Source organism: Dama dama, chromosome 7, assembly GCF_033118175.1.
Source record: "Dama dama isolate Ldn47 chromosome 7, ASM3311817v1, whole genome shotgun sequence".
Classification (NCBI taxonomy): domain Eukaryota; kingdom Metazoa; phylum Chordata; class Mammalia; order Artiodactyla; family Cervidae; genus Dama; species Dama dama.
Window position 1 is genome coordinate 37,119,596 of NC_083687.1, and position 72,089 is coordinate 37,191,684.

Here is a 72,089-nt window from a genome sequence, read left to right on the forward strand (position 1 = left end):
GAGTATTCATATGATGTACCTAATTTTGCTTCAAGTATTTTGAGATTATGTTCTTTGATGTATACATATTTAGGACTACTATGTGTTCCTGCTCGACTGACTCTTTTTTCCTTATGTAATGTCCTTGTATTCCTTTGTCCTTAGATATTTTCTTTGCTCTAAAGTCTACTTTATCTAATATTCACATGTGTTTTTATCCTTTTAATTTCCAAATATCCATGCCATTATTAAATTTCTTGGGCTTTCCTGGTGGCTCAGACAGTAAGGAGTCCACTTGCCTTGTGAAGACCTGGCTTCAGTCCCTGGGTTGGGAAGATGCCCTGGAGGAGGACATGGGAATCTGTATTCTTGCCTGGAGAATTCCATGGACAGAGGAACCTGGTGGGTTACAGTCCATGGGGTCCCAATGAATCAGACACAACTTAACAACTAAACCACCACCTGGTATTCCTTCACATTTATTCCTTGGGCGGAACAGCCCCACTCAGGCTGCCTTCTGATGCTAGGTTGGAGGTCAGGAATGCTGGGCCTGGGTTGTCTTCTGTTACATGCTGCTGTGTTTGTCTTCCATTCTTCAGGCCCCAAACTAGTTCCCCTTCTTCTTGCCAACTATAATAGGTCTCCTTTAGTGGTCTCTTCTTATTTCCAGAATAAACAGAGGAGTGGGCACAAGAGATCAAGGTCATTGTGTCTTAATCAGAAGCCCAAAGTGTGTTTTATAACCTAGGGAAGAGCTTTCATGGAGGGACGTTGGGGAGGGAAGTGGAAAGGAGTCCACAGTAGGCTGGAGATGAAAGTCATGGAGTCCCTTTCTTTTAGAAGTCATCAGAAGCTGAGAAAGTTTTTTTTTCTAGATTATATGTATATTCAGCTCTGAGTGAGTACATTTTCTGTTTCAGCAAACTGTAAGTCTTCTGTATTTTTTCATTAATTTTCTTTAAAAATACATATATATATATATATATATATATATATATATATATATATATGTAATATAATGATATCCATACAACATTTTATTTATTCTTCTAGGCCATTTCAGTTCAGTTTGGTTCCACTTGCTCAGTCATGTCTGCCTCTTTGCAACCCCCTGAACTGCAGCATGCCAGGCCTCCCTGTCCATCACCAAATCTCGGAGGCCCCACAAATCCATCTCCATTGAGTCGGTGATGCCATCGAACCACCTCATCATCTGTGGTCCCCTACTCCTCCTGTCCTCTATCTTTCCCAGCATCAGGGTCTTTTCAAATGAGTCAACTATTCTCATCACATGGCTGAAACTGGAGTTTCAGCTTCAACATCAGTCCTTCCAATTAACACCCAGGACTGATCTCTTTTAGGATGTTTGGTTGCATCTCCTTGCAGTCCAAGGGACTCTCAAGAATCTGCTCGAACAACAGAGTTCAAAAGCATCAATCTTCGGCGCTCAGCTTTCTTTATAGCCCAACTCTCACATCCATACATAACCACTGGAAAAACCGTAGCCTTGACTAGACGGACATTTTTTCACAAATTAATGTCTCTGCTTTTTAATTTGCTGTCTAGGTTGGTCATGTTTCCTTCCAAGGAGTAAGCGTCTTTTAATTTTTGGCTTCAGTCACCATCTGCAGTGATTTTGAAGACCAGAAAAATAAAGTCAGCCCTGTTTCCACTGTTTCCCCATCTATTTGCCATGAGCTAATAGGACCGGATGCTATGATTTTAGTTTTCTGAATGTTGAGCTTTAAGCCAACTTTTTCACTAGGCCATTTTTTTAAGGCCATTGCTCTGCTTTTATTACGGTTTGAGATTTAAACCCTGAAAAAACGAAATCTATTGTAGAGTTTGGATGACTAACCAGTAAATAAGTTGACAGAATAACAAAAGAACTATAGATGATTACTTATATTACTCATATTATATGTGAAGAGAGTTATTCACATATAATTTTATTCTTGGCCCCTTGTGGTATTCTGAGAACTTTGATTGAAGCTATATATAAAAGAAATTTCTTTATTATTATAGTTAAACAACTGATAGAATTATGTGTGTACATTTAGAATCAATTAGTCCAATGGCCATAAAAATGAGTGTCCTCATCACCTGGGGAAGAAAATGTTAGCATTTATGTTTCTAGTTCTTTTTATCTCACTGTCTTTTAGGTTTTATTTTCTGTATATTTTTTAAATGCCATAATATATTACAAGAGAAATGCATATATAATATTTTTGCATAATATAATTAGGTCACTGACAGTGTGTTGTAAAATGGGAAATAATTTGGACATTAGATCTTCAGGAAACAGAAAAGTATCAAAATTTGCTGCATAAAATGTTACTTAATTTGGGGCAGTTTACCAAAAATTTTTTTATGAAACTAGTTCAACTGAAGAGAGGCAGAATATTCAGAACATCCATGTTTGCGTGTGTTCACATAGAGCCTCAGAGACAGAAGAAACAGTTTTGAAGTTGGGTAGAAGACCAAGAGACCTGACTGGACAGGGGAAAACTGGAATCTTGAATGCAAGAAAGGGTGTTTGCTCCCCTCAGTGTGGTCTAAGTTGTTTTTCTTTAAATCACCTCCCTTTCTTCACATTCATTCCCTAAACCCCATCCTCTGCCTTACTATTTCTTTTCCCACAGTACAGATCACCTGTTAACATACCATATAATGTACCTGGATTCATGTTTATGGCAGATTATCCATCTTCCCCCAGCTGGAATATCTGTTCCATGAGGGTAAATGTCTGCCTGCTTTGTTTACTGATGTAAACTAAGCACCTGTAAGAGTTTCTGAGTCAAGGAGGAATTAAGTCAATGATCAGTTGTTTAAATGACCAATAGCATAGTACTGGACAGGCCTATCGGTTTCAAAATTTTGTGGTTTCGATTAGCTATTGTAAATAAGCTGTTCTGTAGTTAATGTTACAAGGTGAAGACATATTTCTGTTTCTTTTACCAACATAAACATAAACTACATTTCAAGGAGAGGTTTTAGACCCAACATGATAGCTAAAATGCACAATTGAAAAATATATATATATAATACTAGTTGATTTGATTTCTTTATCCAAAATAGAATTACATTCCTTTTCAAAACTTTTCCTTACATAGGTGTGTGTACATATATTTTTGTATATATAAATACAATTCCATCTAGTCAAAGCTATCTATGGTTTTTCCAGTAGTCAGGATGGATGTGAGAGCTGGACCATAAGGAAACTGAGCACCGAGGAAATGATGCTTTTGAACTGAGGTGTTGGAGAAGACTCTTGAGAGTCCCCTGGACTGCAAGGAGATCAAACGGGTCAATACTAAAGTAAATCAGCCCTGAATATTCATTGAAAGGACTGATACTGAAGCTGAGGCTCCAATTATCTTTCCACGTGAGGCAAAGAACTGACTCATTGGAAAAGACCCTGCTGCTGGAAAGATGAATGGCAGGAGGAGAAGGAGATGGCAGAGGATGAGATGGTTGGATGGCATCACCAACACGATGGACCTGAGTTTGAGCAAGCCCCAGTTGATGGTGGAGGACAGGGGAGCCTGATGTGCTACAGGTCATGGGATATCAAAGAGTTGGATATGACTGAGTGACTGAACTTAACTGAAGGTATGCATATGTGCTATGTATATAACATAATGATTACATGATCATTATACATAGGCCAGAATGACAAATAATGCTATTTTAGTTTCAGGTGTCATTATACACAGATAATGTTGACATATAATGTTATATTGGTTTACAGGTATACAGTGTAATTATTTGATATATATTGCAAAATGATCACCACAATAAGTCTTGTGAACATCTGTCACTCGATATAGTTACAATTTTCTTCTTGCGATGAGAACTTCTAAGATCTCTTAGCAGTGTTTAAACAGGCAATAAGTATATTCCAGTTTTGACTTAGTGCAGTTAAATGACACAAGTGGTTTTGAGTCTTAGAATCAAGGAATCAGGTTGAAATAGTTGAGTGAATCAAACTTCTCAGTGCCAACTCATATAGAACTGTCTTGAAAAATCCATCCCTGATTAGGCCCACCTTGCTCCCATCACACATGGTGTGGTGTGCAGGCATAGATTGAAGTTTAAGGCTTCTGCTCTCTTTTCCACTTGTCCATGCGATTCTTTCTCAACATCTTTCAGTGCTTCATCCATCTCCTGTCTTCACTATCCAAACAGGTTATAATTATGGCAGAATATGTCTAAGTAGCTACACTCACAGTTTCTGCCCACTGGACATTTTGGAAAGAGGCTGGGAAGGAGTCCTTCCAGTATTAGAGTTTTACTTTCAGGGAATTAGAAACCTTTTCAGTTTGAAGAGTCCATCATACAAATATATTTCAGGAGTGAACAAGGTTTAATTATTTATTGATTAGTGACTAGCTGACTGTCTGCTGAGAGTAAGGCAATGAAGGGTTAGTAAACAAGGGAGGATTCAGGAAAAAGGAATGAGGAACTCTTGGAGAAAGTGGACACATGATTAAGGAGACCATTACCTCTATTTTGGTTAGGTTTTAGCTTTTGTTTAGACTGGCTCTGTAAAGGTATGTGTTGTTTCCATTTTATGTCTATCCATCCTCTATGCTTTACAATGTATGTCTTACTTAAGTGTTGAAAGTGACTAGAGACTTACTGCTTGTTATCACTGGGTAGTCGTGCTTTGCTTCTGGTATTCCAGAGGGTCTAGCAGAAGCTCCATAGAGTACTTATTTCTATCATTTGCTGCAGAACCTTAACATTTTTTGGTGATTTCTGGTACTAAGTTGATGAAATACAGGAAAATAGAGCTCAGATGCTTTTGAATAAAACCTTAATTTATATCCTCCCCTCTCTCTGACTTTTCATTGATTGACTGAACTAGTCCCATATTGTTGGATGCCTTTCTTGGCTCTTATGTCTGCCTCATTCCTTGCATGTGGTCAAGGTCCTTTTCATTTCCTATATCTCTCACATACTTTGTGCCTTTTGACTTGGCAGAGCCGTCTTTGATTTTTAGTGTCATAATATTCCCAGCTCTTTCTGATCTCTTTCTTATTCTCTATGATTCCCAGCAGCCACAATTCCTCAATGCACATTGAAGTTTCTCTTCTCTAATTCTGGACATCCTGGTCTCTTGGACTAAATGTTCTTGGTTTCCTGATGTTTGTAGAATAAAGACACGCTCTCCAAATTGACATATGTGAATCTCCCTAATGATAACTGCCATATGTGATTTTCCCAGGGAAGGTTTGATAGATTCCTTTGGGTCAGAGTATTTTGTCATGTTCTGGAAGGTTTGGGTCATCCCAGGTAGAGACAGGGGTAGGACTCAGGCCAGAATAATGCTGGCTATGAAGGAAGAGTTTGGTTTTGCTGGACAGTGTTCCTGTATGTGGGTGAATATGTCTTTGCCTAAAAGAAGATAATTTGGCTGGATCTGCCCTGAAGACTTACCAGTCTTGGTTCATCTCTAGAACTATGGCCTTTAGTAACAACAAAAGAATAGTCCTAACAAAAGGACAATTTCAGAAAAAGAGGAGAGAAGAAAAATGGAAATAAAAGGGAATATGAGATATTTGCTCTTACAAATATATATATATATATTTGGGTCCTCAAAAATAGAGTTCTAACATCTTTTCATCCTTCACTACCCAAGTCCTTGACTCACTTTCCTTTTGCTGCTCTTCCTTCCTTCTGTCTTTCTCTTCCTTCCCTCTTATTCATCCCCCTTTCCCATCTACCTTTTGATTTCCCATTTTCTGTTTACTAGGAATTACTGGTAAAGCCCTAAAGATGTTACACAGCCAGCCCAGCAACATCACTGACTTCTTAGGAGTGCCAGTCAAGAGACTGGCCCTCAACCCTGGTTGTCTGGAGGCCTTTAAACAAGCTAAGCAACCCTAATCCAGTCACACTGCTCCAGTCTCAGGAGAGAGTCAGTCTATTTGGAGGATTTTATAATTCAGTGACCTACTAGGGCATGTATGTAAGGCCAAATAATTAATGACAAGGATAGTTACTCTAAAAGGAAGAGAGAATGGTATCTCACTTCTCAGATAAATGTGTTTTTAAATCCAGCTTTCTGATCTACTCGGTATCTATTTGACCAGTAGGACATTTGTCCTGAGGCCCCAGGCAGGGACAGATGCACACCTGTATTTCTGCCAATCACTTGTTCAGAGTGTTTATGATACATGGGTTTCCTGTGGGTCAGCTAGTAGGCAGCTTACTGTGGGCTACTTAATTTTCTCCAGATGGTGCTTGCAGAGTGAGGGAAACAGAGAGGCTGTGGTGATGACTGCGGGTGGTGAGCTGTGGGTACCAGAACAGCTCCCCTGATTAAAAAGGAAACTATGGCGTTGGGGATCCCCAACTTGTGAATGTCCGGGGCAATCACAAGGACACCACACAAAAGAAACAGTTGTCAGTCAGGGAGAATTTCAGGTCAGTCCGTCTGGACCAAGAGAAGGCTACAAGAGCACCATGTAAGCCAGTGATGTCAGAACTTTCCCACCTCATTTCCATCCACCCTGTTCCAACATGGCCCAAGGGATGAAGATCCAGAGAGGGAGAGAGAAGGAACCTTGCAGAAATGGACACATCGATGCCTCCTGGTAGGTCCCCTGTGCCTCAGCAGGGGAGAGGGAAACATTGAATAGGCTGAATATGACACTTGACTGACCTGGCCTTGTGAAACCCAGAGTGACAGAATGTATGGAATGGTTGCAAGGTGATGCAGAAAATGAGGATACAGTGGAGTGTGGGTGAAGAAGTCACTGGAGGAGAATGGAGGCAGTTCAGGTTTGTATCTGCTATGGTCTCAACCTTTGTGTCCCCCCAGAAATTTCATATGATGAAATCCTGATTCCCATGGTTATAGCATCCATCTGAGGAGCCTTTGTGAGGTTATGGCGTTATAAGGATGGAGCCCCCTCAATGAAATGAGTGCTTTTATGTATAAGAGATACACAGAGCTTCCTAGCCCTTCGCACTGTGTGAGAATACAATAAGAAGTGTGTGACCAGAAAGGACCCTGCATGACCACACTGTGGAAATCCATTTCCATTGTTTATAAGTCTGTGATATTTTGTTATAGCAACCCAGAAGGACTAAGACAGCATCCTAACAATCTTCACACAGTTCAGTAAACCTCATGCTATTTGTACAAAGTTGTGAAGCACTGATCCTGTCTGGTGTAACACTGTGACAGTGGGCTGACAGTTTGTGGCTGGCTTTCATAAAGAATCCTGAGGATTCAGTCTTCTTGGTAGCATGACCAGAACCATGAACAATTGTCTAATTCTTTGATTCTAATAAATTGACCCAGCATAATTTTCTGTGATTCTTATGTAATCTCTTAATGGTCTTCTTTGTAATGCTAGCTTCTGCTATTTGGACTAATTTTAATAGGAGCTTCATTCTCTCAATTGTAGGGGTGTTTTTTGTTTTGATTTTTGATTAAATGAAAATAAGAAATGTTAACAAATTTCCCTCTTAGATTTTGAAATCTCTACAGAGTCTGTGTTTATTTTTTTAAGAGAAGAACCATTTCAAAGAGCATGCATTTAAAAGCTGTAAATTTCGAAGAAGCTTGCTATGGGATAGATCTTTAGGACCATCTCAGAGCTGGATGGGATGGATGTGGATTTAGCACTCGTCACTGATTCGGCACGCCAGGATCTTGCTGTACATGTCAACTTTACGTGAATCACTGCGCAGGCACTTGAACAGGTTATAAAGTGTAGAATGACGTGCATCTTCATCGCTGGACACCAGGGATTGGTATCCTGACCAGTACATGTGTTCCTCAGACAATATCCGCCTCACTGGAAGAATAATCTGAATACCCAAAAGATAATGATTTCTTATGCGTTTTATTAGTATTTCCTTATCTTTGTCCCTTGTAATTCTCAAATTAAGATTTGGGGAACACATACAAATGTAAAACTCTCTAGATATGGAATATGGAGCCAGCCTATGAGAAAACAATTAGGAATCTAAAAAGTAGAAACATAACTCAAGTTTAGTTTTAACTTTCTCTTGTCTTCCTTCCCACTCTCATCCTTCGATTTGAGGAGAACAGAGAAAGAGGAAAATGGAACTTCAAGAGCAGATGTCCTGGGATACTTTGAGGAAAACGCTGAGCTTGGAAATTCTGTTCTTCAGTTCTCCTACTCTTGAAAATATTTCAACCACCTGTGCCCAGGAAGAGGCAAGATTTTGGTGGAATCATGTGCAATGTAGGGAAGGCTCCACATGTCAAAAATTGCAGTGAAATTCTGATTCGTTTACAGTGGAATCTATCACTATGAATGACTAGGCTCCTGCTTTATGTAGTAGCAGTCTAGCATATAGAATTCATGAATCTTTTTCTTACAAAATGAGATATTTCAAAACTCCTTATGCATTACAGAGGTCAACTCTTTCATTCATGAACAAAGCAAGAAAGCCCTCTGCAGGATGCTCACCTGTCTGAATTGCCTCTCGAAGATTACTTGAAGTTTGACACATTTTTTAATATTCTCTAAGGCGCTTGATATGATAGTATCTGAGAGGTCTTTCTCAATCCGATGATCAGTGCCTAGATCAACCAAAGGAGCAGTCCAGAGGTACTGTAACATGAGTATCCACTTAGTAAGGTCTTCATTCTAAGAAAATATAAGAAACAATCTCATTGAAATAATCATAATTCAATGGTTGTGGTTACAGGTGATCGTTGCTCAGAGCAGCTGACCTAAAAGGCTTTTGCTTATTCCTATGTGTATGCAGAGATTTTTGAAGGTAGTAAAAGTTGCAAAATTATAAAATGTAAGCTATTAGTTCCCACTTCACTGAATTATTAAAAATCTGGGTTATTTGAGGAATTAATTCTTCTGATGAGTTCTAATTTATAACATAAATTTTCTTTTTCCTCTGAAATTCTACCAACCACTCAGTGAGTTCTTTTATGTTTGTATATTTGCAGGGGAGAAATCTAAGTATTTTATGACAAGTCAGTATGTGCCTGCAGTACCTGACCCAGGAAAGAGGCATTCTGCCTGTGCCTACATCATTGTCACCCAGTGATTTTTTCATATTAATGAATCAGATGAGTCATATGTATTTGTTTTCGATTGGTAATTTGTTTTATGTTGTTACAACAAAGAGACAATGAAGAAGACATGACATTCCTAAACAGGCTTTCTTTCCTCAGTTGATCCCAACACCAGCCCCCATGCTGGTATCAGAAGAGTCTGTCTTGTTGACATGTGTCCGGGCAAAAAATGGCACAGCGTTGTCTTTAGTAACAGCATCCGTGGGATTCACAATGGAGGGTTTTCCTCCCAGGTGCACTACTACTAGCAGAACTGAGTTTGAAAATCCTGGGGTCTGAAGATCTCTAGTTAATAATCTTGATTTCTTTATAGCCATGAACTCTTTTAGTGGTAAAAAAAACTTAGAACTGAGTAGGACTAACTATAGTAATGCACATAAAGTGCTTAATAGAATGTATGGCCATGTAGAACCTCTCAATAAACTGTAAATTCAAGCTTATTGAAAAATCCCTCGTCCTCCTCCTTTTTGAACTTTTCCTTTACTTGATCATCCTCATTATTAATGAGCTTAACAGAGGAAAACAATGCTGATATCATTAAGAAAGTTATACACCATGGAATATTACTCAGCCATTAAAAAGAATTCATTTGAATCAGTTCAAATGAGATGGATGAAACTGGAGCCCATTATACAGAGTGAAGTAAGCCAGAAAGATAAAGACCAATACAGTATACAAATGCATATATATGGAATTTAGAAAGATGGTAACGATAACCCTATATGCAAAACAGAAAAAGAGACACAGATGTACAGAACGGAATTTTGGACTCTGTTGGAGAAGGCGAGGGTGGGATGTTTCGAGGGAACAGCTTCGAAACATGTATATATCTAGGGTGAAACAGATCACCAGCCCAGGCTGGATGCATGAGACAAGTGCTCGGGCCTGGTGCACTGGGAAGACCCAGAGGAATCGGGTGGGGAGGGACATGGGAGGGGGATCGGGATGGAGAATACTTGTAAATCCATGGCTGATTCATGTCAATGTATGACAAAAACCACTACAATATTGTAAAGTAATTAGCCTCCAACTAATAAAAATAAATTAAAAAAAAAAGAAAGTTTTAGAGAGAAAGATAGAATTTTAAGGGGGCATGCATATGAAAATATTTTAAAATATGTTAGGATGAAGGACAATGCAGGAAATCAGAAAGGAGAGATTATAAAGGTGAAAATTTGGAGCTGCCAGTAATCATTGAGGCTTGATATGTAAACTGTGTTGTCCTCAGTACAGATGCAATTGTTGCGGCCATGAGAAGCAAAGCAATGTTATATAGGCCAATGTGGGGGAAACTTACAAATTAAAAATAAAAGGTGACGGAGGAGTCATTGAGAGTGACAAATGAAGGAGGTGTCAGAGAAGTGGAAGCAGAATCAGGAGAGCCTTGAGAGGCAGACGTGCTGGCTCGAATGGTGCAGTATAGGACTCCCACATATGAGTCACTAGTAACAGGGAGTACTCAAAACTGGGGTGTGTTTCTTACATATTCATGAATTTTGCAATCTTATATTTTACACATGGAAGTTCCCATTCATTTCCTGTTTTTGTGCAGAATAATAGCTGCAATCCTGTGTCTAATGCATTGCTTGAACTAAATTTGTCTGCATGGACAATTTACAGATGTGTTGTTTATTTTGCTACTACAGATCTTTAGTTATCCCTTGATTTCACTCATGCTTCATCAACTGCATAATATGATTTCTCTTCAACTGCTTACAATTCCTCCACCGTTTTCTTCATGTACAGTTAACATTATCTCTAATAATCTGAAGCCTGTTAAGCTACACACTGTCTCACTTGATCTGGTGAAAAACCCAGGTGAAAGACTCACGTTCATCTGCTGGGCTTTTTCTCTTTCTTCAGGAGCATGGAGGGAATTGGTGTGGCAGTCATTGATGGCATTGATATACTCTGGTTTACTCTGGGAATACTTTTCTTCCTGAAAGTGATCAGAAATTAGCGAGGGTTGTTGGGTATTCAGTGGATGAGCCCATTACCAGAACATTATCATGTTTGATAGTAGTGTAAATTTTTAACCGGGGGCATCACAAAATTTGAAAGTCATTATTTTCCTACTTTTTCTACATATTGTCTCTGTGAAAATGATTTTACATCTAACTTTCCTAAGGTCAAACTTTTCCTTCTCTATTATAACACTATCTTTTTAAAATTTTTTTAGTATTTGAACCAAATATAGTACTTTTGTACCGATACTTGATGCCTCCCAGGTGACGGTAGTGGTAAAGAACATTCCTGCCAATGCAGGAGATACAAAAAGCCTCAGGTTAGATCCCTAGGTGAGGAGCATCCCTTGCGAGAGGGTACAGCAGCACACTCCTATACTCTCGCCTGGCGAATCCTATGGACAGAGGAGCCTGTTGGGCTACAGTCAGTAGGGTTGCAAAGTGTTGGACACAACTGATGTGACTTAGAATGCATGCATGCACCTATATTTAACTATTTAATCTCTTGTTTACTGTGGTTTGGAGCCAATATATTCCTTTATACAGAGTAATACAGTAATGACTCTGACTTATGTCTGAACACGCTCACCAAAATCTTAGTGTTCATCCCAGGTGTAGAATACAATGCTGTTTATGGTGAAAAAAAGGTACATCAGAAAAAAATGGCATAAAATTATGGGAAATACTAAGCAATGGACTGAGAATAATAAGAGTAGAAAAATCTTAACTAACACTTTGATAGAGAAAAACTAATCTTTAATGGAAGTTATGAACATTTGAAGAGATTACTAGGAAGAGTTGGAAAAAATGGACAGTCAAAAATGAAGGATGAAACAAAAACTAGTGTTTACAAAGAACTATGTGAATTTAATAGAAACCTTTAGCACTGCCTTTTATTAGCTGTCTGCTCTACTGTGTGCTCCTTCATTGACCTAAAAAAATTAACATACAACTTTCAAATACCTTCATTAGAAAGAGAATAATTGTTTCCAATTGTAAACTCCCCTTCTACTATAATTCTAAACCTATTCACTGCAAATCTTAAAACAATAATTTGTATCATTAAAAAAACTACCAGTGTTCGTTTTTGCGACCGGGATTCAGCTTTGTTTAACATGTTCCATCCACGCAGTTCACTGCACAGCAGTTCTCATTTATTGGCTATTTACTCTGAGCCTGGAGAAGAAAGCCCAGAGAGGCCCTGAATGACCAAAAAATCAACATGCTTCCTTTTCCCCAGTCCCGCCTAAAAGTGCTTTAGTCAGGTAGTATTATGGACTGAATGTGTGTTCTTTAAATTCATGTGTTAGAGCCCGAACTGCCAAAGTACACTGTTTTGAAAAGGGTTCTGACTTTTTCGCACACCATGGTTTATAGCTCTTCAGACTCCTCTGTCCATGGGATTTCTCAGGCAAAAATACTAGAGTGGCTTGCCATTTCCTTCTCCAGGGACTCTTCCAGACCCAGGGATAGAACCCAGTTCCCTCCCATTGTGGGCAGATTTGTTACCATCTGAGCCACCAGCAAAGTCCATTAAGGTTAAATGCGCTCATCCAATAGATTTAGTGTCTCCATGAAGCGAAACACCAGAGAATTTTCTCTTCTGTCTCTGTGTCTTTGTGTCCTTTCCTCTGTCTGTCTGCCCCACTCCCCACCCTGTGTAAGGACGCATGGAGAAGCCATCCTGGAGAGAAAGAGTTCTTACCAGAACCTCACCTTGCTGGTGCCCTGATCTGGGACTTCTAGCCCCCAGAGCTGTGAGGAAATAAATTTCTGGTGTTTATTCCACTGAGTCTATTGTATTCTTTTATGGCATTCCTAGCTGACAAATACAAAATCATTTATTTGGAAATTTAAAAAAGAAAATGAATGAAAGGAAATTGAAAAAGTTATTGCACTTCCTAGGAATGTTTCAGATTTCACAAAACTGGTCCGTTCTTCGATTTCCACATCTTATGAGCTGTTGGCATCTTTAACCTAGAGAGTGTGTTATTTGAACTTTGGCTGGTGCAGCCCTCTTGTTGGAAGGACAGTATGGCCCAGTCACTTACATGAAGGTAACTTCTGGGAGCCTGGCGGGCTACAGTCCATGGGGTTGCAGGAGTCGGAAACAACTTAGCAACTAAACCACCACCACCATAGTACTTACAAACTCATTGAACATCTTCGTGGAAAGGTTATGCATGTCATGGGACAGCCTGGAGACACGGCTAAACGTGTTTCTAAGGAACTTCAGGGGGACGCCAAACACGTCAGGACCGCAGGACGGGCATACATTGCCTTGGCACAGGAGCAGATTTGACATGACCAGCAGCAGGAGCAGGCAGGACCCTGCCAAAATAAAAACATGAGCCATTCTGAGATGATCTAATCACCTGAGGTTATCGAATCCATCCTGTGGAGGGAAGCCTTTTGCTCTGAGCAGGAGTTGATGCTGTAGTAGCTGGGGTGCGGAAGAAAGTGCGCCCTCTGTGTGAATTTAGATGGATGATGACATTTGCACAGACAGATATATGGAGAAGTAGGTTACTCCCTGCATTTTTGTATTGCTCCCAGAGGTACTTCTGTGCTCTGGAAACATTTGGAACTTAATTCTGAGCCAGAGTATTTAGGCCCTTCTTTTAAGACAGTTTAATGTTGGGACTCGGCAGACTCTGAGCACCGAGGCCCTCTAGGAGTGTGTTATTTTTTCACTCTACAATGACTAGTGCTTGAATTTTAGACACGGAAATGACAAGAAGTGTACAGTTGATCTGTGTGGTTTATCATCACGCTGGGGTAAGAGTAAACACATGACTGACTGTTCACTACTATTGAGTACAGAGAGAATACTAAGAGAAAAAGAATACTGTACCTTGGATCTGCTAACTCACCTTTGTAACCCCATGCATGTCTTTGATACTTTCCCAAAAGCTCTAAAACATCTTAAAATTTGTGTTTCACAGTAGCCTTGTGAGATAGCCTTGATTTTCACTATGATCATCAACTTATGTTAAGGAAGATGCAATGACTTGTGGAGGGCAAATAATTTTCCCAGGTCCCATTATTAGCAGATGGAGGTGACTGGGCACCAATGCAGTCATCTGTTCACTTCCTGATGTCACATCACACATGTCTGTGGGCTCTCAGTCTGCATGTGTGTAACCAGGACCATATCAGGAGCTGTGATGACTCTGTTTAACGCGAAAAATATTTTGTCTTTGACTGCAAAGCAGCAGTGACCCTAGAACACTGGTTTTATCCACTTGTTCTGCTCTGTCTATAAAACACTCACTGTTAAAATCTTTGACAATTATCAGTGTGGGGCCTGGTTCTCCTGGCTAGCCTTGCTTCTTGGCAACTTGACAGCTCTTCTACTTTTATGCATCCTTAATCTTCTCATTACGTTTGTTTCTTCGAGAAAATGGCAGGTAAATCTCCAAATGGTAATACAAGAATATTACCTGGTCAGCACCCAAGACAACCTCATTGGCTCTGCGAACAAAGGCCTGACTTTGATGCTTTAGGGAGTAAATTCAACTGTCTCGTCGCGAGCACATCCTGACAACCCATGGGCCAAGTTTTTGTACCATCTCCAAACATCTCCTCGTTGATATTAAAACTAGACATTCATGCTTCCATGATGTATTTTAATATTTCAGAAATTACTTCTGGCCCTAATTTTGGCCAACAGAAGCATAAAAGCATAGACTCTTGCTAGCGTGATTTTAGTATTACTTTTCCTGTCCATCCTTTGTAAGTAAGTATAATTTAAGACTGAAGTGAGCAAGAATTGAGTTTGGACAAGAAACTGATTAAACAAGAATTTTATCCTCCTGAATGAGATCTGAACATGATTCTTTTTCCAATTTGCCAGAAGAGTGGTAATTTATTTAAGGATAAGATACTAGCATTTACTAGGTTTTCTCTGCTCTTAGTTTAAAGGGGCATGAAATCTAGAAATAAAATGGTTATGTAAAAGTAGGTGATGAAAATCAAAGAACTGGTTCTCAAAAAGAAGACATATAAGTTGGAGAAATTTGGGACAATCTCTCTCATGAACTAAAAAGCTTATTGTGAAAGGCAAGGAGAATAATACCTTGTATAACATAGACATATTTCTGTGTATATATTCTGTGGATGTATACATGTGTTATGAATAAATATATGCATAATTCCTACATGGAACTTTAGACCTTATAAAATTCAAATTTATAAGTGGCAGTAAATATAACAGAATACCCTAATTCCTAATGTAATTGATCATTTGTTGGTGGATGACTAACTATGATTTTTTTTTCTGTTAAAGTGTTATTTCTGTGTTTGCTTTGGTAGCACACATATTAAAAATTTGGAATAATACTGAGAAAATTAGCATGGCCCCTGCCCAAGGATGATACACAAATATGTGAAGCCTTCCATATTTTTCTCTAACAGCTTTGAGGGGTTCGATGGGAATCAAGGTGGGAAGGAGGTTCAAGACTGAGGTGACATAGGTAAACCTATGGCTGACTCATGTTGATGTTTGGCCGAAAACAGTACAGTGTTGTAAAGCAATTAGCCTTCAATTAAACATCAATAAATTTAATGATTAAAACTGTTACTGGGGATCATATAACAGGTTCAGATGTCCATTCTATGACTAAAGAGGATCTGACTGCAAACTGATGGTTTCAATTATCATTGGTCAGTGATTCATTAACTTTATAGTTGGATGAGAAAAGTCAACTAACAAACACTATTGTCTGTGATTCAGTGTCATAGCAAGCTATAGTCCTGGTCTGCATTTGCTTTTAGGCGGTATAGCGCCCAAACTTTGAAACTGAGGCTCATCCAAGAAGCCCACAGTCATGAGTCCTGTTCAGGGTTTCTGTTCCTGATGCTGGAGGCTTCTGTTCGCTGGTCCACTAGGTCTGAAACTTTCTCTCCTGAGCATTCTCTGGTTCTATCATGTGCACAAGTCTTTCTATTTTGGTTGTCTAATTTGATTCTCTTATTCTTTTGATCAGACTACCAAGTCTCTCTACGATTTACTTTTTAGACCCTTTTGAGCTTTGATTTTTCTGATGCTCATTAGTGTATTTGCTTCCATGTCTAAATCTGAGTAGTTCTCAGCATCTACATATACCCTACCCTATTCGCTTACTGTCTGGATTTTGGTGTTCAGCATCAGCATACTTTTATGAACTTCATTTTCCTTCTGGTGAAGTTTCTGGTATACAGTTTAAGCTGGTGGGCTCCCATCTGGCTTTTTCGTGTTGTCTCCAAAAAATCAGAGAACTCTGCTTTCTTTCTAGGCAATACTGCCCCTTCATTTGATACCATTGCTAATTTTCTGTGATTTCACTTCCTGCCTCATAAGCTTTGTCTTTCTCAGTCTACTCTAACTTGAGTGCTATGTGTCTCTATGTTGGTATTATTATTTTATTTTATTTTGTTAATTTTAATTGGAGGCTAGTTACTTTATAATATTGTATTGTTTTTGCCATACAATGACAAGAATCCGCCATGGGTGTACAAGTGTTCCCCATCCTGAACCCTCTTCCCACCTCTCTCCCCTTCCCATCCTTCTGGGTCATCCCAGTGCACCAGCCCCGAGCACCCTGGATCATGCATCGAACCTGGACTGGCGATTCGTGTCACATGTGATAATATACATCTTTCAATGCCATTCTCCCAAGTCAGCCCACCCTCGTCTCTCCCACAGAGTCCAAAATACTTCTATACAACTGTGTGTCTTTTGCTGTCTCTCATACAGGGTTATCATTACCATCTCTCTGAGGTCCATATATATATGCTAGTATGCTGTATTGGTGTTTTTTTTTCTGGCTTACTTCACTCTGTATAATAGCTCCAGTTTCATCCACCTCATTAGGACTGATTCAAAGGCATTCTTTTTACTGGCTGAGTAATATTCCATTGTATATATGTACCACATTTTTCTCATCCATTCGTCTGCTGATGGGCATCTAGGTTGCTTCCATGTCTTGCCTATTATAAACATTGCCGCAATGAACATTGGGGTTCACTTGTCTCTTTCAATTCTGGTTTCCTCGGTGTTTATGCCCTGTAATGGGATTGCTCGGTCCTATGGCAGTTTTGTTTCTAGTTTTTTAAGGAATCTCCACCTTATTCTCCATAGAGGCTGTATTACTATTTTAAATAAATTTCAACGTAGTATACCAGAGAATTAAAGGGAATAAAATTTTAATAGTACTAGTCATTACATACAACCCCCAAATTATAATCCAGTAATGCTCCCAGTTGTAAATGACTTTCTACCCATGTATTACTGTGGTTTCCTACTCACTCCTTGCTATGTGTTTCAATTTTGAAATAGATTGTAGAAAACAATGGAGTGGAAAATTCTAAAAATCACCTTGGATTTTAGATGCCTCAAGATTAAGTATGTAATGATTAGTTTTTTATAGTTAGTAGAGCACACATAGCTCAGTGTACGGTGATTGCTATTGAGTGAAGGATGTATACTGTGAACTTCAATCACCAAACAGGTGATTGGAAATAAAAAAAAAGCAATGTCAAGAAGACACAGGGTTCTGTTCTGGAAGGAAAAACTTACAGTTTCTCTCATCTACAGTATAATCTTCAGATTTTTCAAAACACTTACTCTTCCTTTGCTCAGTTAATAATTTGAGTTGTTTTATTTTTTTTCCTACTGAGGTGCATGAGTCTCTTATATAAACTTGATATGAAGCTTTTACCAAATATGTGATTTGAATTTTTTTTTTCATTCCATAGGTTGCCATTTAATTTTATTGATGGGTTCGTTTACTCTGTAGAAGGTTTTGAGTTTGATGTGTTCTCACTAGTTTATTTTTGCAGCTCTTGCCTTTGCTTTTGATGACTGACTTATTTGAGCAGCTTGTATTTTGGAAAGCAATCCTTTATCAGTTGTTTTATTTGCTATTATCTTCTCCCATTCTTACCAAAAGACAGAGACTGGATGAATGGATACAAAACAAGACCCATATATATGCTGTCTACGAGAGACCCACTTCAGTCCTAGAGACACATACAGACTGAAAGTGAGAGGATGGAAAAAGATATTCCATGCAAATGGAAATCAAAAGAAAGCTGGATTGGCAATTCTCATATCAGAAAAAAATAGACCTTAAAATAAAAACTATTATAAGAGATAAAGAAGGACACCACCTAATGATCAAGGGTCAGTCCAAGGAAAAGACAAAACAATTTTAAATATCTATGTAGCCAACTAGGGGCACTTCAATACATAAGGGAAACCCTAACTGACACAAAAGGGGAAATTGACAGTAACACAGTAATAGTAGGGCATGTCAACACCACACCTATACCAATGGGCAGATCAACAAAACAGAAAATTAATAAGGAAACATAAGCCTAAAAGGAAATATTAGAGCAAACAGACCTAATTGATATCTTCAGCATATTCCATCCAAATGCAGAATACACTTTCTTCTCAAGTGCAATGGAACATTTTCCTCATCTTGGGTCACAAATCAAACCTCAGTAAATTTAAGGAAATTGAAATTATATCAAGCATTTTCTCTGACAACAACACTATGAGACTAGATATAGATTATAGGGGGAAAAAAAACAACTTCAAAGAACACAAACACATGGAGGTTCAGCAACACATTTCTAAATAATAAACAGATTACTTAAGAAATAAGGGAAATCAAAACATGCCTAGACATAGAGAACAATGAAAACATGATGATCTAAAACCTAGAGGATGCAACAAGAGCAGTTCTCAAAGGGAAGGTTATTAGTAATACAAATCCTACCTGAAGATACACATTGAATAGAGAACCTAGCTTTACATATCTTTAGCTCTTTTTAAATTTCTCTTATAAATGTCTTAGGAAAGGGAAATCACTCAGTCGTGCCTGACTCTTTGCAACCCCATGGACAGTAGCCTGCACCAAGCTCCTCTGTCCATGGGATTTTCTAGGCTAGAACACTGGAGTGGGTTGCTGTTTCCTTCTCCAGATCAATATCTTAAAGGTTTTTTATAAAATCTTTCAACACCTTGCTTAAGTTTATTTCTAAGTGTTTTATCTTTTTGTGATGCAATAGTAAATGTGCTTGTTTTCTTTATTCAACTTTCTGATAGTTTTTTGTTAATATATATAGGTACACAACATAGTTTCATATATTGAAATATAGTAAACATAATGTATGCTACATCTTTAAAGAATAGACATTCTCCCACAAATAAGACATATAGATGGTCAAGACAATGACAAGATGCTCAGCACTGCTAATAATCAAAGGAAATGCAGATCAAAAGCACAAGAGATATCATTTCGTACATGTTTGAATGGCTAGTATCAAAAATGTAAGAAATGACAAAACTTGTTGGGGATGTGGAGAAAAAGGAGTGCTTATGCTCTGTTGATAGGGATGTATGCCAGTGCAAATCCCACAGAAAAATACTGTGAAGGTTCCTCAAGAAATTTCAAAGAGAACTGTTATGTGATCCATTATCCCCCTTCTGGATATACAGTCATATTCCCATGTTCATTGCAGCATCATTCACAGTAGCCTTGGTATAGGAACAACCTGAGTATCTTTCAATAGGTGAATGGATTAAAACAATGTGATGTTACATATATATGTAAATATTATTTACCCATTACAAAAAGAAAGAAATCTTACCAATCATTGCAACATGGATGAAACTGGAGGGCATTCCACTATGTAAACTAAGTCAGACAAAGAAAAATACAATAAGATCTCAAATATAAGGAATTACAAAAAAACAATAATCTCTGAGAGACTGAACATCATCGACTGGCATACTGACTCAACGGACATGAGTTTGAGTAAGCTCTGGGTGTCGGGGATACACAGGGAAGCCTGGCGTGCTGCAGTCCACAGGGTCACAAAGATTCGGACATGACTGAATGACTGACTCAACTGAATAGAGTGGAACTAACCTGTGTTCTCCTCAAAAAGCAGAAGTTAAACATGTGTGGTGATGGCAATGTTACTTAATAGAAAGGGAAACTCGTTTCTAATACATGCACAAATGGGGGTGGACAAGATGACAGAGGGGTATGTGGAAGTGGGGTACACCTCTCTCCACCGATGCATCAAGAGCATCTATAGACGCAGCAGTTCTCACAGAAGACCAGGTGAATACTGGCAGGACGCCCTGACTACTGAGGTGGAATATCCTGATCCACACAAAACTCAGTAGGACAAAGGAAAGAAGGGACAAGGAGGAAGGGGAAAGAAGGAGGAAAGCATGTGCGACCAGCCTGCACCTGGGGGTGAGGGAGCTAAAGCGCAGAGGAGTAATCCCCGCGTCCATAGCCGTCCACTGGAATGGGAAAGTCATTTGAAGCTGTTGGGGAGTGAACTAACTAATCTGTCACTGTCTGAATGGAGTGAGAACCTCATAGACAAGCCATGCTGCAGCCTTTCATACCTCGGACAGGGTTGTAAGTCCACTGGTGTCCACGGAAGCTGAGAGCAGGAGCCATGGGGATTGCAGAATGATCCCAGTGTGAGGAGTCCTGTTGACCGTGGGGAGTCAGCCGGATGGGATGGGATGGAGGAAATCTGCTGCATCGAATGCTTCTTAAGGAAACCCAGGAGGCCATAAAAGTAGGGTTCAACTGCTTGTGGAGTCCAGTTATCTCTTTCCCCATGCTGGTACCTGTAGGTGGAGCAATAGAGAAAGACTTCAGTGAGGGTGGTCCTTGAGTGCCTGATGCACTAAGCAATGAAGAGTATTGAATGTCTGTGTACCCTACCCTATCCTATTGTCTGTCTTAATTGTGGATATTAACATTGTAATATTTTTATGAACTTAAATTTCTTCTGGTAGAGTTTCTGATTTACAAATTAAGCTAGTTCCTCACATCTGACTCATTCTTGGTGTTTCAAGAAATTTTGAGAAGCTTCCTTCCTCTCAAGGCAATGCTGCCCTTTACTTTACTACCATTGCTCACTTCCCATACTTTCACTTCTTTCTACTATACTCTATGTCTTTCTCTATTCACTATAATTTTAGTAGTATGTGTCCCTATGTTGCTATTAATATTTATAATAAATTATTAACCCGATGTAGTAGAGAATCAAAAGGACTCCAGTTTCAACACTAGTAATAAATTACCTCCAAATTATAATCCATTAATGCTCACATTTGAAACTGATTTTCTATCGATATATTAGTGAGGTCTCTGAACTCCTTTTCCTTACTAGCTGACTCAATTTTGAAATGAATTATAGAAAACAATGGAGTGGTAAACTCTGGAAATTACCTTCCTTTTGATATGCCTTATTAGTTAGTATGCAAATATTAGTTTTGCTTTTTTTTTTCCCCTTGTGAAGCTGTTTTTAGTACATATTCTAGCTCATTGTGGGTGATTTCTATTGACTGAAGAATGTACACTGTGAACTGTAATTGTCAAACAAGTGAGTGGAGATGCAGAAAGTAATGTCAGGAAGGCACAGGCTTCTGTTGTTCTAGGAGAAAAACCTTGCAGTGTCTCTCATCTACAGTCTAATCTTCAGATTTATTGAAACTCTTATTTTTCTTATGTTCCATTAAAAATTTGGATTATTTGGTGTTTTTTGCCCTTGACTAGTATGTCTCATGTATTTTTGGATATTAAGCCCTTATGAAATATATGATTTGGAAATATCTTCTGTCAATCTGTAAATTGCCATTTGATTTTGTTAATGTTCCTTTCTTTGGAGTTTGATGTGGTGGCACTGGTTTGTTTTTGCAGTTGTTGCCTTTGCTTTTAGTGTGAAACCCAAAAACTCATTGCAAAGACCAATGGCAAGAAGATTACCTCAATATTTTCTTCTAGGGGTTTAATCGCTTAAAGTCTTATGTTCAACTTTTTAATCACTTTTTAGTTGATTTCTGTGCATGCCGAAAGACAGGGGCACAGTTTTATTTTTCCATAGAACTATCCAGTTTTCCCAGTGCCATTTTTGAAAAGCTTGTCCTTTACCCACTGGATATTCTTGACTCCTTTTTCATAAGCTAACAGACAATATATGGGTGTGCAGTTCTTTCTTGCTTTGTTGTTCCGCTCTGTTGATCTATGTGTCTGTTTTTGAGCCAGTCAATAAATATGAAACATGTTTCCTCTTGTGTCTTTTAAACATTTCTTTCATGAGTGTCTAGAATATTTTCATACACAGATCTTTCAACACCTTGCTTAAATTTATTTCTAAGTATTTTATTTTTTTGATGCAATTATAAATGGAATTATTTGTATTTCTGTAATTTTTTTGGTGTATGGAAAGGTACCTGAGTTTTATATATTCAAATACAGTATACAAAATGCATGCTATTTTTTACAGAGTAGACAATTTTCTCCCCAAATAAGACATACAGAATGCCAAGAAGTATATGACAAGATGCTCAACGTCATATCACGGAAGTACAAATCAAAAGTACAACACATTCCACGTCACTCCTGTTTAAATGGCTTTTACCAAAAAGTAAGAAATAAGTGTGATTGAGAATGTGTAGAAAATGGAGATCTTAATGGATTAATGGTAGGAATGTATATGGGTAGAACTCCTATGGAATACCTTTGGTAAATTTCTCATGAAATTTCACACTTCTGGATATATATTCACTCCTGAATATATATTCAAAGGAAATGAAATAATTATCTCAAAGAGAAATCTGTAATCCCATCTCACTGCATCAATATTGACAGTAGCCTGCTGCTGCTGCTGCTAAGTCGCTTCAGTCATGTCCGACTTTGTGCGACCCCATAGACGGCAGCTTACCAGGCTTCCCCCGTCCCTGGGATTCTCCAGGCAAGAACACTAGAGTATGTTGTCGTTTCCTTCTCTGATGCATGAAAGTGAAAAGTGAAAGTGAAGTCGTATCCAACTTTTACCGACCCCACGGACTGTAGCCTACCAGGCTCCTCCATCCATGGGATTTTCCAGGCAAGTGTACTGGAGTGGGTTGCCATTTCCTTCTCCATCACAGTAGCCTAGAAACAACCTATTATAAATACAATCTAAGTTTCTGTCAGCATGTGAAGAGATTAAAACAATGCGATGTGATATATATATGTGTGTGTGTGTGTGTGTGTGTGTGTGTGTGTGTGTGTGAATTTTATTTAGCCATTAAAAAAGAAAGAAATACTTTTGACCAAGTATGGGTCAAAGATTGGAAACATGATTTGCTAGCCCTTTGGTGAAAGGGCCCTTATGTTATTCTAACTACCCCTACTGCAGTTAAAGTTGCAGGTATTGTCCCTTGATCCATCACACCAGAGCAAAGAAGGCATACCACGCTGACCTGGAGGACGCCGAGTGGACCACCCAGAAGGATCCCACCGACCCACGGGAAACCAAGATCATTCTGAGGAGGAAGAAGAAAACTAGGTCCCAGACAAGCCCTCTACAGGATGGAGCTGGGTAAACAACTCCTGCTGCTCGGCCTCACCAATGCAATTCTGAACTTGGGTATGTGGGGCTATGCCCCTGTTAGTAATAGACAGACTCCCCTGGTGGGTATCGTCACTCCGTTATGGGGACTTTAACAACAGAAAGGAACTTTCCTTTCTCTCACCAACCATAACCTTTCTTTGCCCTCTGGTGTTAGAAGAAGCCATCAATGGGCCAGGGACATAGGGTTACATTTAACATGAACACCAGCCTTATGGAGATAACAAAGGCTTATACCTCATATATGAGATTTAAAGAGGAAAAGGGCTCCCTTACAAAAGGGGGACAGGCCTTCCGGTGCCTTGAGCAATACTACCAGGTCTGGGATGAATATTTCTGGATGACTCCTGAGAAAGGACAGTTGATTGCCCCTGCTACTATTTGCTGGGAACAAAAAGAACAGAAAGTTGGATTTGGAGACCATCCCCTAGACCCAAAAGAATTGTTATTTGTCCCCTGAACAAAGTAAACAAATCTTGGAAGTTACCTATTACCCCAATCAGTCTGCTCAGTGGCCCGGTTCCGACTGGAAATATAATCCTGGAATCCACTGGGTATCCCCCAATGGGACCCAGTGGCTCTGTGGGCTTAACTTATGGCCATGGTTACCAGTTGGCTGGGTGCGGCGTTGCACATTAGGATTTGCTTTCGCCCATGGCAGAATTAAGCCTAGCCTACACCAGCCTCCAGTAAACCGGCCTTATCTGCATGCAAGATGGACACGATCTATGTTCCAATGGTATGACTATGTTGCTGCCTTGTTTATACCCTCTGTAGGGACAACGGATATCATGGTTAAGGTAGAGGCCTTAACTAATTTCATTAAACAGGCCCTCTTAGACAGTACTAAAGCCATTCAAGCTTTGAAAGAAGAACAGATTCAGATGAGGAAGGCAGTAATTCAAAATAGGATGGCATTAGACATACTCACAGCAGCCCAAGGAGGGACTTTGGCGAATGGTGTGCACATCCCTGACCTGTCTGAAGATGTATCTGCTGCCTTGGAGGATATGCAAAATCAAGTGAAAGCCATGTCTAATGAACTGTTGTTATAGTAATCTTGTTCATACTGCTTTGTGGGCCCTGCTTCCTACAATGCCTCATGAATTTTGTAACCCAGAGGTTGATAGCATTCTCTCATGTGGGTGGCAGGAGGGCTAAGGTACAATATATCTCAATAAATGATGCTTGTTATGGAAACTAAGAGCATCAAGAGGGGGGAATGAAGAAGGAATTCATAGGGCCTGGACTCCATCTCAGGCCTGTCTGTGCTGATCGTGCGAGGCCACCTCTCCAGTGGACTCTGAACTCTGTGCTTAGCGCCTGTGGGAATGACAATGGAAGGATAAGACCCCCCTCTGGGCAGGGGAATCTTGAAGAAGAGAAAACAGACACTAATCACCCCTGCCTCCGGACACTATCTATCAGAATGTAAGCACAGGCTTATCGGTTATTAACTATTTGGAATGTAACTGTGGGCTTATTGATTATTGACTGTTTGAACACATAACACGTGAATGATGGGGTTACTGTAGTTGTATTTACCCTTCCTTTGTTTATGTAAGTCTCAAGGGAATTGGGGTAGTGGGTTTGGACGCGTACACATGGGGTATAAAAGATTTTCACAAATGCTGGTCGGGGTCCTTGGCTAAGAGGAGACTCTGCCTTGGGCCCGCCGGTGTAATAAACTGCACTCCACTAAAAAAAAAAAAAAAAGAAAGAAATTCTTCCATAGGTGGCAGCATGGATGAAATTGGAGGGCCTTATGCTAATTGAAACAAGTTAGAGAAACACAGATACTGTATGATCTATCAGTAAGAAATCAAAAAAAAAACAAAAAAACAAAAACTGGAAGTCACAAAGAGCATAGGAAAGTGATTGCCAGGGCTTGGAGAGTGGAAGAAATAGGAACAAGTTTGTAAAAGGTTATACATTTTAACATATGAAAATTATAAGGTCTGAGGATCTAATAAGTAGCATGATGACTATAACCGATAAAATTGTGTTGTATAATTGGTGATGTCTAAGAGAATGGAACTTACCTGTGTTCTCTTCAAAAAATAAAAGGGAAACATGTCAGATGATAGCTATGTTACTTAAGTTAGTAGAAAGGGAAACTCTTTTCTAACACATATGTAATGAGGGTCAGCACTACGGCAGAGGGGTAGGGGAAAATGGCATTTGGAGTGGGTTGCCATTTCATCATCCAGAGAAGCTTTCTGACCCAGGGATTGAACCATCTCCTGTGTCTCCTGCATTGTAGGCAGATTTCTTAGCTGCTGAGCCATCAGGGAAGTCCTAACAAAACTACCATATGACATAGAAATTCTACTATTGGGCATATGCCCTGAGAAAACCATAATTCAAACAGACACGTGTACCCCAAAATTCATTGCAACAGTGTTTTCAATAGCCGGGACATGGAAGCAATCTAGATGTACACTGAGAGAGGAATGGATAAAGAAGTTGTGATACATCTATACAAGGGAATTTTAATTAACCCCAAAAAGAAGAGAATTTGGGTCACTTGAACTGAGGTGTATGAACCTACAGCCTGTTATGTAGAGTGAAGTAAGTCACAAAGCGAAAACCAATATGGTATGTTAATGTATATGTGGAATCCAGAAAAATGGCACTGGTTAGCCTATTTTTAGGGCAGGAACAGAGGCACAGATGGAGAACATGTTTGTGGACATAACAGGAGAGGTGAAGGCAAGTTGAATTGAGAGAGTTGCATTGAAACACAGTACATTACCATGTGTAAAATGTTAGCAGATAGCTAGTGGGAAGTTGCTGAATGACCCAGGAAGCTCACCCCGTGCTGTGTGACCACCTGGAGAAGCAGGATGGGGTGCGAGTGGGGGGACTCAAGAGGGAGGGGGTATATGTACACTTCAGCCTGATTCACAGCATTGCACAACACATTTTAAAGAAATTATATTCCAATTAAAAAATAAATTTAAAAAATAGTATATACCTCTATCAAATTCTCAATTTATATACTTCAAATATTTTTACAGTTTTATTTGCCAGTTCTGCTTCAAACAATACTCTGCTTGCTAGTCACTATTCATGACATTTGATTTATATATCTTGTTGTCTACATAGGAAAAAGAAAAACTTTGCAGTAATCTACTGAGAAAGGCAAAATGGAATTTTTGATGCTTAAATATCACTTAATCAAAAGGATTAATAATTAAGTAGTTATCAGTGGACTATAGCCCCACAGCCTCGAAACCAAAAAAATAAAACTGCTAAAAAAAATAGCCCCTCAGCAACGCAACCGAAAAAAAAAAAGAAAAATCGCTAAAAAAAATTGCTGGTATCTTTCAACATAGTGGCTTCAGGAATGAACCTTGGAGTCCTGTAGACCGTGTACATACTCCCACTCCACCACTCACAAGCCCTGGATGTTTAGGCAAGCCTTATTTTACTTCTCTCCATAATGCCATTCAAAATAGCGTCTACCTCATGGAGTTACATAAGAGGTAATGAAGATAATGCAAGAAAAAAAAAAAAATTTTCAGACAAAGACGAGAAGAAGATAAATGCTTGACTGATGTTTGTAACTTCACATTTTCTTCTTGTGAAACTACAACAAGGGAGCCTTCTCAAGCAAAACCATCCACAGGCTGTGTAGTGAAGGGCTCAGCCTCATCCAAAGGGAAGTCTGGACTTTGCCCTTGTTTCCTGGGAGCTCCTCTCTAAACACATAGGCTATTTCCTCTGAGAAAGGGTGATTAAAGGAGTCAAAGGTAAACAGTGAGAAAAGTGCCTTTGTTTTTGTGAGGGTCTTGGGCCAGCCTGACAGGGATGTCAACAGTGTGACTTAGAATAAAAAATTTGAGCCATAAGAATGATGTGATTTAGGACGGGGGTTTTGTCATGCAGTATCAGCTACACCTCTAGAGAGGTTTGAGCCTGAGATCAGTTGTATGGGCGCTCAGCCATTCTTTGGTGATGGAGCCCCAGTAAAAACTCTGGACACAGAGCCTGGAGTGAGCTCCCGTGTCTGCAAGACCTCACTGCCGGCACATCGCTGCTGGGAACACAACCTGCCCATGACACCCTGGGAAGATGAAACCAAAGTTCCAAGTTTCACATTTCCTTTGACTCTGCCCTGTATGCCTTTTCCTGGGCAGTTTTTTTTATCTGTATCTTTTAAATAGCTGCAATCCCCTGGATATATAACAAGAGAAAATCATACTTTGTAAAGATACAGGCACCTCAGTGTTCCTTGCTTCATCAGGGCTTCCCTGGTGGCTCTGGTAAAGAATCCGCCTGCAGTGCGGGAGACCTGGGTTCAATCCCTGGGTGGGGAAGATCCCCTGGAGGAGGTGATAGCAACCCACTCCAATCTTCTTGCCTATTATTGTCCACCGGGACTACCCCCAGGGACAGAGGTGCCTGGCAGGCTATAATCCATGGGGTCACAAAGAGTCGGGCATGATTAAGTTACTAAGCATAGCGGTGTTCACTGTAGCACCGTTTACAATAGCCAGAACATGGAAGCAACCTAAATGTCCGTCAACAGAGAAATGGGCAAAGAAGATGTAGTGCAGATATAGAATGTAATGTTACTCAGCCATAAGAAGGAATAAAATAATGCTAACAGAAGCAATACGGATGGACCTGGATATTGTCATACCAAGTGAAGTAAGTCAGACAGAGAAAGACAAAGCATATGATATCACTAATATGTGGGATATTAAAAAATGGTACAAATGAACTTATTTACAAACAGGAAGAGACTCACAATGTAGAAAATTATCTTATGGTTCCAGGGGCAAGAAGGGAGGGATGAATTGTGACATTGGGATTGATGTGTACACACTAATATATATAAGATAGATAACTAACAAGGACCTAGTATATGGAACAAGAAACTCTATTCAACTCTCTGAAATGACCTACTTGAGTTCAGTTCAGTTCAGTCGCTCAGTCGTGTCCAACTATTTTCGACCCCATGAACCGCAGCACGCCAGGCCTCCCTGTCCATCACCAACTCCCGGAGTCTGCCCAAACTCATGTCCACTGAGTCAGTGATGCCACTAACCATTTCACCCTGTCATCCCCTTCGTCTCCTGCCTTCAATCTTTCGCAACATCAGGGTCTTTTCAAATGAGTCAACTCTTCACATCAGGTGGCCAAAATATTGGAGTTTCAGCTTCAACATCAGTCCTTCAAAGGAACACACAGGACTGATCTCCTTTAGGATAGACTGGTTGCATCTCCTTGCACTCCAACAGACTAAAGAGTATGCTCCAATACCACAGCTCAAAAGCATCAATTCTTCGGTGCTCAGCTTTCTTTATAGTCCAACTGTCACACCCAGACATGACTACTGAAAAAAACATAGTCTTGACTAGATGGATCTTGGTTGACAAAGCAATGTTTCTGCTTCTTACTATGCTGTATATGTTGGTCATAACTTTCTTTACAAGGAGTAAGCATCTTTTAATTTCATGGCTGCAATCACCATCTGCAGCTATTTTGGAGCCCCAAACAATAATGCCAGCCACGGTCCAGTTTCCCCATGTTCGTGTCATGAAGTGATGGACAGGATGCCGTGACCTTAGTTTTCTGAAAGTTGAGCTTACCCAAGTTTTTCACTCTCCTCTTTCACTTTCATTAAGAGGCTCTTTAGTTCTTGTTCAATTTCTCCCATAAGGGTGGTGGCGTCTGTATATTTGAGGTTATTGATATTTCTCCCAGCAATCTTGACTCCCACTTGTGCTTCATCCTGCCCAATGTTTCTCATAATGTACTCTGTATATAACTTAAATAAGCATGGTGACAATATACAACACTGAATACTCCTTTTCCTTTTTGAAACATGTCTGTTGCTCCATGATAAAGAAACTAAACAAAAGTGGATATACGTATATATATACACAATTATTCACTATTCAAAAAAAAAAACTGACATTTACAGCATTGTAAATTAATTATACTTCACTAAAAATAAATAATGAATTAAAAATAAATCAAAGGTCTGAAATAAACAATAACCACGTGTAAAACAGCTTTCAATGAGCTCTTGGAGTCCTAGCTGATTATGGAACCCAAAAATGGTCTTGGGAGATCCCCAAGCTTGTATTGCTCTCTGAAGTGAATAAAGGCTTGAGGACTTTCCACTCTGAAATTTGTATCTGTCAAAAGCACTTTTCTTCATATGCATAGTCATGATATTATCATGTCAGTCAAATGGTACTTTGTCTAGGAACTCAAAAATTAACTCATATTTCAAATAGGAACATGTATAGGAGAGGGTGTTTCTCAATGACTGATAGCCAAGGAAGATGCTGGAGATACTCATATATTGTTGTGAAGTTCATCAAGAAGTTTGCCATCTCAGACCCTCCACCTGGGGCTGCTGGTCCTTATTCAACTTCCTTAGTCCTTGGCTTCCTATGAGCACCACAGAGCATTCAGTAGGCATGAGGCATTGGGTTATCTTAGACAAGTCAGTCTCCTCGTTGGGTGCCATGATCTAAATGCTTGTGTTCTTCCAAAATTCATATGTTGAAAACCTAATCCCCAAAGTGATGATTTTAGGAGGTGGGACCATTGGAAAATGATTAGGTCATGAGGGCAGAGCCCACATGAATAAGATTAGGGCTCTTGTGAAAGAGGTGAAATGCTTACTCATCCCTTCTATTTAGGGATATGTCCTGGAAGAGTCCCACACTCACTCAACCATGCTGGCACCCTGATCTTGGTCTTCCAGCCTCCAGAACAGATAAATAACGTGGTTTATAAACCACCCAGCCTCTGGCATTTTGTAACAGCAGCCTGCATGCACTAAAACACTGGACATGATTAAATGGGGAAAAAAAAATTGTCAATCTTGTTTTCCCTTCCAAGGTCATGAATGTGGAACATGTAGCATAGATATTCAGTTCCAAATAAAGTGGCACATGGTAATATATTCCATAGAATTGCACATTTCTTTCAAATTGTAGTTCTTTGACATGCTCACCTGGGAACATATTTTCTTAGAGGTAATTAACATTTAAACATATAGATTGTGCATTTTATGTCATCAGTTGAGGGACTTAAGAGCAAAGAAATAAGTTTCTCAGTAAAAGCAAGTCAGTCTGAAGATGGGACCATTACTGGTAGCCCAACTCCTGCCTGTCAGCGTAAAGATGAAACAACTGAACCTTAAGGCCTGTCACTGGGCTCTCATCAGAATCCTAACATAACTACCCTTTGACTTGGAAAACCTATCTTCACTTCTCTAGGGCTTGGTTATCTCAACTGGAAGGACAATTAGAGTAGAAAATCCTTTACCTTTCCAAAGATTATGCAAATCTCTGTATAAAACATGATTCCAAACTGAGGTTTGTTCTTTTTTTCTGAAAAGAAAATTATCGATTGGTTGAGCAACTTCCCTGTTTGCATCTCTTATACTTCTCATTATCTGCTCTATGTCACAATGTATATCTCTAGCTTAGCTTTAAGAACAAATCATTGATAGAAATAATTACTTGACTGTAATGGAATATTACTTTTATCTTTGATCTTCCATTGACAAGCAGGAGTTGTAGTTAAGCACACTAGTGAGAGAAACTGTTTCTAAATGTCAGTATGAAAACTTGCGAAGTTTGCTGTATGTAGTTGCTCTGAAATGTCCAACACTTTATGACCCCATTGACTGATGACCCATTGGACTGCAGCCCGCCAGACTCCTTTGTCCATGGGGATTCCCTAAGCAAGAACACTGGAGTGGTTTGACATGCCCTCTTCCAGGGATCTTCCTGACCATGGATGGAGCCCAGGTCTCCTGTACTTCAGGCTGACTCTTTACTGTCTGAGCTGCCAGCTCCTAAAAAGTGTGTCTTGAAGTATACAGAAAGTGAGTGATTTGTCTACTTTTATTTCCTGCAACAGTGGGTTTATTTTCAAGCTAACATATAAGTCCCATTGCTTATTACCTGAATGCTATGTAGAATGGAAGTTCTCTCTAAAAGAAAGACATTAACACAAAGGGAAGTTTTATCTGGAATAGCAGTTAAGATTTTGTCCTGTTGTCAGTTTATCCAAAGTACCAGAGGCTAGCTATTTGTTTTTAATTATATTTACCTGAGAAAGAACAAATGGCTGGCCAGTTTCTGCCACATTTGATACTGAATAAAGAGTAACTTCAGGGCAGTTGGCATACCCATGTAGTCCTAGGGGAACTGAATTAAAGGAGTGGGGATTGGTGTTGTTCAGATAATTAACTATAAGTCAGAATGTGGTCAGAGAGATAAAAATGGTGGGAATGAAATTAGGAAGCCATAAGGAGGAAGATGGTACTTTCATCTAGGTAAAGTAGGTAACAATTCATCAAGGAGGTGAATTTCATTTATAACTTTGAACAGAGATTAGGTGTTTGTGTACAAGATAAGAATATTTGATTTGTAGGCTCTCCTTAAAGTATTTTCACCTGTCATGATCAGAGAGTACAGCTAAGAAACTGAACTCCTCTAGTGAAGTTAAGAATCCTATGATAAAAGGTAGACTCAAGTGGCAGGTTCAGAGCACTGTCTCCAGTTCTGTCCTATTCAGCCTTTTTAGTCAGTGACTCAACTATCTCATTATCATAGGACAGGAAACTGTGAGGGCTAGTGTATGTGGAATAAAAGACCGAACATCAGTGCTTTCCATCTAATAGGGCAACAAATAAATGCAAATGCATCCACAGTTCTTTGAAAGAAAGTTGCTCAGTCGTGTCATATTTGTGACCCATTGGACTGTAATTTCATGAAATTCTCCAGGTTAGAATACTGGAGTGGGTAGCCTTTCCCTTCTCCAGGGAATCTTAGCAACCCAGGGTTCAAACCCAGACCTCCCACATTGCAGGCAGATATTTTACCAACTGAGCCACAAGGGAAGCCCCCGCACTTCTAGTTCTCTAATTATGTCCAAATAATCAGGGTATGAGGCTTTGGGTGGGAAGAAAAGACCTCAATGGTTGCATGGCTCTCACTGTATGCTTGAGAGCAGCATCAAAAATTCAGTGGAATTTAACTCTGCACGAATAAAAGTCTCTCATTGACCAAACACCTAACGAAGATAAGAATCAAGTTTTGCAGAGCATAGGAGATATTTCCATTTGCCGGGAAATTTGGTAAAGATTCGCCTAAACCTAGGAAACCTGGTTTCTATTGCTATTTTTGCATCGAGTTTTATAAGTTTAGAAAGTGACTTAATCATTCTTGGATTTACTTATACATCCTCAATATGGGAGGACTGTCTAGATAATTTCCAACATTTCTTCCATTTCTGAATATCCAGTGAATCCTACATTTATTATATGGACTAAAGAAAACCCTTTTACACACCAAGACTAATGGCTGAAATACCTAAACATGAAATAAAAAGCATTAAAATTCTTGTTTTTTTCTTTGTTAAGTTTTTTAAAATATAATTTCCAAATAAAATGGCAAGATATTTAAAATATACATGACAATTTAAATAGGTATCCATGATTAATGGATTCCCTCATTGATTTAATTAACATATTTATTGAAATCACCTCACATATTTACCTTAAAGATCTTTTTGCTGAGAACTTTTAAGTTTTCCTCTCTTACATGTGTGCTAAGTGACTTCAGTCATGTCCAACTCTTTGTGACCCCATGGACTATAGCCTGCCAGGGTCCTCTGTCCATGGGGATTCTCCAGGAAAGAATACTAGAGTGGGTCGCCATGCCTTCCTCCAGGGGATCTTCCTGACCCAGGGATTCACCCCACGTCTCTTAGGCATGCTGCACTCACAGGAGGGTTCTTTACCACTAACATCACCTGGGAAACCCCACAAATTTCAATAACACATTACAAACCATAGTCACCATGTTACACATTAGATCCTCAGATCTTACTCATCATCTTACAGTTTAAAGTTTGTGCACTTTTACCAAATTCATTCTTAAGTCATTGATTTCCCAGCACTTATTTTTATACGACATGAGACATGTTCTTGTATTTATGATTTTGGAGTCAGGAAGAAAGATGTCCCCCTCCTGTTGTAACAGTTTAGCATTAGATCTTTGAGGGACCATCTTTATCTAGCAGCTCCATAGCCACCCCTATCATTGTCAGAAATCAAGATGGTTTACACAGATAAGAAAAACAAAGAAAACTGATTTCCCTGGTGGTGCAGATGACAGAGAATCTCCTTGCAATGTGGGAGCCCTGGGTTGCTTCCCTGGGTCAGGGAAGATCCATTCAGAAAGGAATGGTTACCCACTCCACTATTCTTGTCTGAAGAATCCTTTGGACAGAGAAGCCTTGTAGGCTACAGTCCATGGGGATCACAAAATGTCAGACATGCCTGAGCGACTAACACACAATGGTCTTTAAGGATTTGGAAGCTGTAGCAGAGCTCAGGAAAGCTTAAAAGGAAAAGCAAAACTCTTTGAGACATGCAAGAACAGGGGTGCATGAACACTTTTAGGGCCACAGGGCAAAGAAGAGAATGGATATTGCAGTCTCTAAAGAGTCTTGAACATGGCTGCAGCTAAAAGCGAGGGCTTCTGACCAGAACTCTGGGCTTCAGTGGAGAGATCTGGCCACTGCACAGCAAGAAAGGAGTCAGAGGAAAGAATCAATCCACGAATCTCTTTCTCTACTGACTCAACAATTTCTTTTGTCCACCACTGGCCAAACTCAAGTAGAAGTCAGAAGACAGGAGAACTAGAAGGATGAAGTCTGGTCTTCTCAGCCTCCAAAGGTTCATAACATAATAGAAAATGATCAACAGCACTCCTGAGGGTAAAATAAAGAATATCAAACACACCCACCATTTCTATGTAGTAGATACGTTTTCTTTATCTTATGAATCTAGTTGCAGTGATTTTTGCCAGACACTTAAAATGACTGGGTAGGATTAACTTGAATGGGAGAGGTCAGTTGCTGATTTGACCTAGACTCGAGGATTTGTCACTGTATTTCTGGTATGATAATATTCTTACTGGGACCCTAACTGTGATCCTGGGAGGGATTGGGGGCAGGAGGAGAAGGGGACGACAGAGGATGAGATGGCTGGATGGCATCACCAGCTCGATGGACATGAGTTTGAGTAAACTCTGGGAGTTTGTGATGGAAAGGGAGGCCTGGTTGCAAAGAGTCGGACAAGACTGAGCGACTGAACTGAACTGAACTGAACTATCTGTATACATGATTCACTTAAACCCTTTGAAGAGATAGGTAACGTGACCAGACTTAGGAAGGGACCAGAAACTATCAAGAGATGTTTTTATACATAGTTGAATTCATTTGGTTGATTTGTATGTGTGAGAGTGAAAACTTTTAATTCCAAATTTGTCAGAGACGTTAGTCTGAAATTTCCTTTTTGTACTGCGTTTGTCTGATTTTGATATAGAGCAATACTGGCTCCATCTAATTAGTTCAGAATGGTTTCCTACTCTTTCATTTTCTTGAAGAGATTATGTCAAATTGATCTTAATTTTTAAAATATTTGTTAGAATTTTCTGGTTAAACTACCTTGGATTGAAGATTTCTTTTTCAAAAGTTTCATGTCATAGTTTCAATCTCAAAAACTGTATAGGAGTATTCATATGATGTATCTAATTTTGCTTCAAGTATTTTGAGATTATGTTGTTTGATGTATACATATTTAGGACTAATATGTGTTCCTGCTTGATTGATTCTTTTTTCCTTATGTAATGTCCTTCTACTCCTTTGTCTTTAGATATTTTCTTTGCTCTAAAGTCTACTTTATCTAATATTCACATATGTTTTTATCCTTTTAATTTCCAAATATCCATGCCATTATTAAATTTCTTGGGCTTTCCTGGTGGCTCAGACAGTAAGGAATCCACTTGCCTTGTGAAGACCTGGCTTCAATCCCTGGGTTGGGAAGATGCCCTGGAGGAGGACATGAGAATCTGTATTCTTGACTGGAGAATTCCATGGACAGAGGAACCTGGTGGGCTACCATCCACAAGGTCCCAATGAATCAGACACAACTTAGCAACTAAACCACAACCTGGTGTTCCTTCACATTTATTCCTTGGGAGGAACAGCCCCACTCAGGCTGCCTTCTGATGCTAGGTTGGAGGTCAGGAATGCTGGGCCTGGGCTGTCTTCTGTCATGTGCTGCTGTGTTTCTCTTCCATTCTTCAGGCCCTAAACTAGTTCCCCTTCTTCTTGCCAACTATAATAGGTCTCCTTTAGTGGTCTCTATTTATTTCCAGAATAAACAGAGGAGTGGGCACAAGAGATCAAGGTCATCATGTCTGAACCAGAAGCCCAAAGTGTGTTTTATAACCTAGGGAAGAGATTTCATGGAGGGAAGTTGAGGAGGGAAGTGGAAAGGAGTCCACAGTAGGCTGGAGATGAATGTCATGGAGTCCCTTTCAGAAGTCATCAGTAGCTGAGAAAGTATTTTTTCTAGATTATGTGTATATTCTGCTCTGAGTGAGTACACTTTCTGTTTCAGCAAACTGTAAGCCTTCTGTATTTATTCACTAATTTTCTTTACAAATGAATATATATATAATGATATCCATACAACATTTTATTTATTCTTCTAGGCCATTTCAGTTCAGTTTGGTTCTGTTGCTTGATCGTGTCCGACTCTTCACAACCCCATGAACTGCAGCACACCAGGCCTCCCTGTCCATCACCAACTCTTGGAGGCCACCAAAACCCATGTCCATTGAGTCAGTGATACCATCCAACCATCTCATCCTCTGTTGTCCACTTCTCCTGCCCTTAATCTTTCCCAGCATCAGGTTCTTTTCAAATGAGTCAGCTCTTCACATCATGTCGCCAAAGTATTGGAGTTTCAGCTTCAACATCAGTCCTTCCAATTAACTCCCAGGACTGATCTCTTTTAGGATGGACTGGTTGGATCTCCTTGTAGTCCAAGGGACTCTCAAGAGTCTGCTCCAACACCACAGTTCAAAACCATCAATTCTTCAGTGCTCAGCTTTCTTTATAGCCCAACTCTCACATTCATACGTAACCACTGGAAAAACCATAGCCTTGACTAGACAGAACTTTTTGCCAAAGTGATGTCTCTGCTTTTTAATATGCTGTCTATGTCGGTCATAACTTTCCTTCCAAGGAGTAAGTGTCTTTTAATTTTTGGCTTCAATCACCATCTGCAGTGATTTTGGAGACCTGAAAAATAAAGTCAGCCACTGTTTCCACTGTTTCCCCATCTATTTACCATGAGGTAATAGGACCAGATCCTGTGATTTTAGTTTTCTGAATGTTGAACTTTAACCCAACATTTTCACTAGGCCATTTTTTTTCAAGGCCATTGCTCTACTTTTATTATGATTTGAGATTCAAACCCTGAAAAAGAGAAATCTATTGTAAAGTTTGGATTATTTACCAGTAGATGAATTGAAGGAATAACAAAAGAACTAAAGATGATTAATTAATTGAGCTCAAACTTTTATATACACATATGAAGAAAGTTATTCCTATACAATTTTATTTTTGCCCCCTTGTGGTATTAAGAACCAGAGTTCTGGTTCAGAACCCCCTTGTGGTATTCTGAGAACTTTGATTAAAGCTCTACATAAAAGAAATCCCTTTATTATTATAGTTAAACAACTTGTATAATTATTGTGTACATTCAGAATCTACTAGTCCAGTGGCCAAAAAAATGAATGTCCTCATCCACTGGGGAAGAACATCTTAGCACTACCATTTCTATTTATTTTTATCTCACTGTCATTTAATTTACATTTTCTGTATATTTTTAAATGTCATAGTATATTAGAATAGCAAAGCGTATATAATATTTTTACATAATATTATTAGGTCACTGACAGTGTGTTGTAAAATGAAAAATAATTTGGAGATTAGTTCTTCAGGAAACAGAAAATTATCAAATTTTGCTGCAAAAATGTTACTTGATTTGGGGGAGTTTATCAAAAATTTTTTCTGAAACCAGTTCAACTAAAGAGAGGCAGAATGTTCAGAACATCCATGTTTGTGTGTGTTCACATAGAGCCTCAGAGACAGAAACATTTTTGAAGTTGGGTAGAAGACCAAGAGACCTGACTGGACAGGGGAAAACTGGAATCTTGAATGCAAGAAACCATGTTTGCTCCCATCAGCGTGGTCTAAGTTGTTTTTCTTTAAATCACCTCCATTTCTTCACATACAATCCCTAAACTCCATCCTCTGCTTTACCATTTCTTTTCCCACAGTACAGATCACCTGTTAACATACCATGTAATGTACTTGGATTCATGTTTATCGCAGATTATCTGTCTTACCCCAGCTCTAATTTCAGTACCGTGAGGACAAGTGTCTGCCTGCTTAGTTTACTGATGTAAATTAAGCACCTATAAGAGTTTCTGAGTCAAGGAGGAATTAAGTCAATGATCGATTGGTTAAATGACCAATAACAGATACTGGGCAGGCCTATAGGTTTCAAAATTTTGTGGTTTCGATTAGGTATTGTAAATGAGCTCTTCTGCAGTTAATGTTACAAGATTAAGACATGTTTCTGTTTCTTTTATCAGCATAAACATAAACTACATTTCAAGGAGAGGTTTTAGACCCAACATGATAGCTAAAATGCACATTATAAAAAGAAAAATACTAGTTGATTTGTTTTCTTCATCCAGAATAGAATTATATTCCTTTCAATACTTTTCCTTACATAGGTGTGTGTACATATATGTTTAGATATATATAAATACAATTCCATCTAGTCAAGGCTATGGTTTTTCTAGTAGTCAGGATGGATGTGAAAGCTGGACCATAAGGAAACTGAGCACTGAGGAATTGATTCTTTTGAACTGCGATATTGGAGAAGACATTTGAGTGTCCCCTGGACTGCAAGGAGATCAAACCAGTCAATACTAAAGGAAATCAGCTTCAACATCAGCCCTTCCAATGAACACCCAGCACTGATCTGCTTTAGGATGGACTGGTTGGATCTCCTTGCAGTCCAAGGGACTCTCAAGGGTCTGATCCAAAACAGCAATACAAAAGCACCAATTTTTCGGCGCTCAGCTTTCTTCACAGTCCAATTCTCACATCCATACATGACCACTGGAAAAACCATAACCTTGACTGGATGAATCTGGTTGGCAAAGTAATGTCTCTGCTCCTTAATATGCTGTCTAGGTTGGTCATAACTTTCGTTCCAAGGAGTAAGCATCTTTTTTTTTTCTCTCTCTCTCTCTCTCTCTCTTTTTTTTCTTTTTTCATTTATTTTTATTAGTTGGAGGCTAATTACTTTACAATATTGTAGTGGTTTTTGTCATACATTGACATGAATCAGCCATGGATTTACAAGTATTCCCCATCCCGATCCCCCTCCCACGTCCCTCCCCACCCGGTTCCCCTGGGTCTTCCCAGTGCACCAGGCCCGAGCACTTGTCTCATGCATCCAGTCTGGGCTGGTGATCTGTTTCACCCTAGATAATATACATGTTTCGATGCTGTTCCCTTGAAACATCCCACCCTCGCCTTCTCCCACAGAGTCCAAAAGTCTGTTCTGTACATCTGTGTCTCTTTCTCTGTTTTGCATATAGGGTATTGTTACCATCTTTCTAAATTTCATATATATGCGTTAGTATGCTGTATTGGTCTTTATCTTTCTGGCTTACTTCACTCTGCATAATGGGCTCCAGTTTCATCCATCTCATTAAAACTGATTCAAATGGATTCTTTTTAATGGCTGAGTAATATTCCATGGTGTATATGTACCACAGCTTCCTTATCAATTCGTCTGCTGATGGGCATCTAGGTTGTTTCCATGTCCTGGCTATTATAAACAGTGCTGCAATGAACAATGGGGTGCATGTGTCTCTTTCAGACCTGGTTTCCTCAATGCGTATGCCCAGAAGTGGGATTGCTGGGTCATATGGCAGTTCTAATTCCAGTTTTTTAAGAAATCTCCACACTGTTCTCCATAGCGGCTGTACTAGTTTGCATTCCCACCAACAGTGTAAGAGGGTTCCCTTTTCTCCACACCCTCTCCAGCATTTATTGCTTGTAGACTTTTGGATAGCAGCCATCCTGACTGGCATGTAATGGTACCTCATTGTAAGCACCTTTTAATGTCATGGCTGCAATCACCATCTACAGTGATTTTGGAACTCAAAAAAATAAAGTATGACACTGTTTCCACTGTTTCCCCGTCTATATCCCATGAATAGATGGGACCAGATGCCATGATCTTAGTTTTCTGAATGTTGAGCTTTAAGCCAAATTTTCACTCTCCTCTTTCACTTTTATCAAGAGGCTTTTTAGTTCATTTTCACTTTCTTTGATAAGGGTGGTATCATCTCTACATCTGAGGTTATTGACATTTCTCCTGGCAATCTTGATTCCAGCTTGTGCTTTTTCCAGCCCAGTGTTTCTCAGGGTGTACTCTGCATATAAGTTAAATAAGCAGGGTGACAATATACAGCCTTGATATACTCCTTTTCCTACTTGGAATCAGTCTGTTGATCCATGTTCAGTTCTAACTGTTGCTTCCTGACCTGCATATAGGTTTCTCAAGAGACAGGTCAGGTGGTCTGGTATGGCCATCTCTCTCAGAATTTTCCACAGTTTATTGTGATCCACACAAAGGCTTTGACATAGTCAATAAAGCAGAAATAGATGTTTCTGGAATGCTCTTGCTTTTTCAATGAACCGACATAAGTTGGTAAATTGATGTCTGGTTCGTGTGCCTTTTCTAAAACCAGCTTGAACATCTGGAAGTTCAGGATTCACATATTGCTAAAGCCTGGCTTGGAAAATTTTGAGCATTACTTTACTAGCCTGTGAGATAAGTGCAAATGTGTGATAGTTTGAGCATTCTTTGGCATTGCCTTTCTCTGGGATTGGAATGAAAACCGACATTTTCTAGTCCTGTGGCCACTGCTGAGTTTTCCAAATTTGCTGGTATATTGAATGCAGCACTTTAACAGCATCATCTTTCAGGATTTGAAATAGCTCAACTGCAATTCCATCAGCTCCACTAACTTTGTTCCTAGTGATGCTTTCTAAGGCCCACTTGACTTCACATTCCAGGATGTCTGGGTCTAGGTGAGTGATCACACCATCATGATTATCTGGGTCATGAAGATATTTTTTGTACAGTTCTTCTGTGTATTCTTGCCACCTCTTCTTAATATCTTTTATTCTGCTGGTCCATACCATTTCTGTCCTTTATCGAAAACATCTTTGCATGAAATGTTCCCTTGGTATCTCTAATTTTCTTGAAGAGATGTCTAGTCTTTCCCATGCTGTTGTTTTCCTCTATTTCTTTGCATTGTTCACTGAGGAAGGCTTTCTTATCTCTCCTGGCTATTCTTTGGAACTCTGCATTCAAATGGGAATATCTTTCCTTTTCTCCTTTGCTTTTCCCTTCTCTTCTTTTCACAGCTATCTGTAAGGCCTCCTCAGACAGACATTTTGCTTTTATGCATTCCTTTTCCATGGGGATGGTCTTTATATATTTTTTTTCATTTATTTTTTTTAGTTGGAGGCTAACTACTGTACAATATTGTAGTGGTTTTTGCCATTCATTGACATGAATCAGCCATGGATTTACATGGGGACCGTCTTGATCTCTGTCTCCTGTACAATGTCACAAACCTCTGTCCATATTTCATCAGACACTCTGTCTATCAGATCTAGTCCCTGAAATCTATTTCTCACTTCCACTATATAGTCATAAGGGATTTGATTTAGGTCATACCTGAATGGTCTAGTGGTTTTCCTACTTTCTTCAATTTAAGTCTGAATTTTGCCATAAGGACTTCATGATCTGAGCCACAGTCAGCTCCCGGTCTTGTTTTTGCTGACTGTATAGAGCTTCTCCATCTTTGGCTGCAAAGAATATAATCAATCTGATTTCGGTATTGACCATCTGTTGATGTCCATGTGTAGAGTCCTCTCTTGTGTTGTTGGAATAGTGTGTTTGCTATGACGAGTGCATTTTCTGGGCAAAACTCTGTTAGCCTTTGCCCTGCTTCATTCTGTACTCCAAGGCAATATTTGCCTGTTACTTCAGGTGTTTCTTGACTTCCTACTTTTGCATTCCAGTCCCCTATGATGAAAAGGACATCTTTTTTGGGTGTTAGTTCTAAAAGGTCTTGCAGGTCTTCATAGAACCTTTCTTTTTTTTTTTTTTTTTTTTTTCGATTTATTTTTATTAGTTGGAGGCTAATTACTTTACAATATTGTAGTGGCTTTTGCCATACATTGACATGAATCAGCCATGGATTTACATGTGTTCCCCATCCCGATCCCCCTTACTGCTTCCCTCTCCATCCCATCCCTCTGGGTCTTCCGAGTGCACCAGCCCTAAGCACTTGTCTCATGTATCCAACCTGGGCTGGTGATCTGTTTCACCCTTGAGTGTATACTTGTTTCAATGCTATTCTCTCAGAACATTCCACATTTCAACTTCAGCTTCTTCAGCATTACTGGTTGGGGCGTAGGCGTGGATTACTGTGATACTGAATGGTTTGCCTTGGAAACAAACCGAGCTCATACTGTTATTTTTGGGATTGCATCCAAGTACTGCATGGATTCTTTTGTTGACCATGATGGCTACTCCATTTCCTCTAAGGGATTCCTACACACAGTAGTAGATATAATGGTCGTCTGAGTTAAGTTCACCTATTCCAGTCCATTTTAGTTCACTGATTCCTAGAATGTCAACATTCATCTTTACCATCTCCTGTTTGACCACTTCCAATTTGCCTTAATTCATGGACCTTACATTCCAGATTCTTATGCAATATTGCTCTTTACAGCATCGAACCTTGCTTCTATCACCAGTCAAATCCACAACTGGGTATTGTTTTGCTTTGGCTCCATCCCTTCATTCTTTCTGGAGTTATTTCTCCACTGATCTCAAGTAGCATATTGGGCACCTGCCAACGTGGGGAGTTCCTCTTTCAGTATCCTATCATTTTGCTTTCTCATACTGTTCATGGGGTTCTCAAGGCAAGAAAAATGAAGTGGTCTTCCACTCCTTTCTCCAGTGGACCACATTCTGTCAGACCTCTCCACCATGATGCATCTCTCTTGGGTGGCCCCACACGGCATGGCTTAGTTTAACTGAGTTAGACAAGACTGTGGTCCTGTGATAAGATTGGCTAGTTTTCTGTGATTATTCAGTGTGTCTGCCCTTTGAATCCTTCCTGCAACACCTACCGTCTTACTTGGGTTTCTCCTACCTTGGCAGTTTCAAATAGCCAATAAGTATATTCCCGTTTTGACTTAGTGCAGTTAAATGAGACAGGTGGCTTTGAGTCTTAGAATCAAAGAATCATGTTGAAACAGTTGAGTTGAATCAAACTTCTCAGTGCCAACTCATATAGAACTTTCTTTGAAATATCCATCCCTGATTAGGCCCACCTGGCTTCATCACACATGGTGTGGTGTGCAGGCATAGATCGGTGTTTAAGGCTTCTGCTCTCTTTTCCACTTGTCCATGCATTTCTTTCTTGACATTTTTCAGTGCTTCATCCTGTATTCAATCCAAACAGGTTATAATTATGGCAGAAGATGTCTAAGTAGCTATACTCACAGTTCCTGCCCACTGGGCATTTTGGAAAGAGGCTGGGGAGGAATCCTTCCAGTATTAGAGTTTTACTTTCAGGGGATTAGAAAGCTTTTCAGTTTGAAGAGTCCATCAATACAACTATATTTCAGGAGTGAACACTGTTTAATTATTTATTGTTTTAGTGATTAGCTGACCGTCTGCTGAGAGTAAGGCAATGAAGGGTTAGTAAACAAGGGAGGATTCAGCACAAGGAATGAGGAACTCTTGGAGAAAGTGGACACATGACTAAGGAGACCATTACTTCTATTTTGCTTAGGTTTTAGGTTTTCTTTAGGCTGGCTCTTAAATTTGTAAGGGATAATTCCATTTTATTTCCATTCATCCTCTATTCTTTACAATGTATGTTTTACTTAAGTGTTGAAAGTGACTAGAGACTTACTGCTTGTTATCACTGGGTAGTTGTGCTTTGCTTCTGGTATTCCAGAGGGTCTAGCAGAGGCTCTATAGAGTACTTATTTCTATCATTTGCTGCAGAACCTTAACGTTTTTTTGGTGATTTCTGGTACTAAGTTGATGAAATATAGGAAAATAGAGCTCAGATGCTTTTGGATAAAACCTTAATTTGTCTCCTCCCTTCTGTCTGACATTTCACTGATTGACTCAACTAGTCCCATATAGTTGGATGCCTTTTTTGACTCTTACGTCTGCCTCATTCCTTGCGTGTGGTCAAGGTCCTTTTCATTTCCTGTATCTCTCACATCCTTTGCATCTTGTCACTTGCCAGAGCCCTCTTTGATTTTTAGTGTCATAATATTCCCAGCCATTTCTGGTCTCTCTCTTATTCTCCACCAGCACCAACAGCAACAACAACTCAATCCACACTAAAGTTTCTCTTTTCTAATTCTGGACATTCTTCTCTCTTGAACCTAATATTCTTGGTTTCCTGTTGTTTTGTAGAATAAAGATAAACTCTCCAAATTGGCATATATGATTCTCCCAAATGCATAAAAATCCATACAAGCATTTCTCCATTCTAACCCTACAATAATATATGCAGTATATCATGGGAGCATAATCAGGAGAGATACAACATAAATGGTAAAAAATGAACATTTCTTGTGTTTTCGTCAGACTTGATTATTCACTGATACCTTATAATGCTATATGTATTAATATCTCATTTGCCTTGATCTAGGATGTCAGAGATCCTTACTTCATAAGATGATCCTAAATGAATTGACAGATATACTGTTCTCCTATTTTTCCACATCAATATCCCAACAACCTTTCAAAAGTCCATCATAAAGCCATCCCATTTGCATCACTCCTATGACACACTCAGATGGCTCCTAGCTTCACCTCAATCTACTGTAGCACCGTGTTGGCATCACGTCTTAATGTTCTTCACTCTATCATGCAATATAAGTAATTTAATTGTTTATATCACTCTCTCCTTTGCCACAACTTGAGGACCTGCTTCTGGAAGATAGAGACTTTTTCAAACCTCGGTTGAAGTCCTCACTGTACCCATGATATGTGACTTACTAATCTATAAGGTCAGTGCACTTCAAAGGGTCTTCATTTGTTTGTTTCCCTTCAGTAACCACTGCTGCTATTCTTCATATAGCAGGGCCATTTCTTCAAATGTAATCTTACATGAAAATCTGTAAAAGAGGGGAAAATCAATGCTTTCTGGATGGCAAGGGAGTGATTATTAAATCCTGTCCAAATATCCCCTCCTTGTCTATTCCTGACTGACTCTATAGAATATCTATGGCTCTGTTCAATATTGTCTGAAATCTACAGTATTCATGTTATATGTCACTGTCAAGCAAGTAGAGCATTCCAAATGCCATCACTTCTGTTCTTGATGTAAAGTCCTAAATTTATGCTTGAAATAAATTTTATAATAGACAAATACATGAAGATGTGTGTGGTCTATTAATGAGTGTATGATTCCTCCAATTGCATTGGCCCTTTATTGCCAAATTTTCCCTCTAAGAGATATCATCCTCTTCTGCTGGAAATATCTAGATATTGAAGGAAAGAAAGTTAAGCAAGTTACACAATAGAAATAGATGTTTAGAGTTAGATGTTTAGAAATATGACCCATTTCACAGAGCATGCATGAAAAAGCTGTAAATTTCAAAGAAGCTTGTTATGGGATAGATAATTAGGACCATCTCAGAGCTGGATGGGATGGATGTGGATTTAGCACTCGTCGCTGATTCGGCATGCCAGGATGTTGGTGTACATGTCAACTGTATGGGAAAACCTGCTCCAGCACTTGAACACTTTATAAAATGTAGAATGATGCACATCTTCCTTGCTGGACACCATTGCTGGGAATCCTGACCTGTACATGCAGTCCTCAGACAACTTCTGCCTGACTGGAGGAACCATCTGAATACCCAAGAAATAATGACTTCTTATGCACTTTATTAGTATTTGCTTATCTTTGTCCCTTATAATTATCAAATTAAGATTTGGGGAAGACATATGAATATAAAACTCCCTAGATATGGATTTTGGAGCCATCTTATGAGAAAACTATTAGGAATTTAAAAAGTATAAGCATAGCTCAAGTTTAGTTCTTTCTATCTTCTTCCTTCCCACTCTTATGCTTTGATTTGAGAAGAACACAGAAAAAAACAAGTGGACTTCAGTAGCAGATGTCCTGGGATACTTTGAGGAAAATGCTGAGCTTGGAAATTCTGTTCTCTAGTTCTCTTACTCTTGAAAATATTTCAACCACCTGTGCTCAGGAAGAGGCAAACTTTGGTGGAATTGTGTGCAATGCAAGGAAGGATGCACATGTCAAAAATTGCAGTGAAATTCTGATTTGCTTACAGTGGAATCTATCACTTTAAATGACTAGGCTCCTGCTTTACGTAGTAGCATTCTAGCATATAGAAATCATGAATCTTTTTCTTACAAAATGAAAGACTTCAAAACTCCTTATGCATTACAGAGGTCACCTCTTTCATTCATGAACAAACCAAGAAAGCCCTCTGCAGGATGCTCACCTGGGTGAATCACTTCTCTAAGATTGTTTGAACTTTGTATGACTTTTTAATATACTCTTTGGCATTTGATAGGATAGCATCTGAGATGTTATTCTTAATCTGCTGGTCCACAACTAGATAATACAGAGGACTATTCCAGAGGTACTAAAACATGAGTATCCACCTAGTAAGGTCTTCATTCTAAGCAAATGTAAGAAACTGTCTTATTAAAATAATCATAATTCAGTGGTTTTGGTAACATGTGATCTTTGGTCAGAGCAGCTGACCTAAAAGACTTTTGCTTATTCCTATGTGTATGCAGAGATTTTTGAAGGTAGTAAAAGTTGCAAAATTATAAAATGTAAGCTATTAGTTCACACTTTGCTGAATTAATAAAATTCTGGATTATTTTAGAAACTAATTCTTCTGATGAGTTCTAATTTATAACATGAAGAATGTTCTTTCTTCCTCTGAAATTCTACCACCCACTCAGTGAGTTCTTTGATGTTTATATATTTTTGTGAGAGAAATTTAAGTATTTTATGACAAGTCAGTATGTGTCTGCAGTACCTGACCCAGGAAAGAGGCATTCTGCCTGTGCCCATATCATTGTCATCCAGTGATTCTTTTGTATTAATGAATCAGATAAGTCATTCATATTGATTTTCAGTTGGTAATTTTGTTTTATTATATTGCAACAAAGAGACAATCAAGAAGACATGACATTCCTAAACAGGCTTTCTTTCCTCAGTTGACCCCAACACCAGCCCCCATGCTGGTATCAGAAGAGTCTGTCTTGTTGACACGTGTCCGGGCAGAAAACGGCACAGCGTTGTGTTTAGTAACAGCATCCGTGGGATTCACAATGGAGGGTTTTCCCCCCAGGTTCACTAATACTAGCAGAATTGAGCATGAAAATCCTGGGGTCTGAAGATCTCTAGTTAATATGCTTGAATTCTTTACAGCCATGAACTGTTTTAGTGGAAAAGAACAGAGAACTGAGTAGGATGAAATATAGTAATGCACATAAAGTGCTTAGTAAAATATGGCCATGTAGTAACTCTCAATAAACTTTAAATTCAAGCTTATTGAAAAATCCCTCCTCCTCCTCCTTTTTGAACTTTTCCTTTAGTTGATCATCCTCATTATTAATGAGCTTAACAGAGGAAAAGAATGCTGGTATCATTAAGGAAGTTGTAGAGAGAGAAGATAGTATTTAAGGGGGGATGGATGTGAAAATATTTTAAATAATACTAGGACAAAGGATAATGCAGGAAATCAGAAATGGGAGATTATAATGTTGAAAATTTGGAGCTGCCATAAATGATTGTGGCTGGATATGTAAACTGTGTTGTGCTCAGAACAGAGAAAATATTTGTGGCCATGAGAAACAAAGCAATATTATATAGGCCATTGTGGGGGAGACTTACAAATTAAAAATAAAAGGTGACAGAGGAGTCATTGAGAATGACGAATGAAGGAGGTGTCAGAGAGCAGAAGCAGAATCAGGAGAGCCTTGAGAGGCAGACGCGCTGGCTCAAGTGGTGCAGTATAGGACTCCCACGTACGAGTCCCTAGTAACAGCGAGTACTCAAAACCGGGGTGTGTTTCTTACATATTCATGAATTTTACAATCTTATATTTTACACATGGACGTTCCCATTCATTTCCTGTTTTCATACAGTATAATAGCTGCAATCCTGTGTCTAATGCATTGCTTGAACTAAACTTGTCTGCATGGACAATTTATAGATCTGTTGTTTATTTTGCTACCACAGATCATCCCTTAATTTCATTCATTCTTCATCAACTGCATAATATAATTTCTCTTCAACTGCTTATGGTTCTTCCACAGTTTTCTGCATGTACAGTTACCATTAGGTCTAATAATCTGAAGCTTGGCAAGCTACATACTGTCTCATTTGATCCAGTGAAAAACCGAGGTGAAAGACTCACGTTCATCTGTTGGGCTTTTTCACTTTTTCAGGAGCTTGGAGGGAATTGGTATGGCAGATGTTGGTGGCATTGATATACTCTGGTTTACTCTGGGAATACTTTTCATCCTGAAAATGATCAGGCAACTAGTTAGGATTGTTGGGCATTCAGTAGATGAACCCATAACCAGAACATTAACGTCTTTGATAGACATCTAATATTTTAACAAGGGGGCATCACAAAATTTGAAAGTTATTCTTTTCATACTTTTTCTATATATTCTCTCTATAAAAATGATTTCACATCTAACTTTTCTAAGTTCTAACGTTTCCCTTCTCTATTTTATCATTATCTTTTTTTTTTTTTAATTTTTTACTATTTGAACCAAATATAGTACTTTTTACCAATAGTTGGTGCCTCCCACATGATATGGTAGTGGTAAAGAACATTCCTGCCAATGCAGGAGATAAAGGATACTCAGGTTTGATCCCTTGGTGAGGAGCATCCCTTGCAAGGGGGTACAGCAGCACACTCCTGGACTCTTGCCTGGCGAATCCTGTGGACAGAGCAGCCTGTTGGTCTACAGTCAGTAGGGTTGCAAAGAGTTAGACACAACTGAAGTGACTTGGAATGCATGCATGCACCTATATTTAACCATTTAATCTCTTGTTTACTGTGGGTTAGAGCCAACATATTCCCTTATAAGGAGTTGTACAGTAATGACTCTGACTTATCTCTGAACCCACTCACCAAAAAGCTTAGTGTTCATCCCAGGTGCAGAATACACTGTTGTTTATGGTGACAAAATGGTACGTCAGAAAAACATGGCATAAAGTTATAGGAAATACTAAGGAATGAACTGAGAATAATGAGTAGAAAAATCTACCTAACATTTTGATAGAGAAAAATAGTCTTTAGCGAAAGTTATGAACATTTGAAGAGATGACTTGGAAGAGATGGAAAAAAATGGACAGTCAAAAATGGAGGATGAAACAAAAACTAGTGAGTAAAAAAACTATGTGAATTTAATAGAAACCTTTAGCACCACCTTTTATTAGCTGTCTGCTCTACTGTGTGCTCCTTCATTGACCTAAAAAAATTAACATACAACTTTCAAATACCTTCATCAGAAAGAGAATAATTGTTTCCAATTGTAAACCCCCCTTCTACTATAACTCTAAACCTATTCACTGCAAATCTTAAAACAATAGTTTTTATCATTATAAAAACTATTATTATTCGTGTTTGTGACCGGGATCCAGCTTTGTTTAACATGTTCCATCCACGCAGCTCACTGCACAGCAGTTCTCATTTATTGGCTATTTACTCTGAGCCTGGAGAAGAAAGCCCACAGAGACCCTGAAGGACCAGAAAATCAACATGCATCCTTTTCCCCAGTCCCACCTAAAAGTGCATTAGTCAGGTAGTATTATGGACTGAATGTGTGTTCTTTTTAAATTCATGTGTTAGAGCCCGAACTGCCAAAGTACACTGTTTTGAAAAGGGTTCTGACTTTTTCGCACACCATGGTTTATAGCCGTCCAGACTCCTCTGTCCATGGGATTTCTCAGGCAAGAATACTGGAGTGGCTTGCTGTTCCCTTCTCCAGGGAATCTTCCAGACCCTGGGATAGAACCCAGTTCCCTCCCATTGTGGCCAGATTCTTTACCATCTGAGCCACGATCATAGCCCGTTTAGGTTAAATGAGCTCTTAGGGTGCAACACTCATCCAATAGGTTTAGTGTCTCCATGAAGTGAAACACCAGAGAATTTTCTCTTCTGTCTCTGTGTCTGTGTGTCCTTTCCTCTGTCTGTCTTCCCCACTCCCCACCCTGTGTGAGGACGCACAGAGAAGCCATCCTGGAGAGAAAGAGCTTACCAGAACCTCACCTTGCTGGTGCCCTGATCTGGGACTTCCAGCCCCCAGAGCTGTGAGGAAATAAATTTCTGGTGTTTATTCCACTGAGTCTATTGTATTCTTTTATGGCATTCCTAGCTGACAAATACAAAACCATTTATTTTGGAAATTTAAAAAAGAAAGTGAATGTAAGGAAATTGAAAAAGTTATTGCACTTCTTAGGAATCTTTCAGATTTCACAAAATTGGTCCTTTCTTCGATTTCCACATCTTATGAGCTGACGGCGTCTTTAACCTAGACAGTGTGTTATTTGAACTTTGGCTGATGCAGCCCTATTGTTTAAAGGACAGTATGGCCCAGTCACTTATGTGAAGGTACCTGCTGGGAGCCTGGTGGGCTACAGTCCATGGGGTCGCAGGAGTCAGAAACAACTTAGCAACTAAACCACCACCACCATAGTACTTACAAACTCATTGTACATTCTTGTGGAAAGGTTATGCATGTCGTGGGACAGCCTGGAGACACGGCTAAACGCTTTGCTAAGGAACTTCAGGGGGACGCCAAACACGTCAGGACCGCAGGACGGGCATACGTTGCCTTGGCACAGGAGCAGATTTGACATGACCAGCAGCAGGAGTAGGCAGCACCCTGCTAAAATAAAAACATGAGCCGTTTTGAGATGATCTAGTCACCTGAGGTTATCAAATCCATCCTGTGGAGGGAAGCCTTCTCTTTCCCTGTTGCTATGAGCAGGAGTTGCTGCTGTAGTAGCTCGGGTGGGGAAGAAGGAGTGCCTTCTGTGTGAATTTAGATGGATGATGATACTTACACAGACAGATAGTTGGAGAAGTAGGATACTCCCTGCATTTTTGTATTGCTCCCAGAAGTACTTCTGTGCTCTGCAAACACTTGGAACTTAATTCTGAGCCAGAGCATTTAGACCATTCTTTCAAGATAGTTTAATGTTGGGACTCTGCAGACTCTGAGCAGCCAGGTCCTCTAGGAGTTTGCAATTTTTTCACTCTACATTTCTAATGCTTGAATTTTAGACACTGAAATGGCAAGAAGTGTACAACTAATCTGTTTGGTTTACCATCATGCTTGGGAAAGAGTAAACTCTGACTGACTGATCGCTACTATTGAGTACAGAGAGAATACTAAGAGAAAAAGGATACTGTAACTTGGATCTGCTAACTCACCTTCATAACCCCATGCATGTCTTTGATACTTTCCCAAACACTTTAAGACATCTTAAAATTTGCGTTTTACAGTAACCCTGTGAGATAGCCTTCATCTTCACTATGATCATCAAGTTATGTTAATGAAGATGACATGACTTGGAGAGGGCAAGTAATTTTCCCCAGGTCCCATTATTAGCAGATGGAGGTGACTGGGCACCACACAGTCATCTGTTCACTTCCTGATGTCACATCACACATGCCTGTGGGCTCTCGGTCTGTGTGTGTGTAACCAGGACCACATCCGGAGCTGTGATGACTCGGCTTAAAGCGAAAAATATTTTGTCTTTGACTGCAAAACAGCAGTGACCCTAGAACACTGGTTTTATCCACTTGTTCTGCTCTGACTATAAAACACTCACTGTTAAAGTCTTTGACAGTTATCAGTGTGGGGGCCTGGTTTTCCATGCTAGATGTTCTTCTAGGAAACTTGACAACTCCTCTACTTTTATGCATCCTTAATCTTCCTATTACGTTTACTTCTTCGAGACAATGGCAGGTAAATCTCCAAATGGTCATCCAAGAATCTTAACTCTCAGCACCCAGGACACTGTCAATGGCTCTGCGGACACGACCTAGCCTTTCCTGACTGTGACGTTTCAGGGAGAAAATCCATTTGTCTGGTCGGGAGCACATCCTGACAACCATGGGGCTGAGTTTTCGAACCATCAACAAACATCTACTCTTTGATAGGAGAACTAAACCTTCAGGCTTCCATGATGTGTTGTAATATTTCAGAAATTATTCCTGGCCCTACCTTTGGCCAACAGAAGCATAAAATCATAGACTCTTGCAAGCGTGATATTAATATTACTTTTCCTGTCCGTCCTTTGTAAGTAAGCAGAATTTAAGACTGAAGTAAACAAGAATTGTGTCTGGACAAGAAAACTGATAAAATAGGGAGTTTATCCTCCTGAATGAGATCTGAACATGATTCTTTTTCCAATTTACCAGAATAGTGGTATTTAATGAAGGATAAGATATCAGCATTTACGAGGTTTTCTCTGCTCTTAGTTACTTTAAAGGGGCATGGTATCTAAGAATAAAATGGTTATTTAAAATTAGGTGATGAAAATAAAACAAGTAGTTCTCAAAAAGAAGACATATAAGTTGGGGAAATTTGGGACTGTCTCTCTGAAGTAAAGAGCTTATTGTGACAGGCAAGGAGAATAATACCTTGTATAGCATAGATGTATTTGTGTGCATATATTTCTGTGCATGTATACATGTATTATGAACAAATATATTCTTAATTCCTACATGGAACTTTGGACGTTATAAAATTTTATGAGGCAATAAATATAGCAGAATACCCTAATTCCTAATGTAATTGATCATTTCTTGGTAGATGACTAACTATATGGTTTTTTTTCTGTTAAAATGTTATTTGTGTGTTTATTTGGTAGCACATATATTAAAAGATTAGAATAATACTGAGAAGGTTAGCATGGCCCCTGCCCAAGGATGACATGCAAGGTATGAAGCCTTCCTTATTTTTCTGTAACAACTTCGAGGGTTGGATGGGAATCAAAGTGGGAAGGAGGTTCAAGACTGAGGCGACATAGGTAAACCTATGGCTGACTCATGTTGATGTTTGGCCGAAAGCAGTACAGTATTGTAAAGCAATTAGCTTTCAATTAAACATCAATAAATTTAGTGATTAAAACTGTTACTGGGGATCATATAACAGGTTCAGATGTCCATTCTATGACTAAAGAGGATCTGATTGCAAACTGATGGTGTCAATTATCCTTGGTTAGTGATTCATTAACTCTATAGTTGAATGAGAAAAGTAAGCTAACACTATTGTCTGTGACTCAGTGTCACAGCAAGCTATAATCCTTGTCTGCGTTCGCCTTTAGGCGGTATAGCGCCCAAACTTTGAAACTGAGGCCATTCCCAGAAGCGCACAGTCATGAGTCCTGTTCAGGGTTTCTGTTCCTGATGCTGGAGGCTTCTGTTTGCTGGTCCACTAGGTCTGAAACTTTCTCTCCTGAGCATTCTCTGGTTCTATCATGTGCACAAGTCTTTCTATTTTGGTTGTCTAATTTGATTCTCTTATTCTTTTGATCAGACTACCAAGTCTCTTTACGATTTACTTTTCAGACCCTTTTGTGCTTTGATTTTTCTGATGCTCATTAGTGTATTTGCTTCCATGTCTAAATCTCTGAGTAGTTTTCAGTATCTATATATACCCTATCCTACTTGCTTACTGTCTGGATTTTGGTGTTCCGCATTAGCATACTTTTATGAACTTCATTTTCCTTCTGGTGAAGTTTCTGGTATACAGCTTAAGCTGGTTGGCTCCCAACTGGCTTGTTCATGTTGTCTCCGAAAAATTAGAGAACTCTGCTTTCTTTCTAGGCAATACTGCCCCTTGTTTTGATACCATTGCTAATTTTCTGTGATTTCACCTCCTGCCTCATAAGCTTTGTCTTTCTCAGTCTACTCTAACTTGAGTGCTATGTGTCTCTATGTTGGTATTACTATTTTATTTTGTTAATTTTAATTGGAGGCTAATTACTTTACAATATTGTATTGGTTTTGCCATACAAAGATAGGAATCCACCATGGGTGTACATGTGCTCCCCATCCTGAACTCCACTCCCACCTCCCTCCCAAGCCCATCCTTCTAGATCATCCCAGTGCACCAGCACCGAGCACCCTGGATCATGCATCGAACCTGGACTGGTGATTCGTGTCACATGTGATAATATACATGGTTCAATGCCATTCACTCAAGTAAGCCCACCCTCGCCTCTACCATAGAATCCAAAAGACTCTTCTATACATCTTTGTGTCTTTTGTTGTCTCACATACAGTGTTATCGTTAACATCTTTCTAAAGTCCATATATATACGTTAGTATACTGCATTGGTGTTGTTCTTCCTGGCTTACTTCACTCTGTATAATAGGCTCCAGTTTCATCCACCTCTTTAGAACTGATTTAAATGTATTCTTTTCAAAGGCTGAGTAATATGCCATTGTGTATATTTTTCACAGCTTTCTCATCATTCGTCTGCTGATGGGCATCTAGGTTGCCTTCACGTCCTGGCTATTTTAAAGTGTGCTGTGATGAACATGGGGTACATGTGTCTGTTTCAATTCATGTTTCCTTGGTGTATATGCCCAGCAGTGGGATTGCTCAGTCATGCGGCAGTTCTATTTCCAGTATTTTAAGGAATCTCCACCCTGTTTTCCATAGTGGCTGTATTACTATTTTAAATAAATATCAACCTAGTATACCAGAGAATTAAAGGGAATAAAATTACAATAGTATTAGTAAAAATACAGTCCCCCAAATTGTAATCCAGTAATGCTCCCAGTTTTAAATGACTTTCTACCCATGTATTATTGAGGTCCCCTACTCACTCCTTACTAGGTGTTTCAATTTTTAAATAGAATGTAGAAAACAATGGAGTGGAAAATTCTGAAAATCACCTTGGATTAGGGTGCCTCAAGATTAAGAACGCTATCACTAGATTTTTATAGTTAGTAGGGCTATTCTTAGCACACATAGCTCAGTGTAAGGTGATTGCTATTGAATGAAGGATGTATACTGTGAACTTTAATCACCAAACAGGTGATTGGAAATAAGGAAAGCACTGCCAGTAAGATGTAGATTTTTCTTCTGGAAGGAAAAACTTACAGTGTCTCCCATCTACGGTCTAATCTTCAGATTTTTCAAAACACTTACTCTTCCTTTGCTCATTTAATATTTTGAGTTGTTTGATTTTTTTCCTACTGAGTTGCATATATATAAACTTGATATGAAGTCCTTACCAAATATCTGATTTTCAAATATTTATTTTCATTCTATAGGTTGCCATTTAATTTTACTGATGGCTTGTTTTACTATGCAGAAGGTTCTGAGTTTGAACTAGTCTCACTAGTTTATTTTTGCAGCTCTTGCCTTTGCTTTTGATGACTGACTTATTTGAGCTGCTTGTATTTTGGAAAGTGATCCTTTATCAGCTGTTTTACTTGCTATTATCTTCTCCCATTCTTACCAAAAGACACAGACTGGATGAATGGATACAAAAACAAGACTCATATATATGCTGCCTACAAGAGACTGACTTCATTCCTAGAGACATATACAGACTGAAAGTGAGAGTATGGAAAAAGATATTCTATGCAAATGGAAATCGAAAGAAAGCTGGATTGACAATTCTTGTAAAGGAAGAAATAGACCTTAAAATAAGAACTATTATAAGAGTGAAAGAAGGACACTACCAACTGATCAAGGGTCAGTCCAAGGAAAAGACAAAACAATTTTAAATATTTATGTAGCCAACATAGGAGCACCTCAGTACATGAGGAAAACACTAACTGACACAAAAGGGGAAATTGACATTAACACAATAATAGTAGGGCATGTCAACACCACACCTGTACCAATGGGCAGATCAACAAAACAGAAAATTAATAAGGAAACATAGGCCTAAAAGGAAATTCTAGAGCAAACAGACCTAATTGACATCCTCAGCACATTCCATCAAATGCAGAATACACTTTCTTCTCAAGTGCACATGAAACATTTTCCTCATTTTGGGTCACAAATCAATCCTCAGTAAATTTAAGCAAATTGAAATTATATCAAGCATTTTCTTTGACCACAACACTATAAGACTAGATATTGATTATAGGGGGAAAAAAAAAACTTTAAAGACCACAAACACAAGAAGATTCAGCAACACATTTCTAAATAGTAAACAGGTTACCAAAGAAATAAGGGAAATCTAAACATTCCTAGAAACAGATTACAATGAAAACATGATGATCTAAAACCTATAGGATGTAACAAGAGCAGTTCTAAGAGGGAAGGTTATAGTAATACAAACCCTTCCTCAAGAAACACATTGAAGAGGCAATCTAACTTTACATATCTTTAGCTCTTTTTATTTTTTTTCATTTATTTTTATTAGTTGGAGGCTAAATACTTTACAGTATTGTAGTAGTTTTTTGCCATATATTGACATGAATCAGCCATGGATTTACATGTGTTCCCCATCCCGATCCCCCCTCCCGCCTCCGTCCCCATCCCATGCCTATGGGTCTTCCCAGTGCACCAGCCCTGAGCACTTGTCTCTTGCATCCAACCTGGGCTGGTGATCTGTTTCACCCTTGATAGTATACTTGATTCAATGTTATTCTCTCAGAACATCCCACCCTCACCTATTCCCACAGAGTCCAAAAGTCTGTTCTGTACATATGTGTCTCTTTTTCTGTTTTGCATATTGGGTTATCGTTACCATCTTTTTAAATTCCATATATATGAGTTAGTATACTGTATTGGTCTTTATCTTTCTGGCTTACTTCACTCTGTATAATGGGCTCCAGTTTCATCCATCTCATTAGAACTGATTCAAATGAATTCTTTTTAATGGCTGAGTAATATTCCATGGTGTATATGTACCACAGCTTCCTTATCCATTCATCTGCTGATGGGCATCTAGATTGCTTCCATGTCCTGGCTATTATAAACAGTGCTGTGATGAACATTGGGGTGCATGTGTCTCTTTCAGATCTGGTTTCCTCGGTGTGTATGCCCAGGAGTGGGATTGCTGGGTCATGTGGCAGTTCTATTTCCAGTTTTTTAAGGAATCTCCACACTGTTCTCCATAGTGGCTATACTAATTTACATTTTCCCACCAACAGTGTAAGAGGGTTCCCCTTTCTCCACACCCTCTCCAGCATTTATTGCTTGTAGACTTTTGGATAGCAGCCATCCTGACTGGCGTGTAATGATACCTCATTGTGGTTTTGATTTGCATTTCCTTGATAATGAGTGATTTTGAGCACCTTTTCATGTGTTTGTTAGCCATCTGTATGTCTTCTTTGGAGAAATGTCTGTTTAGTTCTTTGACCCATTTTTTAATTGGGTCATTTATTTTCCTGGAATTGAGCTGCAGGAGCTGCTTGTATATTTTTGAGATTAATCCTTTGTCTGTTGCTTCATTTGTTATTATTTTCTCCCATTCTGAGGGCTGTCTTTTCACCAGGCTTATAGTTTCCTTTGTTGTGCAAAAGCTTTTAAGTTTAATTAGGTCCCATTTGTGTATTTTTGCAAGGGTGTCCACTCTCACCACTACTATTCAACATAGTTTTGAAAGTGTTGGCCACAGCAATCAGAGTAGAAAAACAAATAAAAGGGATCCGGATAGGAAAAGAAGAAGTAAAACTCTCACTGTTTGCAGACGACATGATCCTCTACATAGAAAACCCTAAAGACTCTACCAGAAAATTACTACAGCTAATCAATGAACACAGTAATGTTGCAGGATATAAAATTAACACACAGAAATCCCTTGCATTCCTATAAGCTAACAATGAGAAAACAGAAAGTGAAATTAAGGAAACAATACCATTCACCACTGCAATAAAAAGAATAAAATACTTAGGAGTATATCTACCTAAAGAAATGAAAGACCTATATACAGAAAACTATAAAACACTGATGAAATAAATCAAAGAGGACAAATAGATGGAGAAACATACCCTGTTCATGGATTGGAAGAATCAATATTGTGAAAATGGCTATACTACCCAAAGCAATCTATAGATTCAATGCAACCCCTATCTAGCTACCAAAGGTATTCTTCACAGAACTAGAACAAATAATTTCACAATTTGTATGGAAATACAAAAAACCTCAAATAGCCAAAGCAATCTTGAGAAAGAAGAATGGAACTGGAGCAGTCAACCTGCCTGACTTCAGGCTCTGTTACAAAGCCACAGTCATCAAGAGAGTATGGTACTGGCACAAAGACAGAAATATAGATTAATGGAACAGAATTGAAAACCCAGAGATAAATCCACAAACCTATGGACACCTTATCTTTGACAAAGGAGGCAAGGATAAACAATGGAAAAAAGACAACCTCTTTAACAAGTGGTGATCGGAAAACTGGCCAACCACTTGTAAAAGAATGAAACTAGAACACCTTCTAATACAATACACATGCAAAAAAAAACTCAAAATGGATTAAAGATCTAAATGTAATACCAGAAACTATAAAACTCCTAGAGGAGAACATAGGCAAAACACTCTCTGACATAAACCACAGCAGGATCCTCTATGACCCACCTCCCAGAATATTGGAAATAAAAGCAAAAATACACAAATGGGACCTAATTAATCTTTAGCTATTTTTAAATTTCTCTTATCAATGTCTTAGGGAAGGGAAGTCACTCAGTCGCACCCAACTCTTTGCGGACCCACAGACAATAGCCTGCACCAAGCTCCTCTGTCCATGGGATTTTCTAGGCAAGAATACCGGAGTGGGTTGCCATGTCCTTCTCTAGATCAATATCTTAAAGGTTTTGTATAAAATCTTTCAACACATTTCTTAAGTTTATTTCTAAGTGTTTTATCTTTTTGTGATGCAATAGTAATTGGGCTTGTTTCCTTTATTCAAGTTTCTGATAGTTCATTGTTGATATATAGGTAGGCAACAGAATTTTGTATATTGGAATATACTAAACGTTTGTATGCTACAACTTTAAAGAATAAACATTTTCCCACAAATAAGATGTATAGATGGTTAAGAGGTATAAGACAAGATGTTCAGCATTGCTAATAATCAAAGGGAATGCAGATCAAAAGCACAAGAGATATCACCTCTTCCATTTTTGAATGGCTAGTACCAATAATGTAAGCAACGACAGATCTTGTGGAGGTTGTGGAGAAAAAGGAGTGCTTATGCACTGTTGGTAGGGATGTATACCAGTGCAACTCCCAGGGAAAAATTTCAAAGAGAACTGTTATGTGATCCATTATCCCACTTCTGGATATATATTCAAAGGAAATGAAATAATTGTCTCAAAGAGAGATCTGTATTCCCATGTTCTTTGCAGCATTATTCACAGTAGCCTTGGTATAGGAACAACCTGAGTATCTTTCAACACGTGAATGGATTAAAACAATGTAATGTGACATATATAGGTAAATATTATATAGCCATTAGATAAAGAAAGAAATCCTTCAAATTATTGCAACATGGATGAAACTGGAGGGCATTACACTATGTAAACTAAGTCAGAGAAAGAAAATACAATACGATCTCAATTATAAGGAATCTCAAAAAAAAAAAAAAATCTCTGAGAGAGTGGACATCATTGAGTGGCATACCGACTCAACGGACATGAGTTTGAGTAAGCTCTGGGTGTCAGGGATACACAGGGAAGCCTGGCGTGCCACGGTCCATGGGGTCACAAAGAGTCGAACACGACTGAATGACTGACTCAACTGAAGAGAGTGGAACTTACCTGTGTTCTCCTCAAAAAGCAAAAGTTAAACATGTGTGGTGATGGCAATGTTACTTAATAGAAAGGGAAACTCATTTCTAATACATGCACAAATGGGGGTGGACAAGATGACAGAGGGGTATGTGGAAGTGGGGAACACCTCTCTCCACGATGCATCAACAACGTCTAAAAACGCAGCAGTTCTCATAGAAGACCAAGTGAAAACTGGCAGAAATCCCTGACTACTGAGAAGAAATATCCGGATCTATACAGAACTCGTTAGGACAAAGGAAAGAAGGGACAAAGAGGAAGGGGAAAGAAGGACGAGAGCAAGTGGAACCAGCCTGCACCTCGGGCTGAGGGAGCTGATGCGCAGGGGAGAGATCCCCGGGTCCATGGCCATCCACTGCAATGGGGGAGTCATTTGAAGCTATTGGCGAGTAAACTAACTAACCTGTGACCATCTGAAAGGAGTGAGAACCACATAGACAAGCCATGCTGCAGCCTTTCCATATCTCGGACAGGGTTGTAAGTCCACTGGTGTCCATGGAAGCTGGGAGCTGGAGCAATGGGGACTGCAGAATGATCCCAGAGTGAGGACTCCTGTTGACCGTGGGGAGTCAGCCGGATGAGATGGGATGGAGGAAATCTGCTGCATCGAATGCTTCTTAAGGAAAGCCACGAGGCCATAAAAGTAGGGTTCAATTGCCTGTGGAGTAGAGCTATCTCATTCTCCATGCTGGTACCTGTAGGTTGAGCAATAGAGAAAGACCTCAGTGAGGGTGATACTTGAGTGACTGATGCACTAAGCAATGAAAAGTTTTGAATGTCTATATACCCTACCCTACCCTATTCTCTGTCTAAATTGTGGGTTTTAGCATCATAATATTTTTAGGAACTTAAATTTCTTCTGGTAGAGTTTCTGGTTTACATATTAAGCTAATTCCTCACATCTGGCTCCTTCTGGTTATTTCAAGAAACTTTGAGAATCTTCCTTCTTCACAAGGCAATACTGCCCTTTACTTTACTACCATTGCTGACTTCCCATACTCTCATTTTTGTCTACTATAATCTATGTCATTCTCTATTCACTATAACTTTAGTAGTATGTGTACCTATGTTGATATTAATATTTATCAGTCAGTTCAGTTTAGTTCAGTTGCTCAGTCATGTCCACCTCTTTGCGACCGCATGAATCGCAGCACGCCAGGCCTCCCTGTCCATCACCAACTCCAGGAGTTTACTCAAACTCATGCCAATCGAGTTGGCCATGACATTCAGCCATCTCATCCTCTGTCATCCCCTTCTCTTCCTGTCCCCAATCCCTCCAGCATCAGGGTATTTTCCAATGAGTCAACTCTTCACATGAGTTGGCCAAAGTACTGGAGATTGAACTTCAGCATCAGTTCTTCCAATGAACACCCAGGACTGATCTCCTTTAGGATGGACTAGTTGGATCTCCTTGCAGTCCAAGGGACTCTCAAGAGTCTTCTCCAACACCACAGTTCAAAAGCATCAATTTTTCAACACTTAGCTTTCTTCACAGTCCAACTCTCACATCCATAAATGACCACTGGAAAAACCATAGCCTTGACCATACGGACCTTTGTTGGCAAAGTAATGTCTCTGCTTTTTAATATGCTATCTAGGTTGGTCCTACCTTTCCTTTCAAGGAGTAAGCATCTTTTAATTTCTTGGCTGCAGTCACCATCCGCAGTGATTTTGGAGCCCAAAAAAATGAAGTCTGACACTATTTCCACAGTTTCCCATTCTATTTTCCATGAGGTGAAGGGACCAGACACCATGATCTTAGTTTTCTGAATGTTGAGCTTTAAGCCAACTTTTTCACTCTCCTCCTTCACTTTCATCAAGAGGCTTTTTAGTTCATCTTCACTTTCTGTCATAAGGGTGGTGTCATCTGCATATCTGAGGTTATTGATATTTCTCCCAACAATCTTGTTTCCAGCTTGTGCTTCTTCCAGCCCAGCGTTTCTCATGATGTACTTTGCATATAACTTAAATAAGCAGGGTGACAAAATATAGCTTTGATATACTCCTTTTCCTATTTGGAACCAGTCTGCTGGTCCATGTCCAGTCTAACTGTTGCTTCCTGACCTGCATACAGCTATAACAGGAAGCAGGTCAGGTGGTCTGGTATGCCCATCTCTTTCAGAATTTTCCACAGTTTATTGTGATCCACACAGTTGAAGGCTTTGGCGTAGTCAATAAAGCAGAAAAAGATGTTTTTCTGGAACTGTCTTGCTTTTTTGATGATCCAGCGGATATTGACAATTTGATCTCTGGTTCCTCTGCCTATTCTAAAACCAGCTTGAACATCTGGAAGTTCTCAGTTCAAGTATTGCTAAAGCCTGCCTTGGAGAATTTTGAGCATTACTTTACTAGCGTGTGAGATGAGTGCAATCGTTGTGATAATTTGAGCATTCTTTGGGATTGCCTTTCTTAGGGATTGGAATGAAAACTGACCTTTTCCAGTCCTGTGGCCACTGCTGAGTTTTCCAAATTTGCTGGCATATTGAGTGCAGCACTTTCACAGCATCATCTTTCAGGATTTGAAATAGCTCAACTGGAATTCCATCACATCCACTAGCTTTGTTCATAGTGATGCTTTCTAAGGCCCATTTGACTTCACATTCCAGGATGTCTGGCTCTAGGTGTGTGATCACACCATTGTGATTATCTGGGTTGTGAAAATCTTTTTTGTACAGTTCTTCTGTGTATTCTTGCCAACTCTTCTTAATATCTTCTGCTTCTGTTAGGTCCATACCATCTGGCCTTTATCGAACCCATCTTTGCCTGAAATGTTCCCTTGGTATCTCTAGTTTTCTTAAAGAGATCTCTAGTCTTTCCCATTCTTTGTTTCCCTCTATTTCTTTGCATTGTTCACTGAGAAGGTTTTCTTATCTCTCCTGGCTATTTTTTGGAACTCTGCATTCAAATGAGAATATCTTTTCTTTTCTCCTTTGCTTTTCACATCTCTTCCTTTCACAGCTATTTGTAAGGCCTCCTCAGACAACCATTTTGCCTTTTTGCATTTATTTTCCATGGGGATGATCTTGATCCCTGTCCTGTACAATGTCATGAACCTCTGTCCATAGTTCATCAGGCTCGCTGTCTATCAGATCTAGTCCCTTGAATCTATTTCTCACTTCCACTGTATAGTCATAAGGGATTTGATTTAGGTCATACCTGAATGGTCTAGTGGTTTTCCCTACTTTCTTCAATTTAAGTCTGAATTTGGCAGTAAGGGATTCATGATCTGAGCCACAGTCAACTCCCTGTCTTGCTTTTGCTGACTGTATAGAGCTTCTCCATCTTTGGCTGCAAAGAATATAATCAATCTGATTTCGGTATTGACCATCTGGTGATGTCCATGTGTAGAGTCCTCTCTTGTGTTGTTGGAATAGTGTGTTTGCTATGGCCAGTGTGTTCTCTTGGCAAAACTCTATTAGCCTTTGCCTTGCTTCATTCCGTACTCCAAGGCCAAATTTGCCTGTTACTCCAGGTATTTCTTGACTTGCTACTTTTGCATTCCAGTCCCCTATAATGAAAAGGACATCTTTTTGGGATGTTAGTTCTAAAAGGTCTTGTAGGTCTTCATAGAACCGTTCAACTTCAGCTTCTTCAGCATTACTGGTTGGGGCATAGGCTTGGATTACCGTGATATTGAATGGTTTGCCTTGGAAATGAACAGAGATCATTCTCGCATTATTGAGATTGCATCCAAGTACTGCATTTTGGACTCTTTTGTTGACCATGATGGCTACTCCATTTCTTCTAAGGGAATCTTGCCCACAGTAGTAGATATAATGGTCATCTGAGTTAAATTCACCCATTCCAGTCCATTTTAGTTCACTGATTCCTAGAATGTTGACATTCACTCTTGCCATATCCTGGTTGACCACTTCCAATTTTCCTTGATTCATGGACCTAAAATTCCAGGTTCCTATGCAATATTGTTCTATACAGCATTGAACCTTGCTTCTATTACCAGTCACATCCATAACTGGGTATTCTGTTTGCTTTGGCTCCATCCCTTCATTCTTTCTAGAGTTATTTCTCCACTGATCTCCAGTAGCATATTTGGCACCTACCGACCTGGGGAGTTCCTCTTTCAGTATCCTATCATTTTGCCTTCTCATACTGTCCATGGGATTCTCAAGGCAAGAATTCTGAAGTGGTTTGCCATTCCCTTCTCCAGTGGACCACATTCTGTCAAACCTCTCCACCATGACCCAATCATCTTGGGTGGCCCCACACGGCATGGCTTAGTTTCATTGAGTTAGACATGACTGTGGTCCTGTGATCAGATTGGCTAGTTTTCTGTGATTAAGGTTTTATTGTGTCTGCCCTCTGGTGCCCTCTCACAACACCTACTGTCTTACTTGGGTTTCTCTTACCTCTTACATGGGGTATCTCTTCACGGCTGCTCCAGCGAAGCGCAGCTGCTGCTTCTTACCTTGGACAAGGGGTATCATCTCACGGCCACCCCTGGTGACCTTGAATGTGGAGTAGCTCCTCTCAGCACTCCTGCAGCAGCTTCGCATTAACCTGATAACAGTTGAGTGTCAAAAGGACTTCATTTACAACACTAGTAATAAATTATCCCCAAATTTTAATCCATTAATGCTCCCATTTAAAACTGATTTTTATCAATATATTAGTGAGGTCTCTTAACTCATTTTCCTTAATGAGTGGCTCAATTTTGAAATGAAATATAAAAAACAATGGAGGTTTAAACTCTGGAAATTACCTTCCTTTTGATAAGCCTCATTAGTAAGTATGAAAATATTAGCTTTTTGATTTATTGTGTTTTGTTTTTTTGCTTTTTCCCCTTGTGAGTCTGTTCTTAGTACATATTATAGCTCACTGTGGGGTGATTTCTTTTGACTGAAGAATGTAAATTGTGAACTGTAATTGTCAAACAAGTGAGTGGAGATGAAGAAAGTAATATCAGGAAGGCACAGGCTTTTGTTATTCTAGCAGGAAAACCTTGTTGTGTCTCTCATCTACAGTCTAATCTTCAGATTTATTGAAACTCTTACTTCTCTTATACTCCATTAAAAATTTGGATTATTTGGTGGTTTTTGCCCTTGAGTTGTATGTCTCATGTATTTTTGGATATTAAGCCCTTATGAAATATATGATTTGGAAATATCTTCTGTCAATCTGTAAATTGCCATTTGATTTTGTTGATATTCCTTTCTTTGGAGTTTGATGTGATCCCACTTGTTTGCTTTGCAGTTGTTGCCTTTGCTTTTAGTGTGAAACCCAAAAACTCATTGCAAAGGCCGATGGCAAGAAGATTACCTCAATATTTTCTTCTAGCGGTTTAATTGCTTAAAGTCTTAGGTTCAACTTTTTAATCCCTTTTTAGTTGATTTTTGTGTATGCTAAAAGACAGGGGCACAGTTTCATTTTTTCATAGGACTATCCAGTTTGCCCAGTGCCATTTTTGAAAAGCTTGTCCTTTCCCCACTGGATATTCTTGGCTCCTTTTTCATAAGCTAACTGACTACATATGGGTGTCCGTTTCTTTCTGGCTTTGTCATTCTGCTCTGTTGATCTATGTGTCTGTTTTCGTGCCAGTCAATAAACATGAAACATGTTTCCTTTTGTGTCTTTTAAACATTTCTTTCATGAGTGTCTAGAATATTTTCATACATAGATCTTTCAACTCCTTGCTTAAATTTATTTCTAAGTATTTTAATTTTTTGATGCAATTATAAATGGAATTATTTGCATTTCTGTAATTTCTTTTGGTGTATAGATAGGTAACTCAGTTTTATATATTCAAATACAGTATACAAAATGCATGCTATTTTACAGAATAGACAATTTTCCCCCCAAATAAGACATACAGAATGCCCAAGAAGTATATGACAAGATGCTCAACATTATATCAGGGAAGTACAAATCAAAAGTACAACACATACCACCTCACTCCTGTTTAAATGGCTTTTACCAAAAAGTAAGAAAATAGTGTGATTGAGGATGTGTTGAAAATGGAGGTCTTAATGGATTATTGGTAAGAATGTATATTGTTGCAACTCCCATGAATACCTTTGGGAAGTATCTCACGAAATTTCACACTTCTGGATATATATTCATTTCTGAATATATATTGAAAAGAAATGAAATAATTATCTGAAAGAGAAATGTGTACTCCCATATTCACTGCATCAATATTGACAGTAGCCTGCTGCTGCTGCTACTGCTAAGTCGCTTCAGTCGTGTCCGACTCTGTGCGACCCCATAGATGGCAACCCGCCAAGCTCCCCCATCCCTGAGATTCTCCAGGCAAGAACACTAGAGTGGGTTGCCATTTCCTTCTCTGATGCATGAAAGTGAAAATTGAAAGTGAAAGTGAAGTCGTGTCCGACTCTTAGCAACCCCATGGACTGCAGCCTACCAGGCTCCTCCGTCCATGGGATTTTCCAGGCAAGAGTACTGGAGCGGGCTGCCATTTCCTTCTCCATCACAGTAGCCTAGAAACAACCTATTATAGGAACAATATAAGTATCTGTCAGCAGGTGAAGAGATTAAAACAATGTGATATTTATTTTTATATGTATATATGAATTTTATTTATCCATTAAAAAAGAAACAATTTCTTCCATTTGTGGCAGCATGGATGAAATTGGAGGGCCTTATGCTAAGTGAAATATGTTAGAGAAAGACAGATACTGTATGATCTATCTGTAAGAAATCTGAAAAAAAAAAAAAAAGTGGAACTCAGAAATGGCCTAGGAAAGTGATTGCCAGGCCTTGGAGAGTAGAAGAAATAGGAACGGGTTTGTAAAAGGTTATACATTTTAACATATGAAAATTATAAGGTCTGAGGATCTAATGTGTAGCATGATGACTATAACTGACAAAATTGTGTTGTATAATTGGTGCTAAGAGAGTGGAACTTACCTGTGTTCTCTTCAAAAAATAAAAGGTAAACATGTCAGATGAAAGCTATGTTACTTAAGTTAATAGAAAGGGAAAATCTTTTCTAATACATATGTAAATGAGGGTCAGCACTATGGCAGAGGGGTAGGTGGAAATGGCAAGTATCCTGGGGTGGGTTGCCATTTCCTCCTCCAGATAAGCTTCCCAACCCAGGGATTGAACCATCTCCTGTGTCTCCCGCATTGCAGGCAGATTCCTTAGCTGCTGAGCCATCAGGGAAGTCCTAACAAAACTACCATATGACCTAAAAATTCTACTATTGGGTATATACCCTAAGAAAACCATAATTCAAAAAGACACATGTACCCCAAAATTCATTGCAACAGTGTTTACAATAGCCAGGACATGGAAGCAATGTAGCCATGCACTGAGAGAGGAATGGATAAAGAAGTTGTGGTACATCTATACAAGGGAATTTTAACTAACCTTAAAAAGAAGCAAATTTGGGTCACTCGAGCTGAGGTGGATGAACCTAGAGCCTGTTATGTAGAGTGAAGTAAGTCACAAAGAGAAAAACAAATATTGCATATTGTATATATGGAATCCAGAAAAACAGCACTGGTTAACCTATTTTCAGGGCAGTAAGAGAGACACAGATGGAGAACATGTTTGTGGACACAACAGGGAGGAGAGGGCAAGTTAAACTGAGAGAGTCGCACTGAAACACAGTACATTACCATCTGTAAAATGTTAACAGACAGCTAGTAGGCAGTGTCTGTATGACACAGGAAGCTCACCCCCTGCTGTGTGACCACCTGGAGAAGCGGGATAGGGTGAGAGGTGGGGGGACTCAAGAGGGAGAGGGTATATGTACACTTATGGCTGATTCACATCATTGTACATTTTAAAGAAATTTAAAGTAAATTTAAAAAATAATATATACATCTATCAAAATCTCATGTTATATACTTTAAATATCTTACCGTTTTATTTGCCAATTCTGTCTAAAACAATACTCTGCTTGCTAGACACTATTCATGAAATTTGATTTATATATGTTGTTGTCTAATAGGAAAAAAAAAAAACTTTGCAGTATCTACTAAAAAGGCAAAATGGAGACTTTTTTGATCCTTAAATATCACTTAGGCAAAAGGATTTATGATTAAGTAGTTATCAGTGGATGAATAGCCCCTCAAGCCTTACAACCAAAAAAATAAAACTGCTAAAAAAATAGCACCTCAGCAACACAACCAAAAAAATAAAATGGCTAAAAAAAGAACTGTTGGTATCTTACCAACATAGTGGTTTTAAGTATGAACCTTGGAGTCCTGTAGCCCTTGTACATACTCCCACTGCACCACTCACTAGCCCTGAATCTTTCAGTTCAGTTCAGTTCAATCGCTCAGTCATGTCCAACTCCTTGCGACCCCATGAACTGCAGCACACCAGGCCTCCCTGTCCATCACCAATTCCCAGAGTCCACCCAAACCGATGTCCATCGAGTCGGTGATGCCATCCAACCATCTCATCCTCTGTCATCCTCTCCTCCTCCTGCCCTCAATCCCTCCCAGCATCAGGGTCTTTTCAAATGAAATCAGCTCTTCGCATCAGGTGGCCAAAATATTGGAGTTTCAGCTTCAACATCAGTCCTTCCAATGAACGCCCAGGACCGATCTCCTTTAGGATGGACTGGTTGCATCTCCTTGCAGTCCAAGGGAGTCAAGAGTCTGCTCAACACCACAGTTCAAAAGCATCAATTCTTTGGCGCTCAGCTTTCTTTATAGTCCAACTGTCACACCACACATGACTACTGGAAAAAACATAACCTTGACTAGACGGATCTTTGTTGACAAAGTAATGCCTCTGCTTCTTACTATGCTGTCTAGGTTGGTCATAACTTTCCTTCCAAGGAGTAAGCGTCTTTTAATTTCATGGCTGTAATCACCATCTGCAGTGATTTTGGAGCCCAAACAATAAAGTCAGCCACTGTCCAGTTTCCCCATCTACTTGCCATGAAGTGATGGGACGGGATGCCATGACCTTGGATTTCTGAGTGTTGAGGTTTAAGCCAAGTTTTTCACTCTCTTCTTTCTCTTTCATTAAGAGGCTCTTTAGTTCTTCTTCCATAGGGGTGGTGTTGTCTGCATATAAGAGGTTTTGAGATTTCTCCCGGCAAACTTGACTCCAGCTTGTGCTTCATCCAGCCCAGCGTTTCTCATGATGTACTCTGTATATAAGTTAAATAACCAGGGTGAAAATATACAACCTTGAAATACTCCTTTTCCTTTTTGGAACATGTTGTTGCTCCATGAGAAAATAATCTAAACAAGAGTGGATATACGTATATATATACAGGTTATTCACTATTCAAAAAAAAAAACTGACAATTATAGCATTGTAAATCAATTATACTTCACTAAAAATAAAATAATGAATTAAATATAAGTCAAAGATCTGAAATAAACCATAACCACATGTATAACAGCTTTCAGTGAACTTTTGGAGTCCTAGCTGATTATGGAAACCAAGAATGGTCTTGGGAAATCCCCAAACTTGTAATTGCTATCTGAAGTGAATAAAAGCTTGAGGACTTTCCACTCTGAAATTTGCATCTGTCAAAGGCCCTTTTCTTCATATGCATAGTCATGATATTATTATGTGGGTCAAATGGTACTTTGTCTAAGAACTCAGTAATTAACTCATATTTCAGATAGGAACATGTATAGGAAAGGGGGATTGCTCAATGACTGATAGCCAAGGAAGATGCTGGAGACACTCATATACTATTGTCAAATTCATCAAGAAGTTTGCCATCTCAGGCCATCCACCTGAGGCTGCTGGTCCTTATTCAACTTCCTTAGGCCTTGGCTTCCTATCAGCACCACAGAATATTCAGTACGCATGAGGCATTGGGTTACCTTAGACAAGTCAGTCTCCTCTTTGGGTGCCATAGTCTAAATGCTTGTGTTCTTCCAAAATTCATGTGTTGAAAACCTAATCCCCAAAGTGATGATTTCAGGAGGTGGGACCATTGGAAAATGATTAGGTCATGAGGGCAGAGCCCACATGAATGGGATTAGGGCTCTTGTGAAAGAGGCCTGAAATACTTGCTCGTCCCTTCTATTTAGGGATATATCCTGGAAGAGGCCCTCACTCCCTCAACCATGCTGGCACCCTGATCTTGGACTTCCAGCCTCCAGAACAGTGACAAATAACGTGGTTGATGAACCACCCAGCCTCTGGCATTTTGTAACAGCAGCCTGCATGCACTAAAACACTGGACATGATTAAATGGGAAAAAAAAAATGTCAATATTGTTTTCCCTTCCAAGGTCATGAATGTGGAATAGGCAGCATAGCTGTTCAATTCCAAATAAAGTGGCACATGGTAACATATTCCATAGAATGTACAATTCTTTCAACTTGTAGTTCTTTGACATGCTCACCTGGGAGCATATTTTCTTAGAGGTAATTAACATTTAAACTATAGTTATGGATTTTATGCGATCAGTTGAGGGCCTTAAGAGCAAGAAAGAAGTTTCTCAAAATAAAAGCAATTCAGCCTGAAGATGGCACCATTACTGGTAGCCCAATCTCCAGCCTGTCAGCCTAAAGATGAAGCAAATAGACCCTAAGGCCTGTCACCGGGCTCTCATCAGAATCCTAACATAACTACTCTTTGACTTTGAAAACCTATCTTCACTTCTCTAGGGCTTGGTTTTCTCAACTGGAAAAGGAAAATTAGAGTAGAAAATCCTTTACCTTTCCAAAAATTATGCAAATCTCTGTATAAAACATGATTCCAACAGTTTTGCTCTTTTTTCCAAAATGAAAATTTATCCGTTGGTTGAGCAGCTTCCCTGTTTGGATCTCTTATACTTCTCATTATACGCTCTATGTCACAATGTATATCTCTAGCTTAGCTTTAAGAACAAATCATTGATGGAAATAATTACTTGACTGTTATGTAATATTACTTTTATCTTTGATCTTCCATTGAAAAGCAGGAGTTGTAGTTAAGCACACTAGTGAGAGAAAGTTTTCTAAATGTCAGTATGTCAACTTGAGAAGTTTGCTGTGTGTAATTGCTCCGTCATGTCTAAAACTTTATGACCCATGGACAGATGACCCCATGGATTGCAGCCCACCAGGCTCCTCTGTCCATGGGGATTCTCTAAGCAAGAATACTGGAGTGGTTTGACATGCCCTCTTCCAGGGATCTTCCTGACCATGGATGGAGCCCAGGTCTCCTGTACTACAGGCAGACTCTTCACTGTCTGAGCTGCCAGCCCCTAATGAAATGGGTCTTGAAGTACACAGAAGATGAGTGATTTGTCTACCCTTATTTCCTGCAAGAGTGGTTTTCTTTTTCCAGCTAACATATAAGTCCCATGTCTATTTACCTGAACGTTATCTAGAATGCAAGTTCTCTCTAAAAGAAAGACATTAACACAAAAGGAACTTTTATCTGGAATAGCAGATAAGATTTTGTCCAGTTGTCAGTTTATCCAAAATACCAGAAGCTGGTTATTTGTTTTTTAATTACAATACTTACCTCAGAAAGAACAAATGGCTGGACAGTTTCTGCCATATTTGCTACTCAGTAAAAAGTAACTTCAGGGCAGTTGGCATACCCATGTATCTTCAGGGAAACTAAATTAAAGTAGTGGGCATTAGTGTTGTTCAGATAATTAACTATAATATAAGTCAAAATATGGTCACGGAGATAAAAATGGTGAGAGTAAAATTAGGAACCCATAAGGAGGAAGATGGTACTTTCATCTAGGAAAAGTAGGTAACAATTCATCAAGGAGGTGAATTTCTTTTGTACCTTAAAAGAGAGATTAGGTATTTGTGTACAATGTAAGAATATTTGATTTGTAGGCTCTCCTTAAAGTATTTTTATCTGTCATGATCAGAGAGTACAGCTAAGAAACTGAACTCCTCTAGTGATGTTAAGAATACTATGGTAAAAATTAGACACAAGGGCAGGTTCAGAGCATTGTCTCTAGTTCTGTCCTATTCAGCCTTTTAGTCAGTGACTCAATTATCATATTACCATAGAACAGGAAGCTGTGAGGGCTAGTGTATGTGGAATGAAAGACCAAACATCCAGGGCTTTCCATCTAGTAGGGCAACAACTAAATGCAAATGCATCCACAGTTCTTTGAAAGAAAGTCGCTCAGTCGTGTCTGACTTGTGACCCACAGACTATACAGTTTATGGAATTCTCCAGGCCAGAATACTGAAGTGGGTAGGCTTTCCCTTCTCCAGGGAATCTTGGAATCTTCCCAAACCAGGGACCAAACCCAGATCTTCCACATAGCAGGTAGATATTTTACCAGCTGAGCTACAAGGGAAGCCCCCACACTTCCAGTTCTGTAGTTATGTCCAAATATTTAGGGTACGATGGTTTGGGTGGGAAGAAAAGACCTCAATGGTTTTAGTTCACTGTATGCTCTGAGAGCAGCATCAAAAATTCATTGGAATTTAACGCTGCACAAATAAAAGTGTTTCATTGAACAAACACCTAACGAAGTCCTGCTGGATGCAAAGAATGGACAGTAGTCAAGAGCACACATGTGGAGTTTGTAAATTAGGACTTAAATTTTAATAGAAAAACAGAAATGAGGTAAACTTCAAAGTTAAATGTTTCACCATAATTGGGACACGTGTCAAGAGGGAAAAGCACAGAATGCCATATGTCCTCATAACAAGGAGACCTGAGCTGTCTCAGAATATGAAAGGCTGCTTTGTGGAAGTGGTTTTTACTGAGATCTGAAAGATGTCAGGGAAGTCATGAGGTAAAAGAGCGAGGGTCTTCCAGGAAGAAGAAATGGCATTGATAAAGAGCTTTAGCCATAAGTGAGAATATAGAGTGAGATGATCATACATGCCCGGATTGAACCATCAAGGCATTTAATTTACTTGGTAAAACTTATGCTA

The 72,089-nt window shown here is 39.2% G+C and overlaps 1 protein-coding gene, 2 non-coding genes and 1 pseudogene across 3 annotated transcripts; 2 read left to right on the forward strand and 2 right to left on the reverse strand.

Moving 5' to 3' along the window:
* Positions 1-7,614: 7,614 nt before the first annotated feature.
* On the reverse strand, positions 7,615-20,615 carry LOC133059180 (placental prolactin-related protein 3-like). The gene is made up of 5 exons (XM_061146206.1): positions 20,441-20,615; positions 13,175-13,356; positions 10,893-11,000; positions 8,436-8,615; positions 7,615-7,806 (listed from the first exon to the last, which is right to left on the reverse strand). The coding sequence occupies exons 1-5, from the start codon at positions 20,613-20,615 to the stop codon at positions 7,615-7,617; spliced, it is 837 nt and encodes a 278-aa protein (XP_061002189.1).
* Positions 15,326-15,432, forward strand: LOC133060093 (U6 spliceosomal RNA). The gene has a single exon (XR_009693755.1). It is a non-coding gene; the product is annotated as a U6 spliceosomal RNA (small nuclear RNA).
* Positions 20,616-45,978: 25,363 nt separating the features above from the next.
* LOC133059321 (chorionic somatomammotropin hormone 2-like) lies at positions 45,979-59,919 on the reverse strand (annotated as a pseudogene).
* LOC133060025 (U6 spliceosomal RNA) lies at positions 52,371-52,477 on the forward strand. Its single transcript, XR_009693694.1, has one exon. It is a non-coding gene; the product is annotated as a U6 spliceosomal RNA (small nuclear RNA).
* Positions 59,920-72,089: the final 12,170 nt, after the last annotated feature.

Bases quoted from the DNA above. Each gene is read 5' to 3' on its own strand.
- LOC133059180 (XM_061146206.1), bottom strand. From the start codon at position 20,615: ATGGCCTCCTGGGTTTCCTTAAGAAGCATTCGATGCAGCAGATTTCCT. The intron at 8,616-10,892 runs GTGAGTCTTTCA...ATATTTTCTTAG, and splicing joins AAAAAGCCCAGCAGATGAAC to AATGAAGACCTTACTAAGTG. The intron at 7,807-8,435 runs GTGAGCATCCTG...TTGGGTATTCAG, and splicing joins TCGAGAGGCAATTCAGACAG to ATTATTCTTCCAGTGAGGCG.